Raw genomic sequence first — 72089 nt, forward strand, 5'->3', positions numbered from 1 at the left:
GAGAGAGAGAGACAGAGAGAAAGGTCTTCCTTTTCCATTGGTTCACCCTCCAATGGCCACCGCGACTGGCGCGCTGCAGCCAGCTTACCGTGCTGATCTGATGGCAGGAGCCAGGTACTTCTCCTGGTCTCCCACGGGGTGCAGGACCCAAACACTTGAGCCATCCTCCACTGCACTCCCGGGCCACAGCAGAGAGCTGGCCTGGAAGAGGGGCAACCGGGACAGAATCTGGCGCCCCGACTGGGACTAGAACCCGGTGTGCCGGTGCCGCAAGGCGGAGGATTAGCCTAGTGAGCCACGGAGCCGGCCATGATAGCGATTGCTTTGAAACTGTACATGGCTGAAGTACAGATATATAAACAATATTGTCTCCCAGTCCACAAACACAAAATGTCTTTCCATTTGTATGTGTTTTCTTTAATTTCTTTCACTGCATTTTTAGTGTATATGTCTTTCAACTCATTGGTTCATTTATGTTCTAGTACTTTATTCCTTTGGATGTAAATGTGAATGGAATTATTTTCTTAACTTCATTAAGAAAGTTATTTAATTTAAAATGAAAGTATTCACTGTTAATGTACAAAAACAGAGATCATTTTTTGATCCCATGACTTTGCTGAATTCACTTGTTATTCCTAACAGGTTTTGTTGTGTGTGTGTGTTGGGGGGTATCTCTGATGTTTTCTTTCTGTAAGATAAGATCATCTGTGAGCAGTGCTAATTTTATTCCTTCTCTTCCAATTTTCAGGTCATTTACTTCTTTATTTATTTTCATCTGATTGCTTTGTTGAAATTTACAATACTATGCTACACAGAAGTGGTGAAAGTGGGCATCCTTGCCTAGTTCATTATCATAGAAGTAAAAGCTTTTAGTCTTTGATCCTTGAATATGATGTTAGCAGTAGATTTTATTTTTAAATGTCATTATTTCATCTCTCAACCTCCTTCAAGTCTGAAATCTTCCAATAGTACATCTATGCCTCCTAAGATTTTTTTTTTATTCAAAAAGGACTGCTCAAACGTATCCCTTCCTTCAGTTTGCAGATATTTAACGAGATACGGTACTGGAGGAAAGCACTGTGTGTGCTTCATTCTTTTTCCTCAGTCTTCCTGTTGATGTTCTCTGTATCATCTTCCGGAGGCTAATTAACTACCAGATGCCCTTGGTGCACCTCCCCTCCCTTCACTTGGATCCAAGTGGGAGTCTCATTTTTCTCCTGTGGATAATTTCATGTTTTATTTGGCCATACTGCAGATCCATATACTCAGTTTATATGCCGTTAATTTGCCCCCATTGGAATACAGTAAAAGTAATTTAACACCTAAATTCTGTCTTCTCAGATTAAGTTTTATGAGTGTGGTGAATTCAGTACTTTGCAAACAGTAGGTCTTGGTATATGTTAACTAAGGACTGGATGGAGACTGTGAAGTAATTTCATTATCACAGCAATCACATCTCAACAGTCACCAACAAAGGCTGCTACTTAGGACAGTAGCATTTCACAGCTGCTGATAAGTTCTGTGAGAAAGTACAGCTGTTGACTATCACCGAGTATAACAAAAACATTCCAGAAAGAGCAGGAGGCAGCAAAAAGAGAAGTGCACTGAAAAGAAAATATAGATCGGCTTCCAATTTTTGAAGTATATTGAAGATATAAATGTATAGCACTACACTTTTTAAGAAGCAGGCACTGCAACCAAATTGATTTAAAAATAAAAAAATAGAACTTCACTCATTTTAATGTCTTGAATGACTTCTTGTATAAGATTTGAATTATAAAACTTCATAAAGCAATTTGTTAGAACTAGAAAACTTAACTAAAATTAAATTTCTGTGTTTTCTAAAGCTATAAGTTTGGACTATCACAACCTCAACATATTTTCTTAAAATAATCATTTTTTAAGTAGCCATTGAAACTTAACTTCCAATAGTATATAAGGTTTTCCTTTTGTTAATGCAGTCACTGATCTGATCGTTTAGTTTTTTGAACAAAGAAAATAAACGAACATCTACTTTGAGCTAGTTCATTTTAATTTAAATGAAGTTAAGAATCAGTAGCTGCAAGATAATTACTATTACTCTCTGATATTGTTAGATTCAATAAATGTTCCAAATACATGTTACTAAGGGATTCTAGTCTTGGAATAATAGGTTGGGAGTAATCCACTTGACCTGAGCATTTTCATTTACAGTATATTTTTATAAAACAGTGTATTTTAGCACTTGTATGAAAATATTTGAGAATATGCTCCATAATGCATTAAGTTATTGGACATTCTAAGAGCTTTTTATGTTACTAAAAAGAAGAATCTGAAAGTGTAAGCCATTTTTATAGTAACATATGTCATGAATCACAACATTTTTAGCTTTTGATAATGGAGTCATATTATTAGTTTTGCTCAGATTTAGAAAATATTTTTGTCCTATTGAATGGACTGAGGAAAAGAGGATTGGAATATAATATATGTTAATAGGTGGCCTCTTAATGGAGGAAGTTCCAAGAAAAAGAGGAAGTGCTTCCATTTAAGCCACATTTCATAGAAAATTTCAAAGTGGCCACAATAGTTCTTTTTCTTTCCAGAATAAAATTGAACAAACTAAATTAACATTTCATGAGTTGTACAAATGTGAATGTTGTGTGCTCTTATTTCAATGGTTGTACTACCTAGAAAGAGAAATTTTATGAAATAGGATTAAATCATGCACAGACTAAAATCTGTTGCACATTAGATGGTCCTTACATCTTCCCATGTATAAGCAGGTAACTAATGTGTTATTAAATTTTTGCAGTTTTATCAATGAGCATTTCAGGTTTTCAAAGGCAGTTTGTCTATTTTCTGTTCATGCCCAAGTACACAATTGATACAAAAATGACCATATGGAATTTTTTATTGTTACTTTCTTGGGAACATGTACTTTTTTGTCCTTATTTTATTTTTAAATATTTATTTATTTTTACCTATTTGAAAGAGAAAGGTGGGAAGAGAGAGAGAGAGAGAGAGAGAGAGAGAGAGAGAGAGAAAATCTTTTACCTGCTGGTTTATTTCTTAAATGGTTGCAACAGTTGGAGCTGGGACAAGCCAAAATCAGGAGCCAGAACTCTATCCAGTGCTCCAGGTATCCAGGTACCCAGATATCCAGGTAGCAGGTATCCAGGTAGCAGGTGTCCAGGTACTTGAGCCATTATCTGCTGTTTCTCAGGGTGTGAATTAGAAGGAAGCTGCTTTGGAAGCAGAGGAAGGACCTGAAGTCATGTACTCCAGAAATGGGATGTGGGCCTCCCAAGCAGAAGCTTAACCCAGTGCACCACAATGCCTGCCTCTTATTTTATTAGAGGGAGAAATACAAGGCAGCATAGAATTGTGAGAAAGGCCACTGGATTTATCATATTTATGCATGGTTCTTTTGTATAAGTCACTTAAACTTTTCTGTCTCAGATTTCTCACACATAGACATATAACATATTTATTCTGGTTTTTGAAATTCTTTCCCAAATCACTGTGAATACCATAAACTAATATGTGAATATAATTTTAAGAAAGTTAAAAATGATGTTCTTTGGTAGCATGATAAGTGAACAATATCTATAATATTGCTCTTTTATTATGAGTTGGACCCAACTAAGCACAAGATGCCAACCACATGATTTGGGGCTGATACCCCATTTTTAAGCAGAATTGGGACATAAATGAGTTATGAACTTGCTAGCAAATGCTTCCAGCTACATTATGAGAACTGTTAATGCCAAAGGTACAGTGTGGTCTGAAGCATTATTTTTAGATGAGATGGAAAATGTCATCCACTACCTATAAAGATATGGCTAAGGAGATACAAACTGTAACATACATGTATCTATTTACTGACAGTTTTGCCATGTCACATAAGGGACAAAACCAATAATAAGGCTTCTTTCCACAAAACCAATAATAAGGCTTTTTTCTACCTTAAATATTGACTACAGGGGACAGTCTGCTGTTCTAGTTCTACTCTGGCCTAGTCACTAGGTACTGTATCTATCTTTCCTTCCATCTGTGAAGACTATTTGTATGCACAACTAGGTGACACCCTCATATTGGAGCTGAGCCTTTCATTTTGCTGCCAGTGCTTCTCCTTATGATTCGCTACAACTCTCCTCATGCTACTGAAGCTTTTCAGGAACATTCTGATGGCTGTTGCTCATTTTGAAAATGTCATTGACGAGGGAAGGTAGGTAGATAGGAGGAGCTGTTGGACAGCTCCAGGTGACCAACATGGCAGGGAAGGTCACTGATTGATGGCCCCAGCAGACTGTTGGACAGCTCCCACAGATCCACCTGGCTGTGGGGGTAGCTGATTGACTGCTCCAGGGAATCCCTGGTTTACCATAGAACAACTGCAGTTGACCCTTTCAGATACCCCGGAATGGCCTGTGTGGCACCCCCTTTCTGTGTACTCTCCAAACTTAACTTCCCTTTCTATGCTTTACTCAAGCCTCCCACTCCCATCATGTACCTGATGCCATGACTCTTCTGTTTCCAAAAAAGGGTACAGAAATGAGCAATGCTCAGGCCTCAACCCTCTTTTGAATATTCAGTTATGCTCCATCCTGTGCATCACTCTTGATGCCTCCTGATGGCAAAAAGGAAGGCTTCACATTGTTGGGGATGGGAGAAGGAGTCTTTGTAAGAGATTTTGCTCTCTAGTTTGAGGTTTTTCTGCATTTGGGGACTTTTATTCATTCTCTCCCCACCTCCTTCCACACCATTTGTCCACACTTAGTTCTTGCATGTGCATTTTTGCTTTGCTTTAAATAAATCCTACTCTCCTGAACAACTCCGTGCCTCTACTTTGAATGCTTCATGTGTGCAGGGAAGAACCTGGCATATGCTTAGCTGGAGACCTCACTGCCCACAATAGCACTAAACTTTCTAGTCTTGTACTCATGGAAGAAGCAGTGATTCTTTAAAGTTATTCTGGGGAGGGTCCAGCATCGTGGTGTAGTGGGTTGAGTCATGGCTGGTGCCAGCTTCCCTTATGGGGGCTAATTCACATCCTGGCTGCTTCACATCTGATCTACCTCCCTGATACTGTGACTGGGAGAGCAGTAGAAGATGACTCAAGTATTTGGGCTCCTGAACCCATATGAAAGACTTAGATGAAGCTTCTGACTCCTGGCTTCAGCCTGACCCAGCACCAGCCATTGTGGCCATTTGGGGAGTGAGCCAGTGGATGGAAGATCTTTCTCTCTCTCTCTCTGTTTCTCCCTCTCTCTCTGTAACTCTGTCTTTCAAATAAATAAATAAATCTTGAAAAATATTATTTTGGGAAAGGGAATTCTTGATTGCCAGTTCTACATTTAAGTGGATCTAGACTTTTTTTTAAATAAATATGTGAATATGATAATGAGGACTATCAAGGAAAATAGACACATAACATTATTTAGGCTTTAGGATCCCTTGAGTGCCCCAAAGTGTGCACTGCAGGGAGAAGGGTTTGGAGCTGCTCTCTTGATCCTTGCTTTGCAGCCTATTAAGTCATGCATTACTTCAATTAGATTTTAAAGATGACTTTCACTACTTTTCTTACAAAGGATTCCCTGATTGTTCATCTCCCAGCCTGTGCAAAGTATTCTCTGCATGAATCCATCGCGGTGTCTTGTCTCCCTCCCTCAGAAGATGGGACAAATGAGGCCTTTTTCCAGATTCCAAGGTTGAAAATGTCAAACTCTGCAAGGTCATACCCAGAGCATGTGCTGGGTGTAAGTACATCTGAAAGCACTAAGTTGGTGGAGACCTTCATTACTGAGGTCAAGTTTAAAGGAAGCAGTAGCAACTGTTCAGCTCCAGTAGATTTGTGTTGAGGAAATACAGGCTGAGTTATAGCAAATCTTCAGGATTTTTTGAGAAACAAGAGTTTTTTTTTTTTTTAATTATGAAATCCTTCACTTTCTAAAAGCTGTCACATGTGTTTTGTAAAACTCTGATGTAGGCCAAAGAATACAAGTCCGTGGCCTTGATTTGCCTGATGGGCCACAAGTTTGTGGCCTCTGCAATAAGAAGCAATATTTATTATCTGGGTGATGATGGGTGAGACACTGTGCTCAATGGTTACACAACTTATCCTGAAAAAGGTTTCTCTCTCTGTGTGCATGTGTACGATGTCAATGTGTGCTTCCCGACAAACTCTGCTTGTCTTATGCAGTGATCCTCTCATTTTACATCTATTTGAACAATTGGTATCAACTTGTCTTGTCAGTGGCTCCACACATACTTCTCTTTCAGCAATATCCTTTAGCTCTGAAATATATTTATGAAAATCATCTGTACCTTTAAACAATTTTTTTAGACTTTTTTGAAGGACAGAGTTACAGAGAGAGAGAGAGGAAGACACAGATCTTTCATCTGTTGGTTTACTCCTCAAATGGCCATAACATCCAGGGCTGGGCCAAAAAAAAAAAAAAAAAAAAAAAAAAAAAAAAAGCCAGGAGTTAGGAACCAGGAGCTTCTTCTGGATTCCTTTGTGGGTGCAGGGGCCCAAGCACCTGAGTCATCTTCCATGCTTTCCCAGCTGCATTAGCAGGGAGCCAGATCAAAAATGGAGCAGTCGGGTCTTGAACTGGCGCCTATATGGGATGCTGATATCGCTTTACCCACCTTGCCACAATGCTGGCTCCTATCTGTACCTTTAATTTGCTTTTTAAGAAACACTACTTTGTAGCATTCTTGTATCTATTACTTTATTGTTAATCATATTTTTTTGAATGTTATATTTAATTTCCCAAACTACATGCACTTAATATTCAAAGCATCAATAATTAACATTAACTTGAGTGTGAAGTATAAAATTGAAAAATAAAGGTCCAAAGCAGGAGGGCCCACATTTAAACTCTGTTGTTTAAACCCACAACCTAGAGTTTAAACGCATGTGTCATACATTTCAACCCTCAGATGAATGCAAGTACTAATAGACTTATTCAATCCACGGACACCCTGCCTATAGCTATTCTTGACTTTTTAAATATAATGTTTCCTCTTCTCTGGTCATCTACCTTAAAAGAATTAGTTAATTCTTTTAAAATCTAGTTGCTTGAGACATCAAATACAGAGCAATGAAATTAGGAATTTAGAAATTATTTGTTCTAAACCACTCATTATCATGAGAAACATAGACCCATGAACAGATTTGTGGAAGTATATACCATTCAGGAAACAAATATTAGACCCAGTACTACATCCCCATATAACAAAAATGAAAAACAGTTATTCTTAGGAAATCAATATAGTTTATTTTAGATAGCTTGTACAAGCATGCTGGACCTTCCTCTCCTGATTGACAGAGAATAAAAGCAAATGGATTGTCAGCAGCTAATTCTTCATCCTGATTGACAATGATAGTCTCTTGCATTGATCTGAGCCATCTGGATGGAAGAAGATAGGGTTGATAGAGCTTGTGACGACCAAATGATGCAGAAAATGTCTGTTTCCTAGACTCTAGGAAATAGAGCTGAGCTCTCCAAGAAGAGCAACTAAATCCTGCTTATTTTGATTTTCCAGCAACCCTCTGAATACATAACATTCCTTAAAGAAATGGTAATTGTTTTGCTTCTGTTTCTGATCCAATTAATATCTAAATATTGTGTTCTGTGTCTCAGACACTCAATGTGTTGTTATGAGTTTGAGTTTTCACAGGTATTAATCTAATTTACTCTCCACACACACACAAAAGAAAACTAAACAAAATCTCTCTCTCTCTCTCTTACACACACATATACCTTGTAAAATAAATAAATAAGAATCTCTATTCTTCAGATAAGGATAAAAATTCAGATACAATAATTTCCCCTATAATCAGTAAATCTGATGTCGAAACACTTGATTCCAACTAGAGTCCTTTATGACCCATTACTTTCTCTCCCACAGTATCTGTGAAAACATTTTCCTTGAAGCTGTTTAAGCAAACGTCATATCACTGATTCTACTACTGTACATCTATGAGTGAGTACAGTATCATGATCATCTAACAGGAAGGAGCAGAGATGATAGTTACAATGTCAGGAGCTGAGCTTGTAACAGACACACAGGATCAAAGCATTAAGCAGCTATTGTCCCTCACTGGGTGGTAGAAAAGCCAGGGAAGAGCTATAGAGTTTTTAAGGCAACAAGACAGAACATTGCTTTTTCCTTCTACAAAAAGCCATAGATATTTATAAGTCCCTAGGCTGGCAGAACCAAACTACACAATACAACAGAGAGCACCAAAATCAATATTTAAGGAATATATATATATATATATATATATATAAAATGCAAAAAAAATAGTATTCTGGTCCCGACTCTGAACTCCTGTAAGGCAGGAAAAATTTCTTTTATCTGTGTGAAGCCAGGTACATGCAGATGTTCAATATGTTGGTGAGTGAATCCTAGAACTAGTTGTAAAAATGATCAAAACAATAACAAAATCCCCTAATGAAGAAGATACCTAAGGAGGACAAGATTCTTCCCCCAAAAAAACACTTAATCTAAAGGTTTATAACTATCATACTTAACAATTACTGTGAATTTAAGTTGTTAAAAAAACAAACTCTGCTGATAGCCTATGGCTGTTCTAACTGTCCTGTCACTTACATGGCTCTGTTCATAGTGCCTAACTCCAGTTACTCTCATCTTTAAATCACCTGGCTATTTTAATAAATTTTAGTTAAAAAAATGAAATAACTTGATCAGATGATTTTTGAGTTCCGTCTAACAAACAGTGTCTTCTGAGAATAGATATAAAAGCAACACCAACTGAGTTAATTTAAACCCAAACAAAAGGTCAGTTGGCAAAAAGTAAAGACCTTTATGACCTCTTGTTCAAGTCCTGGAAGCTATAAATCCTACTAAACTACTTAGGGCTTTATTAAGCAAGCCCAACAAAAGATAATCAACATTGTAATTATAGTTCAATTATGGACTGAATAATAAGCCTGGTTTTTATTTGTCAAAGCAACAGGCCTTTAGTCATTTGCAAAACCATTCTAATGAATGGTAGAAAGCTATAGGTTACATAAGCAATTAAAGAAAAATCATAAAACTGAACCTTTAAAATCAGTTGAAACCTTTAAAGTATCCATTGAGCTTTTTGAAACTCAGGGTTCAAGGGTAACTAAAATGCAAAATGCAAGGACAAAATCCATTCAGGTTTCACAATCTCCAGTGTCTCAATTTGATCAAAAAGTTCAGCCAAATAGAGAAGAAAAACCTGTAGGATTCCAAACCGCAAGTGACCTTGGATTTTCTTTGTGAAGTGTCTCAAAAACAAGAAGCAGGATGTTCTGTAAACCAAAAGTTTAAAATCTGGGTAACACTTTATGGTGTCTTTTTAAGTACTTAAAAAAAATTAACAAATGACTGGAAGAAAATCCGATCCTTAATTATTTTAAGATGTATTTGTGCCTCATTGCTCATGCAACACACAATGCAATGTGTTTTACAAAGCCAATAAAATTTTATTAAATAATTTTAGAGCATTATATTTCCTGAAATTATGCTAAATCATTATATGTAATGGTTCAATGGGAATAATTTTGAAAATATATTTTTGTTGAATTCTTACATTTAATACTTCCCAATTATTTAAATTATGTATGTATTTTGTTTGCAAGTAAAAATTATAGAGCACTCTTCAGCTAATAACGCTCCTTTTTTGAATGCAAGGGCATTTCAAGCAGTTCATGGGAAAATTGACATAAAAGGTAATTTGAGAAAAGCTCTGTGGTGCTGTGGATTAAGCTGCTGCTTGCAATGTCAGCATCTCATATCAGAATGTTAGTTTGAGTCCTGGCTTTTCTGCTCCTAGCTTCTTGTAAATGCAGCAGGCAAAGCAGAAGAAGATGGCCCAACTGTTTGGGACCTTGCCACCCATGTTGGGAAACCCAGATGAAGTTCCTGGATCCTGCCTTCAACCTGGTTCAGCACCAGTAGATGCGGCCATTTGGGGAGTGAGAACCGATAGAAGATCTCTATGTTCACCCCTGTGTCCCCGATGCTGCGCTTTTCAAATAAATAAATGAATAAATTTTTTTAAAGATAAACCTATTTTGGTGCAAAACATCTGAAAACCTATACATATATTTTACATAATTTGCATTTTCCATGAACTGAAGCATCCCCATATAATTCTATTATTTTTCTGTCTGCATAAATATGCTTTACATGTCAGTAGTCTGCATTTTTGACTTTGCATTAAAATTCATATGAACAGCTTATGAGTGAGCTATCCCCAAGGTTACAAAGATCTTGTGTAATCATCCAATTGGAGAAGTTTCATAAACACAGTATGAAACTTCCAACCCTCTGGTGCTTAGCTACAACATGAACTAGAGGGAAAGAGTGTCACAATAAAGAGAGAATAGTGTCACCTGACCTCTGGGGATTGGTGTTGTTTTATGTTGATTGAAAGGAAGAGGAAGCTCTCTGTGACAAATGTGAAATGCACTGAAACCTGGCTTTGGCATTTCGACCAGGACTCAAACCTCTGGCAAAACACAACATTCTGTTTCTAAGAAAAGAGGTTTACAAAGCTCAGAAAACCTTGGACATCAGATAGCTCTTACAAAACAACATTTTGATGATTTAAGTGTAAATGAATGAGAAACATATGGATTACATTTCTCTTAAAATACACATGGGCTTAAAAATTAAGGGCAAAAGTGCTTGGTGGAGTGAGTTTTTCGTTTTACTGAATCCAAAAGATTTGAAAAATAGTTGAAGTTGTTTGACAAACCCCAAACACGGCTGAGTTCTTTAGTGTTACATTGGTGGCACCAATCAGTTTTGATCTCAGGCGCTGGGTTTCCATCCTATTCAAAGCCTGAGTTAGATGCATCCTTGACATTTGATGCAATTGCTAAAAAAAAGTGGGTATACCAATCATTCAAGTATAGTAGTTTAGATTATATGTTAAACCTTAGAGTGCAGGGTTTATATCTAAATGTTACAATCATGATTGAATCATTCCAGGAAATTAGAGCGAGTTTCCAGGATTTTGAAGTCAGGTCTTTTCCCTTCCTACTCTTGAAAACTTCAGAAGTGCCAATGACATCAAATACCAGTGTTTTCAGGAATATCAAAGATGCCGACTCCTAATTCCCTTTTCAGATCAGCCACATCAAAATCTTTGGAGGCAGGGCTGTGAATCTCCATGTGAACAAGCTCTCATTCTAATGCCCTCCAAAACTTTAAGAATCATATTTTTTTTTTTTTTTTGGACAGGCAGAGTTAGACAGTGAGAGAGAGAGAGAGAGAGAGAGAGAGAAAGGTCTTCCTTTTTTGTTGGTTTACCCTCCAAGTGGCCGCTAAGGCTGGTGAGTTGCGGCCGGTGCAATGCGCCGATCTGAAGCCAGGAGCCAGGTGCTTCCTCCTGATCTCCCATGGGGTGCAGGGCCCAAGCACTTGGGCCATCCTCCACTGCCTTCCTGGGCCATAGCAGAGAGCTGGACTGGAAGAGGAGCAACCGGGACAGAATCCGGCACCTCAACCGGGACTGGAACCCCGAGTGCTGGTGCCGCAGGCGGAGGATTAGCCAAGTGGGCCGAGGTGCCAGCCCGAGAATCACATTTCTGATACATGTGGCAAGCGCTTTAGATTTCATCAGGAAAAGGCCATTATCATTTTCTGAGTGGCTGATTGAGTGTCAATACGGTTCAGTTTCTAGACTGAAAGATCTCCATGGGCTAAAACTGTGACCACTCACACTTGCTGTTGCATCACTACCTCCCCAGCCCAGTGCCAGTGATAAAATAGGCTCCTGATAACTGTACATTTCAAAAAGTGTTCTAATAAATTCAACGAGCCAAAAGACACATGGTTTTCTTTAAAGCATTTGCATGGAGTAATATGAAGGTATTTTAAAAAGTTCATGGAAAATGAAATAGAAAGATATTTAGTGCAAAAATTTTGAAATTCATGCCTAACTGCCTTCATAATACACATTTTCCATAAACTTTTAGAAATATTTTTGAAATTACATGAAAGGTTAAATATTGCTCTAGTCAGCATTTTATTTTCTATCTATTTTACTATTGGCTCTTAAAATGCATATGAAACAACTTTCAAATAATTCTATATATCAAAATTGCAGAAAAATGGGTTAACATGTTGAAGCTTTTGTCCAAGTAATATCAGTCCATCTAAATTGATCCCCCTCTGCTAAATCTCATGAATAATTCTGTCAGGGAGTAAATGTTAAATCCAGGATACAGTATCTTTACAAAGTTACCCGGTTAATGATGCCCTGTCTGTATCTGGTATCGCAGGAACAAGCAGAAAGTTTATCCCTGTAAGGTGATATGATGAAAGAAAAATAAGTGATGAATCACAACCAGTTAAAATATTTATGCCAAAAGATACAAAGAAATGTAATGACAGGAGGAAAAAATTAATACCCGTGTTATTAAAAACATTCTTTCTGACTCAAAAGTTGCATATATATCGCTTTTTTTCTGTCTAAAAGCAATATTTCATCTTTGCTAATGTTTGGGAGAAAAAAACAATACATGATTAAGAAATCTTGCAATCCACAATCCATATGATATCAATAGTTTGAACACTCTCTATTCCTGCCCATTAGAGCACCTCAAGTTTAAAAATTTGTGTGTTTACAAACACAGACACAGATAGATGCACACCATCCAACATGTAAGTACTTTTTAAATATACTAAAATTTGAACTTACATTTTAAATACAAATTTATTCTTTGTGATAATACAAGTCACATTTTCCTGTGTAAGCAAATATTTCTTATTTTAATGATTACAAAATTGCTAATCTAATTTATTTAACTGCTGGGATATTTTTAGGCATTTAGACCATTTAGCAGTTTTGCTATTATGAAAAAAATTCTCTATTTATCAGAGTGTATTTTGAAGCACATCCTTGATGATACCTTAGATAGACTCAAAACAGGATTAGAATGACAGCAAATGTTTATTGAGCACATGTTTTGGTTCTGACCCTGACTTAAACCCTTTATAAACATAAGCGCATTTATTCCTTACAAGATGCTTGTGAGGTAGATGTTAAGTTCCTACTCTACATTGAACCCAGTGTTGACTGTTTTCAAGGCCTGTGCTCTCTACCTGGATGAAACTAATGTGTTAAGAAATGTGTGAACTGTTTTAAGGTTACCTGAGGAGTGGTTCTGCAGTCAACTGAGCTAATCTGAACATCCCACGTGAATCAGAAGTGTTCATTTGTTTAACAAAAAGTAGAAACATAAATTTTAACATTGTCTCTATTTTTATTAATAGGAAGTTGAATATTCACATACAAGGACATTTAAAAAGATCAAGAAAAAAATTTGAGGAGTGGGCACTCTGTTTAGCAGTTTTGACCCCCACATATTGCATCATAGTATCTAGATTTGATTCCTGGCTGTGGTTCCTGAATCAAGCTCCTACTAACTCAGACCCTGGAAGGCAGCAGTGACAGCTCAAGTAATTGGGTTTATGCCACTCATGTGGAAGACCTGCATTGAATTCCTGGCTTTCAGCCTTGGCTTCGGCGCAATCCTTAGCCATTGTGGGCATTTGAGAATGAACCAACTTGTGGGAGTGCTCTGTGTGTGTGTAGGTGTGCATACATGTCTCTGCCTCTCAAAATAGAATCATTAGAAAATATTTGAAATCCATGCTTATCAAGGGTCTTCATAAGGTTCATGGACAATGTGTATTATGAAAAAGTATATTATAGCCGGCGCCGCAGCTCAATAGGCTAATCTTCCACCTTGCAGCGCCGGCACACCGGGTTCTAGTCCCCGTCAGGGCGCCGGATTCTGTCCCGGTTGCCCCTCCTCCAGGCCAGCTCTCTGCTGTGGCCTGGGAAGGCAGTGGAGGATGGCCCAAGTGCTTGGGCTCTGCACCCCATGGGAGACCAGGAGAAGCACCTGGCTCCTGCCTTCGGATCAGCTCAGTGCACTGGCCGCAGCGCGCCGGCCGCGGCAGCCATTGGAGGGTGAACCAATGGCAAAGGAAGACCTTTCTCTCTGTCTCTCTCTCTCACTATCTACTCTGCCTGTCAAAAAAAAAAGAAAGAAAGAAAAAAAAAGTATATTATAAGTACATTATGCAGGGATTTAAAATGTTCCATTAACTTTATGAAGTCTCCTTATATTATAAATCCTGCAATACTCTGCTTTTATTTTAAATATGTAGTTATTTATTTGAGTCAGACACACACAGAGAGAGAGGGACACACACACACACACACACACACACACACACAAAGCTTGCATTTGTTGGTTCACTCCACAAATGCCCATAACAGCTGCATGGCAGAAGCTGGGAGGTGGGAACTCAATCCAGGTCTCCCATGTGCGCTGGCAGGAGACCAATTGTTAGAGCCATTGAAAGATCTTTGCCTGGGTAACCCATTTTTTCCTGCTTTTATAACTTCAAAGTATTGGCTTCTGGCTTACAGTTTCTCATGAGAAACATACTGTGATTTTTATAGCTGTTTTTCTGGATGTGATGCTGGCCACCTCCCCATCATCCCCATCAACTGTATTCAAAATTCTTAGAGGGATTCACAGCAATATTCATTGAAGGAATTTTAAGTGTTCTTTTAACATTTCTATACCAATTTTTTGATCTTCATTAGCTGGAGTTAAGGAGTCCATGGCTGGAATCAACTGTAGCAGGGCAAAAACCCCTCTTAGAACAATGTCTTCTTCAATTGCAACTCTTTTGGCATTTAGGGCACCTGGAACCCTCTGTCCTTTGCATTTACTTTGACACCACTTGTGCCACCAGCCTTCATCACAGCTATTTATCTGAGAGCTTTGCTAGGTATTAATTCAGTTTTCCCTCTTTACATTCACTAGCAGTCACTCAGTGATTTCTTGAATACTTTTTTAAATTTGAGCCTTGTTATCTTTTCCAAAGAAGTGTAGGGTTAATTTTATGAGTATAAAAATTAACTGAAAAATTGATCCTTGTGAAAAATAAGAATGGGAAAGGAAGAAGGAGGAGAAAGTAGGGCAGGAGTATGGGTGGGAGGGAGGTGGGGGGGGGAGAGAATCATCATGTTCCCAAATCTGTATATATTAAATGCATGAAATTATATTCCTTAAACAAAATAAATTAACAAAAAAAAAACCCTATAAGAACTCACAAAAAAAAAGCATAGCATCATCTTTGGCAACAACGACTTCTCCAACTTTTCCTAAGTCATGAAATTCAACACCTTCAAGATTTAAAGTGAATCCTTCTCCAAATAGTGTACCACCAGTAGCAGCAGCCACATCTTTTTACTTGGTTCTTTCTATTGTTACGAAGACCTGGAGCTTTTACTGCTACAACCTGAAGATCAACTTGGCCTCTATTTAAAATGAATGTACCCGGACTTTCTTCTTCAATGTCTTCAACAATTGTGACTATGGGCTTAAGGTGAGCACTGGAAACTTTTTGTTAAAACTATTTTGTTTGCAAAGGCTTTAGTTTTTGTTGTTTTAAAAATATTTATTGATTTGACAACCAGAGTTACAGAAAGAAAGGAAAAGACAGAGAGGTTGTCCACTCAGTGATTCACTCTCCAAGTGGCTGCAGCAGCCAGGGCTGAGTAAGAACAAAGCCAGGTCTCCCAAATGGGTGTCAGGGCCCAAGTACTTGGACCATCTTCCTCTGCTTTTCCTAGGCCGTTATCAGAGAGGTGGGTCAGAAGCAGAGCAGCCGAGATATGAACCATCGTCTGTATGGAATGCCAGTGTCCCAGGCAATGATTCCACCTGCTATGCCACAACACTGGCTCTGAGCACTGGCAATGTTAAGAGCAAGTACAGGGGCCTGCTCTGTAGCAAAGCTGGTAAAGCTGCCTCCTGCAGTGCCGGCACTTCATGCTGGTGCTGGTTCGAGTCTCAGCTGCTCCACTTCTGATCCAGCTCTCTGCTATGGCCTAGGAAAGCAGCGGAAGATGGTCTAAATGCTTGGGGCCCATGTGGGAGACCTGGAAAGAGGCTCCTGGCTCCTGGCTTCGGATCAGCGCAGCTCCGGCCATTGCGGCCATCTGGGGAGTGAACCAGTGGATGGAAGACCTCTCTCTGTCTCTCTGCCTCTGCCTCTTTGTAACTTTGACTTTCAAATAAATAAATCTTTAAAAAAGAGCAAGTACAATGGACTGGACATTATAAATTTTCTTTTCACTCAGTAGGACATAGGCATCTTGGAATCAAAATTTCTGACCATTCAATGTATTACTCAAGTATGAAGAAACATAGCCTCAATCAAACTTCATGCCTTCAACAATCTCTGAATAATCTTTCAATGTGTTTCCATTCTTCACTGGGATGACACCTTCTCTTCCCACCTTTTTCATTGTATCAGAAATGATGTCATCAATTTCTTTGTCTCCATTTACAGATGTTATCAATTTCTTTGTCTCCATTTACAGAATTTTTGCAGTAACCTGAGCAGTTTCTTCAAGGGTTGTCACAGGTTTTGACCGCTTCTTAAGCTCTGCAATTGCAGCATCAACAGCTGACACCACACTCTGATTTCCACTAGATGATCACCTTTGCCCGTCTTCTCAAAGCCTTCCTTGTCAACAGAGAATCCCAGGATAGTGGCAGTGGTGATGCCATCCCCAACCTCTTCGTTTCTGTGACTGGAATATTTTGAACATGTTTAACCACAATATTTTTATATTTATCCTTTAAGTCAATTGACTTTGCAACAGTCACACCATCATTTGTTATTTTGGGACTTCCCCAAATCTGTTTTGTATTTGCTGTTTGTCCCTTGGTCTCAATGAAATGGCTACAGCATTGGCTAAAATGTCTGCACATTGAAGCCTTAAGGCTTGGACATCTGCAGCAAATTTTACTTCTTTGGCATAAGCCCAAATGAGATGAAGAGCCAGTGTCCTAGACATAGGTCTGATCTGGCAAAGGACTATGCACAATGAAGCATTTCTGTGGTGTGGCAGCCAGGAATGCACAGGGCAAGGCAGACTATCGGTTGTGAGTGAGGGTTTAATTCTGTTTTTCTGTTTTTTTTTTTTTTTTTTTTTTTTTTTTTTTTGTATTGTTGTTATTGTGGCCACTTTCTATCTGCTATGGACTTCAAATTCTTCCAGTAGTCATATCTGTTGCTTCCTTTTGTGGGACACTAAATTAGTTTCTGAGTGTTCCTAGTTTACCTTTAGCACTAGGAAATTCCTAAATGTCTATACAGTAGTAGAGATCTCTAATTTTTTGGCTTCTCCCTCAACAGTTTGTTTCTCAGTCTTATGGTATGGATGGAGAGTTTGTTAGTTCTCTTGGTCCTGCATCAGTTTTGGGCAGGCCCTGTGAAACTGGGCATGGGAATGGAATTTTTTCAGCATTCCTGCTTCCCAATCCATGGTATGCAAATGATTCCTTGTATCAGTAGGATTCTTGAGCAGAAAATTATTTTCTGTCCCTTTGCATGAAGTAACAGTTCTCTGCTTTTCTGTGTAGTCTTGTGTTGGAGAACTTTCTTGTCCCATTTGTATGGGCAGTCAGATTTCTCTTCTTCCTCAGTAAGTGGTAGATCTTTGCTTGATAATGGGAATTGGTCATTTCCCCCCATCTTTCCAAAAGCAGAAGATTTTGTCTTCTACCCTGTCATCAGGAATAGTGAATTTTCCCTAAGTCTTGAGTGGCGGGAGGATTTCCTGACTCATGCACAGTGTCCTAAGACTTTTGCTTTGTATGAGAAGGGTCCATGAAAATCTTAGGGTTTCATGCCAATGGACCACTGACAATGCTTCCTCTATTTTTCTGCCTTAACCTCAGTTTTTCTCATGAGTAGAGGCCAATGGAAATGAGTTTCTGAATGGCTGCAAATTCTCCATGTGTCTGGGTGTGTCATGCTAACCCATTGTTGGCCTTTAAGAAATTGTTAATATATTAGCTGTTTCTTATTGGCCATATTTGTCATGGCTCCTTTGTCCTCTCAGAAGGGAAGCAGTTCATTTGTCTGGTATCTGCTTGCAGGGACTTGCCATTCTTTTGAATTTAATAATCTGGTTACTCTTGATGAGTGTGAGAAAAAATATGACTTTATGTCCAGGTTTTTCTCATTATTAAGGTGGGGACAAAGTTGTTTTGTGGCTCTCCATGTTCTAAACAGAAATAAAACTCTTTTATCACATATATGTAAAGTCTAAAATTTCACCATATCCTGACAGTCTACCCTCATTTCAAATAATAAAAGGATTATTGAATGGCTAACCTCCAGTCTTCCACTTTCCAATTCATATTATTATTATTACTTCTTCAGTTTTTGTATTCAGTTTGGTATTTGTTCATCCCAGAAATTAGAAACTGTTTTTGGAAGCATTAATTTGGTTTAGACACTTTCTTCTGGTCTTTTGTTATGTTTGCTTTTGAGTCCACCAGTCATTCCTTTTTTTTTTTTATTTTAGAAACCTTTTATTTAATGAGTACAAATTTCATAAGTGCAACTTTAGGAATATAGAGATTCTTCCCACCATACCCACCTACCCTCCCACCACCACTCCCATGCCACTTCCTTCTCCTTCTCTCATTCCCAGTTCAATTCTCTATTAAGATTCATTTTTAATTAACTTTATACACAGAAGACCAATTTTATACTAAGTAAAGATTTCAACAATTTGCACACATACACACAAAATAAAAAATGGTTTGAGAACAAGTTTGACAGTTAATTCTCATAGTACAATTCATTCAGGACAAAGGTCCTGCATGGGAAGTAAGTGCACAGTGATTCCTGTTTTTAATTTAACAATTAGCACTCTTATGTATAACTTTCGTGATCACCCGAGGCTCTTGACATGAGATGCTAAGGCTATGGAAGCCTTTTGAGCCCACAATCTCTGTCAGTAATTAGACAAGGCCATAAGCAAAGTGGACATTCACTTCTCCCTTCAGAGAGAAGTACATCCTTCTTTGATGGTCCCTACTTTCCCCTGTGGTCTTACTCATAGAGATCTTTCATATAGGACATTTTTTTTTGCCACAGTGTCTTGGCTTTCCATGCCTGAAATGTTCTCATGGGCTTTTCAGCCGGACTAGAATGCCTTAAGTGCTGATTCTGAGGTCAAAGTGCTATTTATAGCGATTGTCATTCTATGAGTCTGCTGTGTGGGCTGCTTTCCATGTTCGAACATTCTCTCCTATTTAATTCTATGTATTGTAATTGCCAGACATTTAATCTTATTTATATGATCCCTTTAACACCTAATCTTATCAATATGATCAAATCAACACTTAATATAATCACTTTAAAACTTAAGATAGCATTATCATCACACAGCTTAATGGGATTTGAAGTCCCATGGCAAGTTTTTAGCTTTACCCTTGGAAGTAAATCTGTAGGAATGTATGCAGAACTATACAGATCCTCCCTCTTTTATTCTCACTCTTATTTTTTACTGGAATCTATTTTCAATTGACTTTATACACATATGATTAATTCTGTGTTAAGTAAAGGGTTCAACCAATGGTAAGAAGGAAGAGAGAAAAAAAATCCCAAAATTTGTTGACAGTCAAGACAAGCACGGTTTAAATCATTGCTTCTCAAAGCACCATTTTTCTTAATCTTTGTATTTGGCCATTCCTTTGCCTTCAGAATTCCCTTTAGATATTGCCTTTAGGAAATTGTTTATCAACAAGTATATTTGACACTCATTCTTGAGAAATAAATTAGTTGAAAACAAAAATCTAGCTTGATAGTTGCTTTTTCTCTTTGAGACTTTGGAAACAGTTTTTCATTATGCTTTAGCTATGCTGGTGGGCATAGACTAGAAATCTTCCATTCTTAGTTATCATTCCTTTCTTTCTCTCTGGATAATTTAAAGTTGTTCTCTTTTTCTTTGGTGGTTTCCTTGCTTCTCCCTGCCCAGATATACTGCAATGTGCTGAGACATGGATTTATTCTTTTTTTTTTTAACTTTTATTTAATGAATATAAATTTCCAAAGTACGACTTATGGATTACAATGGCTTCCCCCACATACCGTCCCTCCCACCCACTACCCTCCCCTTTCCCACTCCCTCTCCCCTTCCATTCACATCAAGATTCATTTTCGATTATCTTAATATACAGAAGATCAGCTTAGTATACATTAAGTAAGGATTTCAACAGTTTGCTCCCACACAGAAACATAAAGTGAAAAATAATAGATGATTTTTTTTAAATGATGATGAAATCAGATCAGACCTATTGTCATGTTTAATCCCAGTGAGAGTCAAGTTGGGAGTTGATAATTTCTTTTTTTTTCTTTTTTTTTTTTTTTATAGAGGATCAGTTTAGTATACATTAAGTAAAGATTTCAACAGTTTGCACCCCCATAGAAACACAAAGTGAAATATATTGTTTGAGTACTCGTTATAGCATTAAATCTCAATACACAGCACATTAAGGACAGAGATCCTACATGAGGAGTAAGTGCACAGTGACTCCTGTTGTTGACTTTACCAATTGACACTCCTGTCTATGGCATCAGTAGTCTCCCTATGCTCCAGTCATGAGTTTCCAAGGCTATGGATAATTTGTCCTTCTAATCACATATTGTGCTTCCTATATTTGGGTTTCAGGACTGCAAATAAACATGTTTGAGCTTCTCATTTGATTTTTTAAAATTATTTAAATCCTTTTTAAAAAGTACATTTTCTTAGTTTTGCTACATTTTCATAAATTCTTAATTTTTTTCTGGTTATTATTTTTCTTCAGTTATGACTAATCTGCTAATGAACCAAATGAATGCTTTCTGTAACCTATGTTTTTATTCCTTAAATTTATACATATATATTAATTTCTGAAGCTTCCATATCAGTTTTAATTGCTTTCTTAACTTTCTAAAATATTTGTAACATAATATGGATTATATATATATAAAACATTGGTATTTTATAGCTTTCATTTTCAACATCCTTTTAATATGGGTGTTAAATTATTCCTCATGGGCTGCCACAGAACAATGTCAAAGACTTAGTGTTTTATTTATTTATTTATTTTTAAAGATTTATTTATTTATTATTTGAAAGTCAGAGTTACACAGAGGTCTTCCATCTGATGGTTCACCGCTGATCCGAAGCCAGGAGCCAGGAGCTTCTTCCTGGTCTCCCATGTGGGTGCAGGGGCCCAAGGACTTGGGCCATCTTCTACTGCTTTCCCAGGCCATAGCAGAGAGCTGGATCGGAAGAGGAGCGGCCGGGACTAGAACCGGTGCCCATATGGGATGGCAGCGCTTCAGGCCAGGACATTAACCCGCTGCACCACAGCGCCAGCCCGAGACTTAGTGTTTTAAACAATAGACATTTGTTTTCCCGAAGGTCTGGTGGCTGAAATAGAACATCAGCATGACCAGGTTCCAATGAGGGTACCACTTGTGGCTTGCATTCATCTTCACACTGTGTCCTTACAAGGTGGAGAGAGGGCAATCTGGCAACCCTTCCTCTTATCGGCACCAATCCTGCCATGAAGTCATGTGAACCTAATTACCTCCCTAAAGTCCCATCTCCAAATACCTTTACAATGGAGTTTAAGGTGTCAGCATAGGAATCATGGGAGGCTACAATTCAGCCCATAGCAAGTGTCAATAGAGTTTGCATTTTTATTTCTGTCCTCTTTTATTCATAGTGTCTTGCCATATAGAAATTTTACTCCAGAGAAGTATGCTAGCTGTAAGAAATACTCCTTCCCCAGGATCCCTTAAGCTCTCCTCAAAGCAAGAACAGCTTTCTCATTTTCCTGTTATTCTTAGTTTCCTTCTGCATACAGCAGTGTTGTTGTAGCAGGAATCTGACTTTGAGACAATTCTAGCTGTGGCTCCCTTCTGCTGTTCATAGGTTTCCTGCTGCTCTGATTCCGTCTTCCAACTCCCCACTCAGGTCCAGGTATCCAGCTTCTGAAGTCCAGGACTGAGCTCCTTCAGCCTATAATGGGGGAGGTATTCTCATTATAGAGTTATTTAAAATATAGTTGCTCAATATGAATTTGTGTGTACACATTATTTTTAAAAGAGGAAGTAGGAAGGAAGAAGAGAGGGAAAAGAGGAGGAGAGAAAGGAGAAAAGGAAGGGGGAAGAATAAAAGGAAATAAGTCAGTGTACTATTAGAAAGTATTTTTTGATAAAAGCAAGAGTTCATTTGTAAAATTTGTATGCCCTCTTGATGTTTTTGATCATAACAAGGACAGTGTTCCATTGGTGAATTCAGTTTCTGGAGGTAGCAAGATCATATGAGCTATGCTTTTTTTTTTTTTTAATTTATTACTATTTTTTTTTTTTTTTTGACAGGCAGAGTGGACAGAGAGAGAGAGACAGAGAGAAAGGTCCTCCTTCGCTGCTGGTCAAAAGGCAGGAGCCAGGCGCTCCTCCTGGTCTCCCATGCGGGTGCAGGGCCCAAGCACTTGGGCCATCCTCCACTGCACTCCCAGGCCACAGCAGAGAGCTGGCCTGGAAGAGGGGCAACTGGGACAGAATCCGGCGCCCTGACCGGGACTAGAACCCGGTGTGCTGGCGCCGCTATGCTTTTGTCAGAAGTAGCTGATTGGGTGAGGAGGATAAATGGAATTTTTTTTTTTTTTGACAGGCAGAGTGGACAGTGAGAGAGAGAGAGACAGAGAGAAAGGTCTTCCTTTGCCGTTGGTTCACTCTCCAATGGCCGCTGCGGCCGGCGCGCTGCGGCTGGTGCACCGCGCTGATCCAATGGCAGGAGCCAGGAGCCAGGTGCTTTTCCTGGTCTCCCATGGGGTGCAGGGCCCAAGCACTTGGGCCATCCTCCACTGCCCTCCCTGGCCACAGCAGAGAGCTGGCCTGGAAGAGGGGCAACTGGGACAGAATCCGGCGCCCCGACCAGGACTAGAACCTGGTGTGCCGGCGCCTCAAGGCGGAGGATTAGCCTAGTGAGCCGCGGCGCCGGCCTAAATGGAAATTTTCTAAAAATGATTTGCGGACATCCATCTTTGCAAGCTGGAGCTAACTCATCTTGAAATAATGAGTTCTAAGCAGGTGCCGCGGCTCACTAGGCTAATCCTCCGCCTTGCGGCGCCGACACACCGGGTTCTAGTCCTGGTCGGGGCGCCGGATTCTGTCCCGGTTGCCCCTCTTCCAGGCCAGCTCTCTGCTGTGGCCTGGGAGTGCAGTGGAGGATGGCCCAAGTGCTTGGGCCCTGCACCCCATGGAGACCAGGAGAAGCACCTGGCTCCTGCCATCGGATCAGCGCGGTGCACCGGCCGCGGCGGCCATTAGAGGGTGAACCGACGGCAAAGGAAGACCTTTCTCTCTGTCTCTCTCTCTCACTGTCCACTCTGCCGGTCAAAAAAAAAAAAAAAAAAAAAAAAAAAGAAATAATGAGTTCTCTCAATAAAAATCATGGCTATAAATATGGGATCTCTTCAATAAATTCAATAGAAATTATATAAATGAGTTTTGATTTTCTACTGTTTTGAATCTCTTCAATGTTGAAACGTTTTCATTTTCTAAAGATGAACTTGATGTTTGAAAAGAGAATGAGAATTTGTGAAATAAGTTTGTTGACCAAGAACTGTGAAATGAACAAATACAGAAAATATTTAAATGGATAAAGGACCAATTATTGTGCCACAGATCACACATACTTATGACTCTCATATGTTTATGATACATAAAATTTAGTTTAATAACCATACAAATACAAGCATTATAGTTTTATTATAGCTGTTTGGAGAGTTGAAAAAGCTTTTTAAAAAAGTTATTATTTTGCAATTAAGAGCTAAATAGATGGCTTCTTCCCTCTACTTCTCTCTACTATGTCTCTTCCTTATACTTCCTTTTTTGTCTTCATTCAGCCATCCTTGCTGAAAATGTTTTGTGGGCTGATATGACCCTTGGGTTAAGCACAAATAAAAAGTGAAAGCTCAATGATACTTTATAGAACACACAATCCAACTCTTTTTCTCGATGAAAAAAATTAAGTTTCACAAGGAAACACATTAGGTTAGCAGAATTATAATTCAAACTCTAAACTCCTAGCACAGTGCCTGTGCAGGATATTAAGTTAGATTTATTTGCAGCCCTTGAGAAGTCAACACAGGGAATATTAGACATCTGGAATGGCACAGCAAATATTGTGATAAGGATTTGAATACAGGTAGCTTTTTAGGAGGTTCTCACAGGAAGAACAAGAGGAGAAAGCAAATGTAGGAAAGAAAGCAGGGCTAAGGAAGAAAATGAATATGAATGAGTTATGACTTCTGGAACAGGAAACCCAACCCCACTGGGGACTCTCTGAATCACTGTGTTGAATATGCCTTGGAATATTCTATGGGAGATAATGGCTTTTGGAGGTTATTCATTGGGCCGTTAAATGCCCAGATTTAATCCTCATTCTTGAACTGTGGAGAGTCTGAATCAGTTATCCTACTACAGCAAGAGATGGGCCACAGGCAATGAAGTATAGAAATTTCCCATCAGCAGTTATGGGAAATGTCCTTATCAACTGCAGGTAAACTCAAAGCTATACAGGGATAGAAAGCATGGCAACGATGGCATGTGCTATATGAATGGAAAAAGATATTTCTGAAGTTTAAAACACTTTCTTGATAATTCTTCCTGGTGCCATACCTAATCTTAGCCACTCATATCAGTTTATGTATTCTCATTGGCTATTATCCTTGTTCTAAAAAATATTGGGGCATAATGGTTTTTGTCTTTCAAAGTGAAATGTTCAGTACATCTGCAGAATGATATTGAAACAAGTTGTAGTAATTCTACTTATCCAAACTTTTCTCACGTAAGAAAGCTTTGCTCTGAGTCCATTTTTCCATTATTTGTTGAAAATACCACCTTGGACTCCTCGGTTATTCCAGACTACAGGAACTTTAAAACTGAGGCAATGCCGGCGCCACGGCTCACTAGGCTAATCCTCCACCTAGCGGCGCCGGCACACAGGGTTCTAGTCCTGGTCGGGGCGCCGGATTCTGTCCCGGTTGCCCCTCTTCCAGGCCAGCTCTCTGCTGTGGCCAGGGAGTGCAGTGGAGGATGGCCCAAGTGCTTGGGCCCTGCACCCCATGGGAGACCAGGAGAAGCACCTGGCTCCTGCCATCGGATCAGCGCTGTGTGCCGGCCGCAGCGCACCAGCCATGGCGGCCATTGGAGGGTGAACCAATGGCAAAAGGAAGGCCTTTCTCTCTGTCTCTCTCTCTCTCTCACTGTCCACTCTGCCTGTCAAAAACAACAACAACAACAAAAAACAAAAAACAAACAAAAAAACTGAGGCAAGAGTATTCATTTTCAAACAGACAAAAGGTTCTGTTTGTGGGGTTAAATAATCTATGAATGTTCAGTTACTTTCTATTCAGTAAGGTTTCCAAGCACTCATTAATGGATCTAAATTTCTTTGGTTTGGAAATACAAAGAAGTTTTCCCATAATCATTTCTTTATTTAGGGATACGAATGGAGTTAGAAGTCTAGGGAGAACTAATTTTTTTGCTTCTTTGCCTAGCTTTTGTTTGTTTGTTTTGCTTGTTTTGTATTTTGTTTGGTATTAGATGTTATTTTGATATATCTAAGTTGTAGTTTGAATTGAGTCCATGAAATTAGAGGATATTGGCCTTTTTTTACTATTATGTAAAAAGTCAACCAGTATATTCAAAACATCAGAATTTTTTGGTTTAAGACATACTTTGAAAGTTGGGTTAATTCTTGTGCTGTGCAGTACTGCGTAGTGGTTTCTAGTCTATCTGACTTCCATTTTCTCTGATATATGTAAAAAAGATTAAGAGGATTTTGATGATGACTGTATTTTCCAAACCTACTTGATACACAGAGAAGTGAAAAAATCACTCTAGTCAAACACAATTTTGGCCAGACATTCATTGGGTTATCACTATACTGCATATAACTGCATAAGCAAAGGGAAGTGAAACTTTCTGAGCTTTAGTCTCTTTATCTATTAAAGAAATACATAAAATTTAGTGCTAAATAATATCATAAAAACTTTATTCATCAATATTCTATGATTTTATAGATGTAGATGACTTTTGTCTTTTATCTTTCAGAAAATAAATCCCCAAACTGTCAAGGTGCATATTCAACTCAGTGCCACAATGAGCAAAAAACCTTCTGCAGTCTTTAATACTATGCTCATTTCCATTGCTGAGCTGCATCTTGGTCATCTAAGTTTTAAGATTGCTTAATTTCATGATAATGAAAATGGATTGGAGATTGGTATTCATCCAATAACCAGCCTTCTGCAAATCTCCTGACTTTTAGGGGGATAGACGGGAAGGGGAAAAAAAAAGAATGAAGGGAAAATAGGGGAGGAATTGTAGGAAATCATGTTCCTGGTATCCTCCTGGGGCAGGAATTTAAGTCAAGGAAGCAGGTTTGATTGATTACTGATATCACTGACCTTACGTCCTGTAAGTCCAGCCATTCCAGGGACCAGAAGCTTCCTTACAGCTAATTAAGTACAATTAAATAATTACCACCAGGTGGAGCCAAACTGCAATTGACGTTCGGTGAATTTTGGTCTTGTCTTGGATCATGTGATTTTGATGAGCATTTTTAGGGACTTAGGATTTTATTCATGATCAATCCCATTATGAACCAGTGCCCTCAAACTTGATAATTCCTTCTCATTGCTTGTTAGTAAAGCCCCAAACCTTCAGCATAATCTAAAATAAGGTCTTTCTTATTTCTCAAATTCATCCCTTTCTTCTGATCTCTCACATTTCAGCACAAGGGAACACCAACCATTTGCTAAATTTCCCCTTTTCTGTGCTTTTGCAAATGATCTTCCATCTGCCTTTTCCTCCACAGCTTTTGTGTTCCAGATCTAATTAAAATCCATTGTCCTCAAAAAGGTCAGACCTGCAGCTATCCACTCCAAGACGTCCTCTGTGAAGCCCTTTGAATTATTTCCATCCTTACCAAGGACAGGATAATTCATCAAGACTTTTTGGTCCTTTAAAGCATATTTGTAAGAATTATCATATCTCAGGGCCGGCACAGTGGCACAGTGGGTTAATCCTCTGCCTGCAGTGCCAGCATCCCAAATGGGAGCCGGTTCTAATCCCGGCTGCTCCTCTTCCAATCCATCTCTCTGCTATGGCCTGGGAAAGCAGTAGAAGATGGCTCAAGTCCTTGGGCCCCTGCACCCGTGTGGGAGACCAGAAGAAGCTCCTGGCTCCTGGCTTTGGAGTGGTGCAGCTCTGGCCATCGCAGCCATTTGGGGAGTGAACCAGAGGACAGGAGATCTTTCTCTCTGTCTCTCCCTCTCACATTGTTTGTAATTCTGCCTCTCAAATAAATAAATAACATCTTTAAAAAAAGATTTATCATATCTCACATTAAAATATCTTTGTTGGATTTGTCATTTTGCCACCTAGAATGTAATCCAGTCAAGTGCAGGTGCATATAAAACCTTTTGTCTTGTGTTATCACTGTGGTACTATATGTGTTCCATACTAGAACTTCAGTAGTTCTATCTTTTTTTAAAGGTTTATTTATTTATCTGAAAGGCAGAGCTACAGAGAGGCAGAACCAGAGAGAGAGAAAGAGAGAAAGAGTGAGTGAGAGAGAGAGTGGTCTTCCATCCACTGGTTCACTCCCCAGATGGCTGCAACAGCTGGAGTTGAACCAATCTGGAGCCAGGAACCAGGAGTTTCTTCCTGTTCTCCCATGCAGGTGCAGGGACCCAAGGACTTGGGCCATCTTCTGCTTTCCCAGGCCCTGGCAGAGTGCTGGATCAGAAGTGGAGCAGCCAGGACTTGAACCAGTGCCCATGTGAGATGCCGGCACTTCAGGCAGCAGCTTTACCTGCTAAGCCAGAGCGCTGACCCCAGTAGTTCTATCTTGAATAAGTAATACAGAAGTGTAGTAAAAATGCATGTTCATCTAGATATCTAAATTGGGTTAAGTTTTAAAAAAAAAATTAGGGCAGCTAAGCACCTAAAGAAGAAAATGATGCTATCTGTGTAAATCATATAATCCTTTGCTAATATATATAAGCACTTCATTCAGTGTTTCTTTTGCCTGCTGGAAGTTGTCTTATAGTAACCTATTTGTGAGTGTTATATAGCATTAGTATCACAGTGGTCTAGTACTACATATTTGTGGTATTCTTCTTGGAGTTAATAAGACTCAGTAAGGGACAAGCGGTATTTTATTGTAGTATACTAGAGACTGGCATGCCATTTATTCCCTGATTCTGACTTTTTCCTTGTCCAATTCTTAGTGACAGTGATTACCATGGAAGGTCATGGGCATTTTTTCATTATAATTATTGACAGCTAAAATAGTATGGCAAAGTTCAAGATCAGATTTTATTTCAAGAATACCTTAGGTCATACCTATAATTTTGCAGATTAAGGGACTTTGATATAGGAAAGTTAGATTCCACACAGTTTATTATTGGCCGAATTGCAACCAGAGCCCTATTTACTCTCCCTCCACCCTGCAACATGCCTCTAATCCACTGAGTAACAGGTCATCATTAGTTACTTAGTTTATGATGTGTAATAACAAATCTGAACAGTGATGGAAGGAAAACATCCAAAGAGCATATTAGACTATAAGTCATATGTTGAGGCCCTTCTCTCGACATTCTTCTACCACAAGTCAGTCTTGATGCTCAATGCTACTCCAATGGTTTGGTTTTCAAATCATTTCTCTGCTTTTGAGAAGTACCTACAGATACTCTATAATACTTTCTGCTTTTGAACTAGTCCGGGACCTTATTTTGGCAGTTAAAGGACTTGGAGTATTCCACAAGGAACTGTTTGCTTTCTTATCTAATCTTTAGTGCATCTAACAGCAAAACAGGCCATTTCATGGTATCATTCTGCCAGCAGAAGGTTGTTTAAGGATACACAGCCCCTGTCACTTTTATTGAGGCATCTCCAACTCCTGACTGCCATGCATTTGTAATTTTCTTGTTGTAGCTCCAGTTTGCATCCATCCTTTAGGGGTAGTTTCCAACTTGCGATCCGGCAAATATTTTTTTCTGGAAAGGAGTGGCCTTCCTCCACTTAGGCAACACACATTAAGAAGCCTCACAGAAGTGATTTGATGCTGTTTTCTGAATTCTCTGCTACCTCTTGAGCAAGGACATACTTGGAACAGCAGTCCATTTGGCCTAAGCTTTTCACCTGTTTCCTCTTTTCTTCTCTCTTCAGTGACTTGTAAAAGTAACTTTAAAAATTGGATCCTGTTGCCCTGTTGGACCCTTGTTCAATCACACACAAGGTGTTTGGATGAAGCTTTGTACCTTACAGGCATGTCTGCTCTGTGTAAACATTAGAGTGCCCATGAGGTTTTGTAGGTTGCATAAGGGCTGATATCAATTTTGCAACCTGGTTAAACCTTGTGGGTAATCAAGACTGTGAATTTCTTCTAGACAAGCCAGACCACCTGTGAACAAACCAGAAACATGCACGAGATTTGCAACTACTAGTCAGAAGATAATAAAATTGTTGATTCCAGAAGCTTTACAAATTACTGCACAATCTCAGGAAGGGAGAAATTAAGAGGGTAGAAAGTGGACAACTGCATGAACACCTGAATCTAATAGAAAAACTGGAGTGTTTTCAATTGGCAGAAAACTTGGACATGGAAAAAGAACAACAATTTTGTTTGCCTTTGGCCAGTGAACAAGTGCTACTCTATGATGCTGCTGATCAGTGGGATCCTAACCTTGCTGAAGTGCATGTTAGGCTCCTTCACTCCTCCCACAGAGGGAGTAGCAGTTGCTCCAGAAATGGCCACAGTTGTTTCTTTTTTCTTTTTAAATTTTATTTATATATTTTATTTACCTGGTGAAAGAGAGAGAGAGAGAGAGAGAGAGAGAGAGAGATCGATCCTCTATCTCCTGGTTAATTCCCCAAATACTCACACAGCTGGGACTGGGCAAGGCAAAAGCCAGGAGAATGGAACCCAATCTGGGGCTCCCAAATGGGTGGCAGAGAACCAATTACTTGAGCCATCAACTGCTGCTTCCCAGAATGCACACTGGCAGGAAGTTGGAATCAGAAGTGGAGCCAGCACTTGAACCCAGACATTCCAATATGGGATGGGGGCATCACAAGCTGTGTCTTAACCCCTACACCAAAAGTCCACCCTTGCATTTGTTTCTTTTGAGCTTTCTCTCATAATTCATGGGTGGTCCCTAGGTGCGGATCCTTGACAGTTGACAGCCTAGTGTTGGGTTTTTAACAGTTAGTTGGAAAATATGAAATTCCACAAACTCTGTAGCATTAAATGCATTCAACTTAAAGGGCTGTCCATTTGCTATTTTTTTTTTTTGACAGGCAGGAGTGGACAGTGAGAGAGAGAGACAGAGAGAAAGGTCTTCCTTTTGCCGTTGGTTCACCTTCCAATGGCCGCTGCGGCCGGTGCGCTGTGGCCGGTGCACCGCGCTGATCCGACGGCAGGAGCCAGGTGCTTTTCCTGGTCTCCCATGGGGTGCAGGGCCCAAGCACTTGGGCCATCCTCCACTGCACTCCCAGGCCACAGCAGAGAGCTGGCCTGGAAGAGGGGCAACTGGGATAGAAACCGGCGCCCCGACCGGGACTAGAACCCTGTGTGCCAGCGCCGCAAGGCGGAGGATTAGCCTAGTGAGCCGCGGCGCCGGCCTGTCCATTTGCTATTAAAATACCCATTCCTTTATGAAATGCTGGAAGAAACATGGAGTGAGCAATAGTGTTTTATTTAAAAGCCTTTGGTTGGTAAAATTACAAATTGGAGAACCTGTCATTCTTCGATTTAGTAGCTCTTCAAGAAAGGAGCCAAGGAATTGATATTCTTGTCAGAAGACTCAGGCATGCTTATTCTCTATTAACCAAAGTCCTTTATTTTTTTTAACTGTCTCTCCTTTGTCCCCTACAGCCATTATTTATCCTATGTCCTGAATGTCAATCTTGAGTCTGACTGCTCAAATTTTTCTATTCTGAAAGTCCCAGAGTTGTCCTAGGTACCTTACCCTGGGCCAGTCTGCTCTTCTACAATGTGTTTTATTCTTGAGATTCTGAAACCAGACTTCCCTGTAGCAAGTAGTTAAGCACTTAGTGATTGATTATCATTTAATATGTAAACATGATTGGAAGTATTGGTATATAAATACATAAAACACCTTAAGCTTAGGTGCAGTGATGTGGCTCAGCAGGTTAAGCCACCTGCAAGTTGGCATCCCACATGAGTGCTGGCTGGAATCCCAGCTGTTCCACTTCTGATCCAGCACCCTACTCATATACTTGGAAAAGCAGGTACTTGGCTCAAGTACCTGGGCCTCTATCACCTATGTGGGAGACCCAGATGGAGTTCCAGGATCCTAGTTTTGGCCTGGCCCAGCCCCAGCAGTTGCAGCCATCTGGGGGAATGAACTAGTGGATGGAAGAGCTCTCTCTTTGTCTCTCCTTCTCTCAGCAACTTTGCCTTTCAAATAAACAAATAAATCTTTAAAAAACCCTTAAGCTTAAGGACTGACTGTAAGAGACCAAGTTTAATGTGACAGGTTTAAATTTCTTGTGGCTGCCTATCTGCTTTAGTTAAATGTAAGCAGATATGCTTTTCTTGTTGTATCTGAGGTTAGCAATGTTGGACATTAAAAAAAAAAAACCCTTTATTTACACTTTCTACAGCATCCATAATTTCTGTGAATTATTTTCTGTAGAAATTATTATCTATAAGGCTCATGTAAATTCTTAGCTGAATCACTGAAAATTGGCTTTTTAAACTGAGTCCTTGTTTATAGTTTAGAATGCTACTCCTCCTTCTGGTCCCCTATCTCTCAAAATAACTACCAGAATGACTTTTCTAAAATGTAACCTCAACTTGGTAGTACCCTTGTCCACACTGGCCTCATGGTTTCTGAGAACCCCAAAGGATGCAGGTTATACATGTTATCTTACACGTATTCGTGGAACCCACACATCCTCAACCTCTCCTCCAGAAAGAAGATGCAGTTAGAGTCTCACCACTCTGCTGTGCTCTGTACACACAGCACAATATATCAATGTGCCCTGGACTCATTACTACATCACTGTGATCTCCACAAGTCTTGGATCTCTGGTTATATCCTTTTTCCGTTTCCAATGTCTAGGTCAATTCCAGAGGTAAAAAAAAAAAAATTGCTAAAGAAATATGTGTTAAAAGTATGCAAGACTTGTCCCTTGTAAGAGAACTTTCTCAATGTAGCTTTCTGTTAAGTAGTTTACTAGGGTTTTCTATTATGTGTTATCTATAGTAAAATATAATTTTGTTAAAATGGGAGGAAATTTTTCCTGTTCTCCCATTTAACAAAAGAGAGCCGGGACATGGATGCTTTGCTCTTTGCAAACTCTTGTCTCACCTTCCAGATTCGGTTGCACCAGAGATCTTTTCCCTTCATCGTTAAGTCCCCCAGATTAGGAGGTGTGGAAATGAGAATCAATAATACATGGTAGGTAAAGGATATATATTGTATTCCTCACCTTCCATGTAAAATATGAGAAGCAAGTGAACAAGATTCTATATGGTTGCAAGAACAGTGAAAAAACATTGAAAGTTGTAACTTTGGTTTTGACTATGTCATTGTTACATAAAAAGTCACTTCATTTCCCTGGATCTTGGTTCTTTATCTGTAAAATATAAGATTTTGGACTCTATGATTGCTGAGAAGATGTTTATTTACATTGCATTATTACAATCTTATTTGCTCATATAACTTAATGTTTATGATTCTATCACACATAAATGGATATAGTACAGTTATAAATCCAAGGATAGGAACATTAGAAGGCATTTAAGGAAGACAAGGGGGACTTAAGATGACAAAGCTAGCTACAAACCTTAAAGATGAGGAGAACTACCTCAATCTTCACTCAAAAACATCAGTCATGAAGTAATCACCAGAACAGGCAATGGCAAGAGGAAGCAGAGAGCCCACAGAGGTGAGAACAGATAAAGTGACCAACTCAAATTGGGTACATTAAACCCATAGATCTTGACAACCTTCATATTAAAGAACTTAGAGAATTGGCCACAATCACTGCTGGGTTGCAAATGATTATCTTCAAGAACTAACAGGGGGCTTAGCATGGCCTCAGACTGGAAAGTCTTTTATCAGTTCTTTCAGAGGAGGATTATGGACCATCCTGGATATTGCTGATTTTCCAGAGTGGGGAAGAGATGAACTCAAATGTTGGTTTTTCAATGCTTGGAAAGCAACAGTGTTGAAAATGCTTGCACTTGTGAAAGAAAATCGTAAAACTTTGGGCTGGATGTTATCCTAGGAATCATGTAATATGTTGCCGTAATTTATCGAGGAGCAAACTGAAGCTTAGAGAATTAAATCATAAATCCTTGAAAGTTCATTTCTTGATTGAAAGTTAGTGTGGCAAGCCTGGGCAGTTGAGGTAATGAACTGATGCAATATCTCTTGCTATTTTGGTCTCTGATTTTCTCCTTTGGGATGGATTTTTTTTATAAATCAAAAAGAGGCTACTCCTGTCCATGGCCTAACAGGAAATTCTGACATTCTGGAGAGAGAAGAAAGAACTTCCCAACAATCAAGATCCTGATACCCTTCAGGTTGTGCTACAACATAGTTATATTTCAGGGGGAGAAAAATACATCTTTTGTTGAACAAATTGCTGCTTTTTTTTTCTTTCCTGCTTTCTAACTCAAGCTTCTAAAAACTTTAACTATGAGAGAGTTGAGCAACTGAACAATACATCTCTTCTTACAATGTCTGGGACTTTACTTGAAGTGAACTGAGTATAAAAATACTGCTTTATTGGGGCCAGCGCTGTGGCATAGTGGGTAAAGCCACTTCTAGCAGTGCCGGCACCCCATATGGGCACTGGTTCGAGTCCCAGCTGCTCCACTTTCAATCCAGATCTCTGCTATGGCCTGGGAAAGCAGTAGAAGATGGACCAAGTCCTTCCAGCAGATGAAAGACCTCTCTCTGCTTCTGCTTCTCTGTAACTCTGCCTTTCAAATAAATAAATAAACCTTTAAAAATACTGCTTTACAAAGAATTATTGCCAGATTCAGAATAGACCTTGTCAAATTAGAGGGATTCCAAGCAATTAAAAGAATGGCACTGAATTCCTTTGCTTTGATTTCTGGTGGGTTCATCTGAATTTGTGTTCCTCTTCTCCCAAGTTTTCTGAGTTACTTGTTGAAAATCATTGACAGGGCCATGATTTGGGAGGGAGGTCAGAGGGTCACATAAAAACAGCAAACCACAGACAAAGTTTGTTGCAACATACACCTGTTGCTGCCTTGAAGATACCTTCTGGAGCGATTAATTTAGTCTTTCCTCGAGGGGCAGAATTTCCTTACCTTCTTGTTCCTCCGAATTTCTTTCCCTGACCGAAAAGATTGTTCTATTTTTTCTTCCTTTTTAAATTTTCATTTATTTATTTGTGTATGTAAAAGGTAGAGTGACTGAGATGGAGAGAGAGAGAGAGAGAGAGATTCTTACATCTACTGCTTCACTCCCCAAATGGCCCCAAAGGGGAAGGCTGGGCCAAGCTGAAGCCAGGAGTCAGGAATTCCAGCCAAATTTCCCACTAGGGTGGTGAGGACTCATGTACCTGACAGTATTTGCTACATTTCAGGTGCATTAGAGGAAACTATAGGAAGCTGAGTAGCTGGGCCTCACATCAGGCAGTCCAAGAAGGAAAGCAGGCATCCCAAGTAGTGGGTTAAAATACTGCAGCACAATGCCCAGCCCTATATTTTACTTCTTTTGAGTAACAATTCTTGTATATAACACATGAATTCTGGCTGTTGATTCACATTTAAACTCTTTTGTATGTAACATAAGACAAGTGAGAACCTGTCCACACACGTTTCTTTGGAAGAAGATATCTTCGAAGATTTTCTTCCCTCTGTTTCTGAAGGGTCTTTGCTCTGTTGCTAGTCACTGTAGGAGAGTGTTACAAATTACTCCCAGAGAAAGAGAAGAAAGCAGAAGGCCTAGGATGTTACAGAAAGTAAACACAGGAACATGGTAAATCATGAGAGAGGCTACATTTTCTTTTTTAATGAATGAATACCTATAACTTCCATATAGAATCCAAGCCAGCTGGATTTATAGAAAACATATTTTCTGAGTAATTTCTTATGTGACTCTCTATTTCCACTTCTTTTTAGATATCTTCATAGACCCGAACATTTAAAGACTGCCATCCTATTTTCTAAGAGCACTAAAGCCTATTAGTCCACAGGAAAAGACTATGTTGTGTCAGGAATATTTTTATTTTACTCACAGTCCTTACTATTATCTTCAGTGTCAGTTTAGCACAAATCCCATGTCTCCTGAATATGGCAAATCTCCAGATAGATTTGAGTGTGATTTTTATATTCCCTCACATGCACTTGCCAGAGATTTCATATATATTCTATACATCTTATCTTGCAAAATTTTCCTGCAGTCAGAAAAGCCTACTTGCTAACACTCAGCAGCTATACTTTGATAAAATAAATATTGTATAGTATTGTAAGGAGGTTACATTCTCTACTGGGGTCAAATGAGTGTAAGAAAATAACTTTGGGAGTTTCTATTTAGATATTGATTCTTCAAACACAATTCATGGAAGTCTTCACTTACATACACCTGCTTGGATAGATTGCGGGAAGACCACAGACAAGTGATTTAAATTTGAAATGTTTCAGGCAGCACATGCTATTTCTTCTTACTGTAAAAAATAAGGAACATTTCTGAGTCATTGCAGTCTTGGAATGCAATACCAAACAAATGAGAACCAGACCACAAACAGTGGGGCCAAGTACATCATTACTGAGTGAGTAATGTGAACAACTTACATAAACTGTGGCTGAAACTGAGTTTCTAGCAGACAACCGTAACCTTTTGATTGCATCAAGAACAGTTAAAAGCTCTTTAATCTGCATGTTGTCCTTCAGGAAAGAAAAACTCACCAATCCAATTCATATTCCCCAAGACTTGACATTTTTCATTAAGACTTAACTCTAGTTTTCTCTGATTATTGTCCTGCCCAGGAGCAGAAGCAGCTAGAGACTTAGCTGAGGTACAAGTATGTTTTTTTTTTTTCTTTCCATGAGTTGTAACAGAGGAAATGTGCTGCAGCTAATAGAATCTTCTTCCTTCCTTTATGACACTATGAAGTGACTCCAAAACTTCAGCTTATAGAAGAGCAGTCTTTTTTTTTAATACCTGCATTATATATTAAGTTTCTCATCTTTTAGGAAACAGATTTTCATTCTTATCAAGATCATTTATTCTTAATCATAATGAACAACACCTTCCCACAATCCCATTTCCTTGAGGTCTGTCATTTGCTTTTAAGAAACAGATGGTTAACTAGCAGAACATCTCACTAGGAGTCTAACGTGGGGCTAGAGAACACTACTAACTTCTTCTGGGAAACAGACTACAATTTTTCCTTTTTGGTTTTATTATCTAAATAAAACATAAATATTAAAATCAATGAATTTTTTAAAAAAGAAGATTGAAGTATTTATTTGAAAGGCAGAGTTACAGAGAGAGAGGGAGAGAGATCTTACATATGCTGGTTCACTTCCCAAATGACCGCAATGGCTGAGGCTGGGCCAGGCTGAAGTCAGGATTCTGGTGTTCCAGAATGCCTGCAGGGACCCAAGGACTTAGGCCATCTTCCAGCTGCTTTCCCAGGAGCATCAGTGGGGAGCTGAATCAGAAGTAGAGCAGCTAGGACTCAAACTGGCACCCATTTAGGATGCTGACATTGTAAGAGGTGGCTTTGCTCACTGAGCCACAATGCCAGCTCAAAATTCACTGCATTTATACACATATATTAAAAAAATTTTGTAATGTATTAAGAATAAATTTAATATTTTACATATCATTATTTTCTGTTCATATTTAAATGAGATTCTAATATAGTTCTCTGTATTTGGGCAGAAAATAAGAAAAACAAAAACGGGGGAAAAAAGAGTTTTCCTGGGGCCAGCACTGTGGTATAGCCAGTAAAGCTGTTGCCTGCAGTGCCAGCATCCCATATGGGCGCCAGTTTGAGGTCCGGTTCCACTTCTGATCCAGCTCTCTGCCATGCCTGGGAAAGCAGTAGAAGATGGCCCAAGACTTGGGCCCCTGAACCTGCTTGGGAGACCTGGAAGAGTTTCCTGGCTCCTGGCTTCAGATCAGTACAGTTCAGGCCATTTTGGCCAACTGAGGAATGAACCAACGGATGAAGACCTCTCTCTCTCTCTGTCTCTTCTTCTCTCTGTGTATAACTCTGAATTTCAAATAAATAAATACAAATCTTAAAAAAAAAAAAAAAGGAGTTTTCCTGATTGGTATTTTGTATTCTTTACTCTTAAACCTTGGATGCAAATTCTCTTGTTCACTCTACTTTCTGTCCTGCAGTTTTAAAAGCCAAATTCCTACTCCAGATGAACTGCATGAGAATCTTGATTTTATATGCATATAAAATCTTGATTTTATATGATACATAAATACACTAAAATTTGATAAATGTTATTTACTGAATATCAGCAATTCTTAAAGTCAGATAGTCTCACTGGAAACTCCTATTATCCTACCCACTTAACCTTTTTCTATTTGTTTTGCCCTCAATTTTCTGGTATTAATTTCCTATCAATATTTGGGGGAAAAGTGTATTTTCAATATCTATGAATAGACTCTCCTTAATATCCTGACTTTTCAGTTGTTTGGCCTCTCTTTCCAATCACCTTGTAGTCTTCCAATCTCACCTGAAACTTTGACATTATTGAAATCTCACAATCTTCTCTTATATCAGTTTCACCATCCTTGTCATCGCTACCATTTACCTTCAGTTTCACTCCTTCTGGTACTCAAACTTCAGTGAATTTTTGATCCTGCTATAACTCCAAATCCATTTGATTCTTCCTCTTTCTTCCTTTTTCAATACTCTCATTATATCTTGCTTATCTGTCTTAAATTACATGGCACATCAAAAATCACTCTGTTTAATCTATCTCAGCACTTTGTCTTGCTTTGTTATGCTCACTTTACAAAAGTTCATCATTCACAAAATTAAGCTCTTTACCTACTTATTTCAAGCCTTAGAACAGCTGGATTTGGCTGGAATCTCCTCTCCTCACTCATTCCGCTCTCTCTTCCCTACTCAGATCTCCAAACGATATCTCTAGCACATTTTCTTTTTCAATGATCATGTATTTCTTATCCTACGCTTGGTTGTGACTTTGCCTCATTTCACATGTAAGTACAGAAGCAATTAGAAAAGAGTTTTCCTCATACACATGTATCCATGTATGTAGATCTGGTTGGCTTCTTTCCCAACAGAAAATGTGAACTGTCCTTACTTGCTAGTGAATTTGACTTCTTCCCTTGGGTACGAGGTGCTACATTTTTTATAGCCTGCCTAAAGACTTAGCTCTGGAAATTCTCCTCTTTCTTACATGATACCTTCTTCTCTATGCGTTGAATTCAAACGTGCCATTTTGTATGAAAATTTCCATTATGAATTAGTCTCTCCTGATGCTCATGGCTTAAAAGACATTATCTCGTATTTCTATTCCTTTTTACAAGAAAACTCTTTGAAGGAGTTATCTCTATTTGTCTCCAATTTCTTTCCTTTTCTATTCAAATTCACTTCAAATAAGGCATTTGCCTGTAGCTGTCTACTAATTTTTTTATAAAGTCATCAATGATCTCCTGTTTTTAGGTGATAGTTAATACTCAGTTCCCATTTTGCCTTATCTAGCAGCAGTATTTCATACAATTGTGCTGATCTCTGGTTTTTCAAACAATTTCTTCACTAGGCTCCTGGGAGACCACACTCTGGTTTTCTTACTTAATCAGCTCTTCCTACTCAACTGCCTAACTGGCTTCTCATTGTTTCCCTGACCTCTAAATATTGATGAGTCCCAGATCTCAATCCTTGACCTTTACTTTATTTGCACTCTCTCCCTTGGTAATATTATTTATCCCTCATTTTTTGTCTCTAGCCCTCTGAACTCATCCCTGGTCTTTAAACTTGTGTATGCAACCGCCTACTCAATATCTCTAGTTGGATGATGAATATGTATTTCAAACATAACCTGCCCAAAACTGAACTCTCAATATTTCTTCCCAAATTTATTTCTACCTATAGTCTTCCACATCTCATTAGATGGCAAATCTCTTTGTTCAATTATTCAAGCCAAAAACTAAGTCATCTTTGGCTCTTCCATTAGCAAATTCTGTCAACACTATTGTTAAAATGTATCCTAAATCAGACCACTTTTTCACAATTACTTCCTTTATCCAAGTCTCCAATCTCTCTTATTTGTATTATTGCAAAGTCTCTTGATTAGTTTTTCTACTTCTGTCTTTGTCAATTTCCCCTCCAGTTTCTTCCTGATACAGCAGTAACAGCAATTCTTTACCATGATGGCAGAACTTATTCCCCCAATCTTCAAAACCTTCCAACATATTCATAACACATAACACAAAATCCAAATTTATTACAATCACTCAACATGATCTACGTCTTTGTATTTTAATTTCATTTTTATTTCTTCTTCTCTTGTTTGTTCTAACCTAGACATAGAAGCTCCTGCTTCAGAGCTTCTGCTCTTTTGTCAGCCTGAATATTTTTCTCTCAAGTTCTCTAATTTTTTGAAAACCGCTGTGTCTCTACTCTGCCTATTTCCTCTCTGTTTCTTTTATCAAACAGACATCTATATCTATGCCCATAACTGTGTCATCTAGATCTACATCTATTCTTACTTATTTGTTTAAATTCTATCTCCATTGATAGATGTCAACCCCACGAGACCTAGAATTTGAGAAACCTTTGCTTACTGCTATATCTTCATTTATTTTATTGATTATATGGTTTCTAACTGGCTGAATAAATACATAAATTTTCTAGTAGTCTAGCTTTGAGGTGCTAGAATTGTTTGTGGCCCAGGCTTTCTGAGTTATCTGAAGATTTTCACTGAATCGTAGGTGTATATTTTTTAAGTGCTGTGTAATATATTTCAAAATCCTTCCCAATGAAGAAATGTCTAAAGGTCTATTTTCCTTGAATGGACATCGAATACAATTGTTTAATGACTACTTATTGGCAGATTTTCTTTTATGCAGGCTCAGCATTGTTGAGCCACAAGAGCACTGTTTTTTATTCAAATTCCAATGTCAGTTACATATAGTGATGGAAACAAAACCTCTGTCATTACTATCTCCACAGATTTCTACCAGAGCCTAATAAAGCGCAGTGTACCCTGTGGGTGCTTAATAAATAGTTGAGTAGTGATTGACTACAGTAATTGAATACACTTGTAATTAATTATTTTTATCTTGTTCATTTTTCCTCAAGTTTGACAGCAAAGCAATCTTGTTGCAATTTGTTTTGGATTGTTATATACAAGCATAGTGCCCCCCTGGAGACTCCAAATATATGTTAATTGATGATAAAATGGATAATATTCTTTCTGGCATCTGTTACAGATTTTCAAAGAAATCTCCCTAGTATATTATCATAGAATTTATTAAATCTAGAAACATTTCCAAAACATATGTTTATAGTTTTGTATTTTGAGCTGTTCCAAGAATGGCTTAACCTGACTGGTATTCCAGCCTCCTGCTGTCTCCCCTCCAATCCATCTTGATGTTGCTGTTGAGTTACCTCCCTGCCAGGACCCCAAGCCCGCCACTTTCCTGCGGGAGCAGTGCTGAATGGCACTACTGAATGGCAAATACAGCCAAGTGCATCAACATATGATCAACAGCAAAGTGACAAACGTAGCAGCACTGCGTAGCTTATATTCAATAGTGCCCAGACTGTCTTCTGTAAAACATTTGAGTCATGTGGGATATTAATAGTTTTTCAGTGAGAAGAATGATTAGAATCCATGTATGTCTGATTAGAATCCATGCATGTCTGGCAGATACTGAGTTAATACAAAATAAGCTTTTTGAGTTCAGGAGTAGGTAAGTACATCTGGCACATGTTGAGTTAATATAAAGTAGGTGTTTTGAGTTCAAGACTTGTCACAGCCTTTAAAATTCTCAATGTGAATCTCTGAAAAAGAGTCTATTTTGATTACAGATCTACATATTTTTCAAGAGAACTTCCAAAATTAGGAATAAGTTGTCCTCTACAACACAGTTGGGGAGCTGCTAACTACAAGTTAATTCTCAGCTTATCATCACACATTACAAGATTCTAACTCATTGGACCTAGTTCCTGATATTGCCAGACTTAGCATGTCAAAAAAAAAAAAAAAAAACCACTCATAGAATGATTATTTAAGCTTCTGTCCAAAATGCCATCACTTCAAACATCAGATTAAATTTATACTCATCTTCAATAATCCAACCAAATTCATGAAGGAAGCTAATACTGAAATCCCAATATGGGTAGTAATATTTCTTATTAGAGATCTGACTGTATTATATTGATGTTATCACTTTAAGTGTTTTTACTACACTCCCTCAAGTACACGGAGAACAGAGGGTATGTCTTATTTATCTTTACATACTTAGTGCATAATATAGTCCCTAGAAAATATCAGATAATTGATAATTAGTTGTTGAACTAAAATAAAACAGCAGATAGCCTATATTTGAAAATGTAGACAATGGAATCTATTTGTAAGTTATAGTTGCATATACAAGCATGTTCTGTAGTTCAGAAGGTAACACCTATCTATGAAAACAAAGAGAATCAAGACAAATTAAAATATTGCTAGAAAATGTGCTACTTTTATCATTTATAAGGTAGTAGTACTCTTTCAATAATCTCGTACATTTACTCCTTTTTTAGTACGCATTGGGCGTACAATGTTTTTGAAAAATGTCTTGAAATGCTTTAAAAATATTTGCATGGTCTGGTGTTGCTAATAATTTTAATAAGTAGTGATTTCATCAACTCCATTGCAGTAATGCCCAAAGATGATTTGGCAGATTGAGAGGTAGAGGCAACAGCAGTATCTAAAGAATTGGGCATTACTGTGAATGCCTAATATGAATGAATAAGACCCTCAAATTGCTTCTTTTTTTCTATCAACTGGTGTGGCAATGATCCCCATTACTCTCAAACCTAGAGCACTTAACTTTGTGCAAAAAATATTTCTTCCACCTCGCAGAGGCATCATGATCTCATATCAGGAAACTAATAAGTAATTGTTTAAAAATAATAAGTAATTGCTTAACTCTCTTCTAGTGGATTTTGATAGTTATATTCATGAGCATTATTAGTTTTTCTAATGTTTTCTGAATAATTCTGTTTAGTGATGTGGGAAACACAAATCTTGATTCAATAGTCTGCACCAAAAAATTTACAGTATAATTGGAGAAAAAGGGCAAACCCTCAAATAACACAAAGCAGTGTAGCTAACATACCTGTATTTTGAATAATACAATATGCTTAAGAGTGCATGGGAATTGCTTCCATATGGGCTTTTCAGGGAGGTCTTTGTGGAAGAAGGGACATTTGAACCAGATTGTGGTTCAAGATGTTATAGAAATTTGAACACTGAGGAGAGTTCTAGTCAGAAATAGTGCGTGGACACAGGCATGGAGATGAAGAATGAAGGAACATGCCCATGAGCTGTCCTGAATTCCAACTAATATGAAGTGTGTATTTAGGGTAGTGACATAGTGGTGTATCAGATGGATGATATCTTCGATTAACAGTGATTAGAGTCTTAAATGTTGGACCAGTGGGATCAGTGCTGTGATGCAGCAGGTTAAGCCACCCTCCCATAAGGGTACCAGTTTTAGTCCTAGCTGCTCCACTTACAATCCAGCTCTCTACTTATGCACCTTGGAAAGCAGCTAAGAAAGGCCAAGTGCTTGGGTTCTTGAACCCTGGCTCCTGGCTCCTGGCTTCAGCCTGGCCCAGCACTGGTCATTGTGGCCATTTGGGGAGTGAACCAGCAGATGGAAGACCTCTTTATCTCTTTCTCTCTGTCTCTGTACCTCTGCCTTTCAAATAAGTAAAATAAATATTTAAAGAAAAAAGAAATCAGAGGCCATTAAAAGTATAAGGAGAAAAATGTTATTATCTATAGAGTGGATACCCACAGATGCATACAAAGACACATATGCATGCAACATTACTGGATAGACTACATCATGGAAGCATGTGCCTAATACATCACTATGAAAAAATTAATCAGTATAACTCATCACATTAAAAGGATTAAGGGAGAAAATACATGTATCTTATCAGTAGAGGTAGAACCAAGACTGAAAAACTCAATATTACTCACTATAAGAATTCTTAACAAACTAGAACTATAAAGGGACTTCCTTAGTCTTGTAAAAGATAGCAACTAATAACCTGCAGTAAATGCCCCACTTTCTGGTGAAACTTTAGAAACATTTCTGTTGAACTCAGGAACAAGAAAATATTACAACCTTTCTGTAGGCAGTTCAACTACATAAGGGGAGGAAAAAAGTCAGATTATGAAAGAAATAGACAAAATTGTATCATTTTAGGTAATATTATCTGCTTAGAAAATCCAAGATTATTAATAAATGGGACTCCAGAAATTGCAAGAGAATGCAGACAAGTGACTGGCCCAAAACTAACATAAAATAAAAATGACAGTACTTTGTTATAGATAATGCTATGTTTCTTTTCCCTTCTTCACTGAATAACACAGAGAACTATATTTCTCCAGCTTTCTTATAGTTTTTTTAAAGATTTATTTTATTTGTTTGAAAGATAGAGTTAGAGAGAGAGGTAGAGACAGAAAGAGAGAGGTCTTCCATCCGCTGGTTTATTCTCCAGATGGCTGCAACAGCTGCAGTCCTGCCGACCCAAAGAGAGGAGCCTCTTCCGGGTCTCCCATGTGGGTGCAGGGGCCCAAGGACTTGGGCCATCTTCCACTGCTATTCCAGGCCATAGTAGAGAACTAGATCAGAAGAGGAGCAGCCAGGACTAGAACCGGCGCCCATATGGGATGCTGATGCTTTGGGCCAAGGCTTTAACCCACTGTGCCACAGCGCTGGCCCCGACCAGCTTTCTTAGAGTTAAAGAGAGGCATGTAACTGGATCTTTCTAATGCTATTTCCCCAGAAATACTTCCTGAAAGTAGGATTTGTTGTTTTGAATGATAACTGTCACACTATATTCAATATGCCTACTCTGCTTTAACGATGGAAATCATCTCACACCTGATTCATCGTTCTAGAAACAACTCTCCCCAGGGAAGCTTTCTAGCTTGTACAAATAGATTTTGTAGGTCTTTTGTAGGTACAATAACTTAACGTTCAGACCTATCTAAACCCAACCAATGAATGTAGCTTAAGTTCCATCCAGTAAACCTAATAATCACGCATTTCAACATTCCCACCGAAATAGAATTAAGCATTCTAAATAAAAGCAAGAAACTGATAGCTAAACTGAATGTTTCTATTAAGACTCTGTCCACTAAAAGTGCTTTCAAATTTGAATGCAAAAATCTATTGTGAGGTCCATCATTCAGCATATACCCATAAATGACAAACATATGTTCACCTTTAGTGGATGCAAATGGCCATGGCACAATGTAAAACACAACCAGACGTTTATTTTAAAATCTCAGCACTATTAAAGGTCAAAATATTTATAATATTTGATGTTGGTGTATTTTGTTTCTTTCCCAATTCTACTTGTAATTTTAACTGGCCTCCTTTTCATATCCCCTAGTTTTTCAAGATGTTTGGTTGTACAAGTTCATTGAGATTTCTCAGGGGAGCCAAGACAGAGTCAAAGTTTGTTCTCTTAATCACCGTGAAAAAGACAACTACTGGTTTCAAAAGATGTTGACTATGGTTGTATTTGAGGCACTTGGGATGAGACCACTAGTCAGTGTGTGTGTAGAATAATAATAAAAATATCCTCTGTCTTCTGGTTATTAACTCAAACACTAACCTAGGTACTGCCGTGAAGGGAATTCGCACATCAATGTTGCCAGTTGTGTCTGTTGCAATGAGCTCTTATAGCCACAGAAGAAGTCAATCAACAAGATGTGGCAGAAAGGGAAGTCAGAGAGAAACATTTTTGTTGAATCCTTCATGTTCTTGCAAGCTCTGAGATGAGTAGTCTATATGGAAGCACTGGAGAAAGTCCTCCAGGAGCTGAGGCCCCCACCTGACAATTAGCAAGGAATCAGAACATCAATCCTACCTACACCTGCAAGGAACTTGATTCTTCCAACACCTTCCTGGTGCCTCTTAGTAGAGGTCACTGAGCTAATAAGCTTGAATATATCCTTGTGGGACCCAGAGCAAAAACAAACAAACAAAACAAAACAACAAAAACAGTGGAGAGGCAGAGAGAGAGAGAGAGGGAGAGAGAGAGAGAGAAATTATCTTCCATCAGCTGGTTCACTCCCTAAATGCAGCCTGGGCTGGGCCAGGCTGAAGCCAGCAGCCCCAAACTCCATGCTGGTCTCCCACGTGGGTGGCAGGGGCCCAAGCACTTGTGCCATCTCCTGCTGCTTTCCCAGGCACATTAGCAGGGAGCTGGATCGGAAGTGGAGCAGCCGGCACTCGAACCAGTGCTCATATGGGGTGCTGGGTGCTGCAGGCTGGGACTTCAGCCCACTGCACTGCAGCACCAGCCCCCTACATTCCCTTTTATACAGGAAAGGCAAAACTGAGGCCCAGGGAGAGAAGTAGCTCAACCCAAATCCAGAACCGAGCCGAGCAGTGCCACGCCCACTGTAAATAAATCCTCCCAAGCCCGCCTGCATCCGCCAACCCCTGTCTGCTGTCCCTGGATGTTGGGAAACTCCGGAGAGGAGGGCGCCTGGTCTCCCCAAGCTCTGGCAGCAGTGGGCAGCTGAGACCTCTCCCTGCCGCCCCACAAGCATGGGTGGACCCGGCGAGTCAAGTGCTTGTGAAACAGCCGCGTCATTGGGCCCCTCTCCTGGCCCTCCTGCCCATGGGGTTGCCCAGGCAGGCCCTCGGGAGCCACGGAAGAGCAGAGAGAGAGAGAGAGAGAGAGGGAGAGGTCTTCCATCCTCTGGTTCACTCCCCAGAGGGCCACAATGGCCAGAGCTGTGCTGATCCAAAGCCAGGAGCCAGGAAACTCTTCCAGGTCTCTCACATGGGTGCAGGGGCCCAAGGACTTGGGCCATCTTCCACTGCTTTCCCAGGCCATAGCAGAGAGCTGGATTGGAAGTGGAGCAGCTGGGACTCAAACCAGCACCCATATGGGATGCCGGCACTGCAGGCAGCGGCTTTACCTGCTATGCCACAGCGCCAGCCCCAGAAGGGATTTTACAGAAGTCACAAAGTTTCCGAATCAGCTACTTTAAAAACTGGGGGATTATTCAAGTGGGCCCCATATGGGATGTTGGCACTGCAGGCAGCAACTTCACTGGCTACGCCACAGAGCTGGCCCCTCCAGATTTCTGAGCTAAAGAAATATAGGATAATTAAACAGTGATTTCTTTTTCTTTTGATTCTTTGTGAGAGCTATTTTAAGTTCACAGCAAAAGTAAGAGGAAGGGAAAGAGATTTCCTATATATTCTCTGCCTTCTCAACACATGCATAGCCTTCCCCATCGTCAACACCTATCACCTGGGTGGTACATTTGTTACAAGTGATGAGCCTACATCAATGCATCATAATCACTCCAAGTACATCATACTCATTAGCTTTCATTCTTGGTGTTGTACATTCTATGGGTTTGACCAAATATATGTGACAATTATCCATCATTACAAACTTAGTGTTTCCACTACTCTAAAAATCCTCTGTGGAATGTCTATTAAACTTTCCTTATCTCCAAACACTGGCAACCACTAATCTTTTTATTGTCTCCATCATTTTGTCTTTTCCAGAATGCCATATTCCTAGAGTTAAATAGCTTGTAGCCCTTTCAAACTGGCTGCATTTAAATTTCCCCCATTTCTTTTCGTGGCTTGATAGTTCATTTCTTTTTAGCACTGAATAATATTAAACTGTCTGAATGCACTGCATTTTATCTGTCCATTCACTATTGGAAGATACTTTGTTTCAAAGTTTGAAGAATTATTAATGAATCTGGTAAATATCTGTGTGGACATAAGTTTTCAATTATTTTGGGTAAATGTCAAGGAGCACAGCTGCTGGATCATGTATTGAAGTAGCCTTGCATATCAGGGATACACCCCACTTGTTCATGTTATTATTTTGTATGTATTGTTAGATTTAATTTGCTAATACTTGTTGAGGATTTTTATATCTATGTTCCTAAGAGTTGTTGGTCTTTCTCTTTTCTTGTAATTTCTTTTCTTGCATTATCTTTATCTATTTTCCATTAGGACAAAACTGATCTCATGAAATGAATTAGGAAGTATTCAGTCTGCTTCTATCATCTGAAAGGTGTAGAGAATTGGTATAATTTCTTGCTGAAGTGTTGCATAGAATTCACAATTAATTCCATTTGGATTTGGTGCTTTCTCTTTTGGAAGGTTATTAATATTAGTTAGATTTCTTCAATGGAAATATTTTTAAAAGATTTATTTATTTATTTATTTATTAAAGAGGTAGAGTCAGAGAGAGGGAGAGAGAGAGACAGAGAAAGGTCCTTCATCCACTGGTTTACTCCCCAAATGGCCACAGCATCCAGGGCTGGGCCAATCCAAAGCCAGGAGTCAGGAGCTTCTTTCCAGTCTCCTATGTGGGTGCAGGGGCCCAAGCACTTGGGCCATCTTCTACTGCTTTGCCAGGCCACAGCAGAGAGCTGGATTGGAGGTGGAGCAGCCAGGCCTTGAACCAGCGCCCACAGAAGGCAGTGGCCTCATCCACCATGCCACAGTGCTGGCCCCTCTTCAATAGATTTTTCTTTTTTTTTGACAGGCAGAGTGGACAGTGAGAGAGAGAGACAGAGAGAAAGGTCTTCCTTTTCTGTTGGTTCACCCTCCAATGGCCGCTGAGGCCGGCGCACCGCACTGATCCGATGGCAGGAGCCAGGTACTTCTCCTGGTCTCCCATGCAGGTGCAGAGCCCAAGGACTTGGGCCATCCTCCACTGCACTCCCGGGCCACAGCAGAGAGCTGGCCTGGAAGAGGGGCAACCAGGACAGAATCCGGCGCCCCGACCGGGACTAGAACCCAGTGTGCTGGCGCCGCTAGGCGGAGGATTAGCCTAGTGAGCCGTGGCGCCAGCTTCAATAGATTTTAAGATTGTCTAGTTCTTGTGTTAGTTTTGATAAATTTATCTTTCAAGGAATTGGTCCATTAACTCTAGACTATCAAACTTGTGGATGTAGATTTGTTCATGGTATTCTTTTACTATCCTTTTAATATACATGGGATTGTAATGATGTGTTTGCTTTCATTTCTGATGTTAGTATTTTATTTTCCTTGTCTCTTTTTCCTTAGCCTGACTAGAGACATTAATTTTATTGATCTTTTAAAGTAATTTCTTTCTCAAGAAAGTTGTGCCTCAAATATTTTGACACTCTATTGTTAGGTGCATATGCAAAAGGATCTGTAAGTCTTCTTAGAGTTGACTCCTTAGCCACTATGCAAAGCCTTTTATAAAATCCCTGGCCATTTTCTCTGATATCCCCTCTATCTGACAACACTAAAACTACTCTTGCTTTCCTTTGATTAGTGTCAGCCCAGTATATTTTTCTGTATCCATATACCTGTAGTTTTTTTGGGTATTTATATTTAAGGTTGATTTTTACAAACAATATATATTCGGGTTTACTTTTTGATCCACTCTTGTGATCTCAATCTTTTAATTGGTGCATTTAGAAGGTTATCATCTAAAATTATTATTGATATAGTTTGTTAAAATCTACCATATTTATCACTCTTCTCTATTTTTGCACTTGCTCTTTTTTCTAACTTTATTTTTCAGTCTTTTTGCCTTTTGTGATTTAGAGTATTTTATAATTTCTCCTTTTTATCAGTTATATTTTTTCTTTTTTACTTTGTAGTGGTTGATCCAGAGTTTGCAATATACATTTATAACACATTTTCAATTAATACTGTACTATTTCATGGGTTCTGTGAACACCCTATAATAACAAAGAAAACCTAGTTTTGTTGCTATAATTACTTTGATAAAACTTTTTGGGTGCTCGTTTGAGACCTGGCTGCTCCACTTTTGATGCAGCTTTCTGCTATGGCCTGGGAATGCAGAAGATGGCCCAAGTGCTTGGGTCCCTGTATTTTAAAAATTATATACCTAGATGTAGTTATAGATTTTTTTTTAATTTGCTGTTCTTTGTTTTTTTCTGAATCTGTGTTCTGGTGTTTGATGCTAATTTGGAATTATTTATTTTATTCCCTTTTTGCTTCTCATTCTGGTACTCCCATTACACGTATACTATACCTTTGGTAGTTGTACCACAGTCCTTGCATATTAATTTGTTTCTTTCAGCCTTTCTTCTCTTTTCTTTGAAGCGTTCAAGGCTTCTATTGATCCATCCCCAAGCTTGGTAATTCTTTCCTCAACTGTTTCCAGGCTCCTGGTAAGCCCATCAAAAGCTTTCTTCATTTCTGTTTGTTTTTGATCTCTTACACTTATTTTTGGTCCTTAGATTATTCTTCTTTCTGCAGTCACTGCCAATCTGTTTTTCCATACTTTCTACTTTTTCTAGTAGAGCTCTTAACATATCAATCATAGTTACTTTAAATTTCCACTCCGACAATTCCAATATGCATGCCATGTCAGAAACTGATGCTTGCCTTGTCTCTTCAATTTGTACATTTTTTGCCTTTTGGCATGCCTTATAATTTTTTTCTTGATAGGCAGACATGATATACCCGGTAAGCGAAATGTATTGTAAAAGTAATGTGGTGGTGAGTTGTAGGGACAGGAGAAATGTACTATACAATCCCATGATTAGCTTTCAGTGTTTTAATAAAGCCTATGCATTTAAATTATGAACTTTGTGTTTCTAAGTTTTTTGCTCCTACCCCTCTTGAAGTGGGGATGTGTTGGCTTGAGTTGGGTACTTCTTCCAAGTCAATGAGACTCTTATAAAATAAAATAGTTTCCTTTAAGATCAGGCCTTGCTAAGAGGAGCAGACTACTCCATGGTATGTCACCATGGTTCTTTTTCTCCTTTCCTTGCTAGGAGCTGGAGAGAATGTTTCCTCTAACATTCATGTTGAGAATCTGGTTGAGTTACCAGAGGTAAATCTCATATTATTGTGATGACCTCTGCAAAGCTGGGTGCCCACCCAGGACTTTCAGACTTGCCCATACTGAGCCCCCAGCAATTCATCCGCCATGGTTCAGATTTTTCTCCCCTGTTTCTGGATCCTTCAAGAGTTTCTGGTCATGAGTCTCTGCCAGGTAAGCCAGGACTCCCTGTATTTTTCTGTCTGCTTCTCCAAGTGAATGTATGGTCACTTTCCTTATGTCCTCACATCTTTTACAGATTGAAGAACAGATACTGATTTTTTCTGTCAGTTCAGCCAATGTCTTCCAAGCCCCTTAATATAACACTGGAATCTGGAAGCCTCCATATGCTGTTTTCAGTTACTCGGTTTATAGTTACTTGTTACATAGCATTCATAAACTAACGCAGCTAACAGAACCTGCCTGGCATCATGCTGAGGCAGAACATCAGAGAAGTTTCTAAGTCAATACTATCTCACTTCAAGAGAGATTGTAATGAATCTTTCTTTTAGTGAAAAAAACAAGTGGGTATATAGTTAATTTCATAAAAATCATTAGACTGCACAAGTTGCGTGAAATTTTACATAAAATTTCAAAAGTCAGACACAAAGGAAAATTTGGAGAACTACAGTTTTTGGTGGGTTTGTTTAGAGAAAACAGCTATTAACTTTCTTTAAGCAGAATCTTGGAGTATCTGCACCTCTGAATATTGCTTATATATTTAATATGATCACTTATCTTAAATTTGTTTTTATTGTATTTGAAAGATAGAGGGGGCTGGTGCCATGGCTCACTTGGTTAATCCTCTGCCTGCGGCACCGGCATCCCATATGGGCACCGGGTTCTAGTCCTGGATGTTCCTCTTCCAGTCCAGCTCTCTGCTGTGGCCTGGGAGGGCAGTGGAGGATGGCCCAAGTGCTTGGGCCCCTGTACCCGCATGGGAGACCAGGAGGAAGCACCTGGCTCCTGGCTTCGGTTCAGCTTAATTCTGGCTGTAGCGGCCATTTTGGGGGGTGAACCAACGAAAGGAAGATCTTTCTCTCTGTCTCTCTCTCTCACTGTCTAACTCTCTGTCAAATAATTTTTAAAAAAAAAAGAAAGAAAGAAAGAAAGAGGAAGGGGGAGACAGAACCAGAGACAGAAAGACAGAGATCTTTTCTGCTTGTTCACTCCCCAGATGCCTGCAACAGGGCTGGTCCAGGTCTGGAACTCCATCTGGATCTCCCTCGTGGGTAGTAGGGATTCAAGTACTCGATCTATCATCTGCTGCCTCCAGGATGTGCATTAGCTGGAAGTTGGATGCGCAGTGGAAGACCTGGGATTTGGATCATGCACTTCTTATTAGGCATGCCAGAGGGATTTATCCTCTGTGCCAAATGCCCACTCTGATTTCTTTTTCAACCTTTCAATTTGCTGAAAGCTGTCTAAAACATGTCTTTTGAATATAATTAGCAGTTTATGGATCATCTAACTTCAGCATTCCAATATTTTAATTAATAGACTTTTGAAAATTAGTTATTATGTTGGCACCAATTCCAGAAAATAGATTATAATAGAAAGAAGACAGCTAATCCTCTATCTTTACTGACTGCTAAATATGGTACCTGGGATTATTGGTTACAATAAAGTTCAAATATTTGTGCTTTATTTTGATCTAAAGGAGAATATTTGCTTTATCTACATTAAAAAACTATAAACTGTTTGTTGTCTGATTAAAGATCCTACTTGAATCCTTTCTAATAAGAAGGCAAATAAAGGGGAGCTATTTGCCCATATTGTTTAATGACTGCTTCGGTTATATAGTTAAATCAACTTGGACAAAGCAAATGCTTGTGTCATTAATAATTATGTGTGTGGACTCTTTCAATTGTGCTGGACTACCCCGGGGGAGTAATTGGCATAGTTGTTTGTTGGCCTGTAGGGTAACCTGCACTTTCTGACTTTTCTCCATTTCCTGTTCCTCTAAAGGAAATATGACCTGACATGCTTGAAAACTCTGTCTACTGATGATGACCTTGTATTATGTGAGTTGGCTGGACCTACTTTGAAGAGGTGGTCTGACTTGCAGCAGATCTCCTGACATAAGAAAAGAAAGCTAATTAGGCACTGAGGAAGGTCTCATTCTTTTGAGACTGAAAGCATTCCACTTTGTTTTGTTCACAATCAAATGGTCTGAAGAGTTAATAGTTTTAAAAATGAAGGTCTCCTTGAAAAATAATGAAGGCTTTGTATTTATTTTTTAAGAGGAAATAAGTTTATGTTTTATGGTTTTAGTTCCTACTCAAATTTAAAAAAAATCTAGGTCTTTTGACATAATTATTTTATTCATAAATGCATCAGATTTTTATATAATTTTAATGAAAATGTGAGTCAATTGACCACACCAATTATTGTTGGATTTCTGGGTGTGACTTCATTTTATTTCTTATAAGCTATTAGAAAAATTAGTAAACATTTTAAAGGCATAGGAGTAACAAGATGGTCTGAAATTGCATTATGGAACAAATATATAACAACTACTCTTTGAATGTGAATAATGCCTTCCATTTGCTTCTGTTTTTCTTCAAAGTAATTTTGCAAATGTTACAGGAAGTATCTTATTACTCCCTATAAGAGTTGTAAAGGAAGAGGCCCATTTACCTCATTTTAAAACTAGACATTTTGATAACTTTCTGTGATATTTATTATTCAACATTTTTGTTCCAAATATTGGAGAGAAACTTTCCTTTAATTGTAAATTGTAGCCTCTTTATCCATGAAATGAGTCAATGAAATCTGATCAAAGATTCCCATTTGACCAATCAACCTGCCCTTCCTCTATAGCTTTCTGTTTATTTCCCATTTAAACTTGTGTCAAACTCCCTGGCCGGTGACCCAGATATTTCTGCACTTACTCTTCTTGTCTCAAGTGGATGAGGATGAAGTTTCTATTCAGTCCTAATTACCCTGTCTCCTTGATCAGTGATGGACCCTGGATCCAATTACCATCGAGGCTGTGCATCTTGATGCACACCAGAGATCCAGGGTCTGGAGAAATGGCTTGATTTGACTTGTTTTTCACCCTTCTATGAAGTTTTATTCTTCTTCGCTTTGTAGAAATGGAAGGTTCCTGTTAGTGCCTTGGACTTCCATGACCTACAATAGACTGGGGCTTAAGAGAGAGTTGCTTAGTGAAGTAGACTTATTCATAATTCTAGGCTAAAATTAGACTTCTTGTAGTTATAAAAAAAGGGTTTCTCCAGAAAGTAGTCTAATGATGGGTTAAGTCAAAGTGGCAAGTATTTACACTATATTTGTTTGCTGTGGAATATGAAGGTATTACAACAGTTACCAAAGAAGGTAAGAGCTACTAAATCTGTGACAAAAGAGCCATGCTGTTAGCCGGTCCAGCACACATGGAATCTTGGAGGAGAGTTGATTTTTCTTTCTCTTCATGTTCACATAACAGTCCAGTTGACAGACTCTAACTTGGCACAGGTTAAAGAGAATTCTCTAGACTACTTGCTGTTGGGTTACACTGGGGCATGAAACTTAGCCGAACTTTCTCACATGCAAGAAACTGCCACCCTTCTTTAAAAATAAGTTTTGCTAATTCTGTGCCTTCATCCTTTCAATTTTGCTTTAGTTCCAACTTCTTTCATTCAGCTTCCAGGGCATTCAATCTCTTTTCTAAATAAAAGCAACTGAGGGCCGGCACCGCGGCTCACTAGGCTAATCCTCCGCCTAGCGGCGCCGGCACACCGGGTTCTAGTCCCGGTCGGGGCGCCGGATTCTGTCCCGGTTGCCCCTCTTCCAGGCCAGCTCTCTGCTGTGGCCCAGGAGTGCAGTGGAGGATGGCCCAAGTGCTTGGGCCCTGCACCCCATGGGAGACCAGGAAAAGCACCTGGCTCCTGGCTCCTGCCATCGGATCAGTGTGGTGCACCGGCCGCAGCGCACCGGCCGCGGCGGCCATTGGAGGGTGAACCAACGGCAAAGGAAGACCTTTCTCTCTGTCTCTCTCTCTCACTGTCCACTCTGCCTGTCAAAAAAAAAAAAATAAATAAATAAAAAAAAAAATAAAGCAACTGAGGAAGTGGGCCAGCAGGAGTTGGGACAAGATGAGTCTAAGGAGTTCAGATTGTGCAGAAAGAGCAGGGGAAGAGGAAGCCTTTGGTCTAACCTTAGGACAGAGAAGGTAAAAGCAATCTGACATTGAACCCTGAGAAAATGAAAATCCGACTCAACTGTATTGTAAGAAAACTGCCTACATAGCATCTTTCTTAATTTTAAGTTAAATAATGAAAGGAACTAGGACTGGATTTGAGGGGTGATATATAGGTCAGAAAAAGAAAGGGAAAACACTGCCATCACACTTGAAGGCAGCTTGTGTAAACTTACACCACTTATATTATATACTAATGTAAACGTTTTGAACGTAGGCATATTCTCTGCTGTCTGAATGATTAAGAGCCAAGTGATAAACTAGTTTGACAACATAAACAACAACATAGAGCAAAAGCAAGAATGGAGGCCTCTGTATTATTCTGCTAGGGCTGCCATAACAAAAAACCTGACTTGGAAGCTTAATCAAGAGAAATTTATTTTCTCACAAGTATGGGCACAGAAGTCCAAGGTCAGGGTATAAGCAAGTTTGATTTCTCCTGAGGCCTCTGTCCTTGACTTGCAGATGACTGTTTCTAGCTGTGTCCCCATGTGGCCTTTTCTCTGTGGATGTTCATCTCTGGGGTCCCTCCGTTGCATTACGACACCCATCATGTTTGGTCATGATCCCACCCTAATGACCTCTTTTAACTATAGTTACCACTTTAAAGACCGAATCTCCAAACAATCATACTGGGGTTTAGGGCTTCAATATGTGATTTTAGAGGGCACAGAATCCAGTCCAGAACAAACTTTAACCCCACCCTGTACATTGTTAAGCTGTTTCTGTGAAGAATCTAGTTAATATCTGTACTATCAGAATCTAGTTAATATCTGTACTTTGTTTCCTGAGTTTTGTCATCTAACAGATGTAAAAGGAATCCTCTGGTTCCTACTAAGAACAGCCTCAACTCACCACAAATTCTACATGATCTCTTCATTAACTAGTGGGGACATCCTGAATCTTTAATCAGAGCTGATTCAGGACCCGCTCTGTTGCAGTATAATATTTCCATTCATGAAATGTAGGGGTTGCTAAAATGACCAGTTGTTAAATGAACACCCATTCATACAAAATACATTTTATCAGTCAAAGAGTATATTTTTATTAGTTTTTTTCTGCCACTCTATAAGAAAAGATTAAAGAGAAAGAGCGGCTTGTATCTGTTCTTTTGGGTAAAGTGATGTCTACCAGGAATCTATCGTCAATAATGCTATCATATTATCATCATGTCATACCACGAGGGACATCACTTTCAGAGATTATAAAAATCTACCTGAATGTAATCAAATAGGCTATAATGGAAGCCAGTAGAAAACCACATTTTGTTATTTTGAATGTGCTAAAAGCTGAGATTTGTGCCTGGCCATTGCATGGAAAAACAAGGTGATGGATTCAATTCATAACTCTTTGTTCTGCATTATTGGAATTGCCTCATATAGGAAAAATGCCTGAAAGTACATTTGGTAAAAGGTATCCATTGTCATTTTCTATATTAAATGGTAAAGTAGATATGGATATGTAAAAAGAGGTAAAGACCCACTCTGATAACATCCAGAGTGATGCTGAGTGTTTCTTTTATGGGATGGACATTTTGGCACAGTAGGTTAAGTTGCCGCATTTCATATCAGAGTGCCAGGGATTGAGTCCCACCTCTGCTTCTGACTGAGTTTCCCACTAGTGTGCCTGGGAGACAGCAGATAATTATCTGAGTATTTGGGTTTGTGTATCCTATGTGGGAGACTCAGATGGAGTTCCTAGGTTCTAGCTTTGGCCTGACACAGCTGTGACTGTTACAGGCACCTGGGGAGTAAATCAGAGGATGGAAGAGCTCTTTCTTTCTGTCCCCCTCTCTCTCTGTTACTCTGCCTTTTGAATGAATAAATAATAAAACTTTAAAAAAGAGTTTGTTTATGATGGGTAAGTGGTTGAAATTGATAATGAATTGAAAGAATGCCAAAAGTAAAATTCCGAACAAGTCTACATTCTAAACTATACTCTAGGAATAGGAAAATATATCAACCTCACAGGAAATAGTTAATTTCTCCTAAGGGCTGTAATGAGAGTCTCCCATGATGTTTATTGCTTAATTTTTTTAAAAAACATTGGTTTATTTATTTGAAAGTCATAATTATACAAAGAGAGAAGGAGAGGCAGAGAGAGGTCTTCTATCTTCTGGTTCACTCCCCATGTTGCCCCAACAGCTGGAGCTATGCCAATCAGGAGCCAGGAGCCAGGAGCTTCTTCTGAGTTTCCCATGTGGGTGCAGGGGCCCAAGGATTTGGCCATCTTCTACTGCTTTCCCAAGCTATAGCAGAGAGCTAAATGGAAAGTGGAGCAGCCGGGACTAGAACCAGTGCCCATATGTAGGTGGAGCTTTACCCACTGGGCCACGGCATTGACCCCTATTGCTTAACTTTTTACAGTGCGGTTGTGACTAATCCCAGGAGACATAAACCAGTTTGTATATTGCTACAATTGTATTAATTTATTACTGTTTTGTGACTTGACTGGTGTTATTTCATTAATAATATTAATAACCACTTTATGACTTATGCCAGCTTTATTACCTTCATTTTAGAAGAAGGAAAAATGGAGGGCACGGATCAGTAATAGTTTAAGATCTTCAGTGTCTATGTCTGTTTTGGGAATCCTCATATCTTCCCTGAGATTCTGACATTTTTAAAAATAAACGAAATAAAAACCATGTTCAATCCTTTAACTCAGAGGTGACAGTCAAAACAGTTAGCTCCCGGGAAGGCATAGACAGCCTACCCTCAAGATGGTGTGCTGAGCAGTCGTAAGCAGCCATTGTAGCTAAGGTAAGACTAGCTGGTTGTGTATCTGCTAGACAGTTGGCACCATTTAGTTTTTTCCACTATTCTATTCTTTTTCAACAAAATGAAAATGAACATAAGATCAGATTCTGTCTTTAGATGCCTTTTGATAGACGTCAGGGTTGGGGAAAAGCATTTGTTGATTTCAGTAGAAATTGCCTTTGTCTTCACATAAGACAGGGTAGAATTTGGCACCAAGAAGCCTGCCTCCCTCTTTGTGCACGATCAGCAGCTGTCTGCTACCAATCTTGGTGAATATTTGATGTAGCAATATTCATAAACAAGGCTCCCTTCCAACAAGCAAAATGCTTCTTGTTTCACAAATTCCAGAAATAAATTAAGTAAGAAAACTTAAAAGAGATTAAAGTTCTGGAGAGCAAAGCAGTTTATATTAGAAGCAGAGAATATTGTAATATTTTGTGCCAACTCTGAATAATAAGAAAACACACACACACGTGCAAAAAGATCTATCTCCTGCTTTCTTAAGTTCTGTGCACAACGTAAGTGCTCATGTTTGATTAAGAAATATCCTAAAATGCTTCCAAATATTCAAGAAACAGATAAAATGAAATACTAAACATTTCCCATAGTTAGGACATTGCTATTAAGTATATATTCACAACCTCATCCAAATGCCACCCACATCCATGTCTATGTGCACATCTACACCTGCAATTATAGCTTGATTTATATTAAAATCTATGTGTTTATATGGCTACATTTATCTATGTATCAAAAGTAGGGCTACTGATGCAGCTTTCAATGACTCTATTGGTAGGATATGAAGATGGGTGTGTGAAATCTTATCCCTACTTTCCTCTACATTTCTTGTACCTATAGAAAAGACCCTGTTCTCAAAACCCAGGCATATAATTCCTGACCCACCAAAAAATCTCAACTAATTATGACCTCATTCTAAACAAGTGAAACATCTAAATAGCAATAAAATTGTAATAAGAATCAATTTTATTTGCACAGTACATTTTGAAGAGCAAGTCCCATGACCACTCACTTTGCTCCAGCCTTCCTTGGCCTTTTCGCTATGCTTGGAACAGGCCATGCAGGCTCCTGCCTTAGGATTTTGCTTCTGCTATGTCTTAAGCCTGAAAAGCATTTGTTCTGTATGGCTACTCTCTCAAGACTTTACTTCAATGGCCTTTTTGGGTTACCTAACCAAAATTTGCCTAGTTCTAATTATTCTTCCCTGCACTGCTTTTTACTTTAGAACTTACAATAACTAATATCCAGTGCATTTTATTTGACACATTTTTATTTACCCCACTAGGGAACAACATTACAGTGTTTTGTATACTCCTAAGTACCAGATCTTATGACATAGTAAGGGATCACCGGAAATTAAAGACTCTTTTCTTGCTCGCTCTGATTCTGTATCTTATACAGATATTTAGGATACTAAAGCATCAAAAAAAATTCATGATGGCTTTATTTCAGATTTTGGCCACTTATTCAGCAATTATTTTTTCATTAACTTTGATGTTTTTAAAATATATCAGAGAGGAGGCTGTTCAGCTTAATTGACTTCAGATCACCTCAGTTCTTTACACATCATGAGCACAGCCCCAAATACTCAAAAACTCCTCTAATCTGGGAGTTCTCTTGATATCCACAGGGAAAGGAGTCCCTTATACTCAAATGTAAACCGACTTATACTATACATATGAGAAACTTCAAGTTTACAAGAGAGTAGAGGTAAAATATACCTTGGAAAGGTGATTAGATATACATGACAAACCAAGAGGAGTCAAAGTAAACAAGGTAATATATACATCTAAAAGGAATGATATACATTTGAAACAAAAAATACAGCTCATATTCAAAAAGAAAAAGGGACTGATACATGATGTTTATTTCATTGATTGAAGATTTAACTCTCAGAATACTTGGTACAAAGTCTGTTGATTATGGAGGAGCTGATTTCCCCCATCATTGTCCCTCAGTTGATGGACAAATCATCAGGTTAAAATTATACTGTATTCTGGGATGCAGCAGATGATAGCTCTAGTAACTGGGTTCCTTGTACCCACTGGAAGAGCTGTATTGAATTCCCAGCTCCCACCTTTAACCTGGCCCAACTCTAGCCTTTGTGGAAGCTTAGGGGGTGAACCAGCAGATGGGAGCCCTCTCTGTTGCTCTTTGTGTCTCTCTAATTAATTAATTTGATAAACTTATTAATTTTATACTGTAACACATTTGAGAGAGCAGTCAAGTTGTTAGGCTGGGAAAGTTTCATCCTAGGCATCGGGAAACCACAGTTGTTAGTAAGTAAAGACTTATGAGTTCTACAATTCCACTCCTCTTTTCCTGGCTATATAAATAGTCCTGGGATTATTTTCTTTCTATATTGCCAGTTTTCACTGGTCTTTACTCAGTTTTGGATGTTACAGATTAGCTTTCCTGTTTCTCCATTCTTTCCATGGCAACCCTTGCCTTCTTGCAGGGTAAGCCTCTGGACATGGAGAGAATATCTATGGTGTAAATAAATATGGGAATAGCCCATTGCCTCTATAGAGTCAATGAAATGAGTTTACAGCAGGTTGAAGGATCCTAACTTGTCAGTCACATTTGGACTTGCTTCCCTGTGTTAAAGAGCATAAATAGGAATGTGTATCAGTCAGGTTTTTAGTACTGTAGCAAAATACAGTGCAAGATCTAGTGAATTCATTGATATGGTCTTTGGTTATGATAGTGTTTCTGGCAGAGTCTCAAGATGGCATAGGACATCACATGGCAAGAAACAGGCAGTGTGTGCGCCAGTCAAGTCTGTTTCTCTCACTCTCTCTCTCTGTCTCTCTTTCTCTTCTTTCCTCTCACTCCCTCTCTTTATAAAGCCACCAGGATCCAATAATTTGGGCTCCACCCTAATGACACTATCTAATTCATCATATTCCACAGGCCTCATCTCTAAGCACTATAATTGGATTAAGTTTCCACCCTTTGGGTAAATTCTATGGGTTCTGGGTGACAAATATTCAAACCACAGCAGCAGGGAATTCAAGAGAAGAGCCTGTACTGGAAATTCCAGGAGAAACATGTTTTTCAGTACTATGTGACTCCTATGTTTGAGTAAAATGTCTGAATTAGAACATGGAGGGACAATTTAGAAGCTGTAGGGTATTATTCTATATTAAGTCAAGCATAACTAAGATTTAGCTTTTTGACACTAGGGTAGATAAAGACAAATCTGTTGTTGAAGAGTCTAATGGATGGTTTGGTATAGTGTTGGAAGCAGTTTGAGACAGAAACTCTTATGTTAATGGTAAGTACAGGTAAGGGCAAAAGTATTTCAAGCTATTTGTTTTTCTTCTTAACATTTACAATACGTGTATCCACTTTCTATTTATTCCATAACAAATCACCTTAGTCAGTGACTTAAAGCAATATCCACCTGCTATCTCACAGCTCCATAGAAATCCAGTGGGCTGAGTTGTTTTCTCTGTTTCCAGACATACAAAGCAGAAATCAATGATGTGTTCCTTTCTGGAAGCTCAGAGGAGAAAAGGTTTCCTTTGGATTACTGTCTGAGCTGAAGGCTGCTCCCAACAAGAAGCTATATTCCTTGGCTTGTCCCTCTTCCTCTTCAAAGGTAATAATGGAAGCTCAAGTTTTGCTGCCTCATCTCTCCTGCCTCTTCTGTTACCTGTCTTTTACTTTATTTTTCAAAGATTTATTTAGTCATTTGAAAACAGAATGGCAGACAGAGAGGGAAAGAGAAAGAAAGAAACAGATCTTCCCTTTGTTGGTTGATTCTCCAAATGAGCACAAAATCTGAGGCTGGTCCAGGCTGCAACCAGATTTCAGAACTCCATCTGAATCTCCCACATTGGTGACAGGGGCTCCAATACTTGTATTGTCTTCTACTGCTTTCCCAGGCACATTAGCAGTGAGCTGGATTAGAAGAGGGGCACTCCTAGCACTCCAATATGTGATGCCGGTGGTACAAGTGTCAGTGTAAACCACTGTGCCACAATACTGGCCTCATATCCTTGAATTTAGATAGGGAAATCCCTCTCATGAAGTAAAAACAATCTCATAATAATGCTGATTATTTAAGCATCCTGGGATATATACATTTTCCAGGATAGTATCATAGCATATAGATGTATGTATGTATATATATAATGCTCATTGGCATTTTCTATTCATGGTTGGTTGAATACATAGATGTAGAAACAATGGACATAGATGTCAAAAATGTATGTGTGGGTGTATCAGGCATGTATCCTATGGATTTTTGTATAATTACATCCTAGCTAATAAGAACAATTGTTAATTTTAAACATTCTGGAAACAACCAGCAATTTTAGGTTTTGCACTGGGAAAACAATATCACCTCAAATTAGAAAATATGCAGTCTAAATAGCCTCTGCCTTGATGTTCCCTTAGAATTACAGTCATGATTTATAAATTTTCTTAATGCTTCTCAAGTTGCAGTTTGTACCAACACTAGGCTGATTTTCCTGAAACTGAATCCAATTATCTCTTTTCCTTTTACTATTCTTTAGTGGATATTACTGGGCACAGGCTAAATTCCAAAATAATTTGTAGATTACTTCTAATAGGCAGATTTCTTATATATATATATATATATATATATAATATCAAAGCTCATCTCTTAAGACACTCTAGTAAACAGCCTAACCTCTATTTGTACTAAGCTTCTTTCTCCTTCCAAAATATGTCATGCCTACCCACAATTGCATGCCTTTCCAGATTTCACTTCTTATTTTGGTTCATATGAATAAGGAACATATTCTTTCTTCTTTTATTTCAGTATTCAACAAACTTGTCTACTGGGTAATAGACCTGGAGAATTTAGATCAATGACACACTTGCTCCTAAGCAAAGCAAAAGGACAAGTCAACAGGTGTTAGTGTGAAGAGTACATTATATGCAGAGTAGTAGTTCTCCTAAAAGTGTCCATATGCTACTCCCTGGAAGCTGTGAATGTATCTCTTTGCCTGGCTGATGAGGCTTCATTTAAGTTCATTTAAAGATCTTGAGATGAGCAGGTTGTTTTCAATTATCCAGTTGCATTCAGTGTTGCAGTTAAGGACATATGGGTCCTTAAAAATGGGTAATCTTTCCTGGTTGAGTCTGGAGAAAGAGATGTGCGTATACAAACAGGATCACAGAGATGCTATGTTCCTGGCTTTGAAGATGAAGCAGAGGTGCTAAAATAATTATGTGTTTGGCTTCTACACAACTGGAAAAGGAAAAGAAATGGATTCTTCCCTAGAGCCTCCTGGAAAGAACATACCCTGATATTACTTTAATTTCAGCCTAATTAGCTCACTGCTGTACTTTGGATCTAAACAACTGTAAGATAATAAATTGGTGCTATTTTTTAGTTCCCAAGTTTGTGGTAACATGTTATGGCAGCATAAATAATTAAATATAGGATCTGTAATAGAGTCGATATTTACTATATTTTGTTGATTCCAAGATGAACTCCCCTCCACACATTGAATGACTATAAACTCGGGTTTTATTTATAACTGCAATAACCCAAGGAACATTTATGACTGGTTTAAATTGCCATTGCCCTTCCATTAGGATTTGCAGAATTGGCATTAATGACATACAGGAGAATCCCAAAGATAATACAGGAGTATTTTGGAAAGAAATGGTTCATGATCAATGCTCCTGATAGAACAGACGGCACTATTCTTGTGAGAAAACACAGTTATTGATGACTTGTTAGAGAAGTGATTATAAAAACTGAACTTAAATGAGAGTTATTGAAAAAAGATTAGCCAGTTATTTTTCTTATCTTTTTGAATATATATACTAGAATGATATAAGATAAAAACACAACTAAGTCTAAATGAACTCTTCATATGATTGAATCAAAATTCTAAGTCCTAAGCCATTGCACAATAATTTAATTAGCATAATTCTTACAGATGATGATATTTGAAAATTGCTAACACCTATAGAATAACACCCTTGTTATGTGTTGAATTGTGCCCCTCTTCATGTGTCACCAAATTAATATGGTGAAGACCTAACTCAAGACCTCAGACTGAGTTTATTTTGAAATGGGTTTTTTGCAGATACAATTAGTTAAGATGAGGTCAGACCAGTGGAGGGTGTTCCCCTAATTCACTATGACTAGTGTCCTTAGAAAAAGAAAATTTGGATACAGCCCCATGCACACAGGGAGAATGCCATGTGAAGATTAGTTATGCTGCCACAAGTCAAAGCACTAGCATAAGAGACAGGCCTGGAACAATCTCTCCCAGTGCCTTAAGAGGGAATATTGCCTTGCCAACAGCTTATCCTCAGCAACTGTGGGAAAATAAATTTCTGCTGTTCCTAACCACCTAGTTTGTGGTACTTGGTATGACAGATCTAGAAAACAAAAATGTCCTCTACTTAGAGATATTTCATTCTGTAAACAAAATCATTTGAGAATAATAACTCATTTTCAAGATACAATTTTGAGAAGTCATCATTATCTTAAAGAACTTGAGCTGCTTTACCTGAAATCAAAAAGTTGTAATTAAATCCCAGTGTTTCTTACATTTTAGTTTCTTTTTTTTAATTAAAAAAATTTTTTTTTATATTTTTGACAGGCAGAGTGGACAGAGAGAGAGAGAGAGACAGAGAGAAAGGTCTTCCTTTTTGCCGTTGGTTCACCCTCCAATGGCCGCGTGGCTGGCACGCTGCTGCTGGCGCACCATGCTGATCCGAAGGCAGGAGCCAGGTGCTTCTCCTGGTCTCCCATGCGGGTGCAGGGCCCAAGCACTTGGGCCATCCTCCACTGCACTCCCGGGCCACAGCAGAGAGCTGGCCTGGAAGAGGGGCAACCGGGACAGAATCCGGCGCCCCAACTGGGACTAGAACCCGGTGTGCCGGCGCCGCAAGGCGGAGGATTAGCCTATTGAGCCGGGGTGCCGGCCCTTACCTTTGAGTTTCTATTAGATCTGGTACCTTTGCTATATGTCATGTAGAATTTGTGACATATTCTACTATTAAGCACCATATATTGGTCTGTTTCATGATCTGATTTGCTACTGTAGAGGGCCATATGAAAGCTTTACTCTTAATCCAATAGAGCAGGCTCCAATCTTAACTACCTACCTTCACCTGGAGAGAAATGAGAGCATGAAAATTGAGATAGACAGAATATGAAATAGGTGAGGATAATAAGCAAAAGAAAAAAAGGTTTGATGTTTCTCTCTAAAAGCCAAATCTAAAATCCCTGCAGAAATTCTCTCAACAGCAAAGTCACAGCTTTTGCTGATAGAATGTTGTTTGCACTTGACCCAAGGTGCTGCTGATTTTCCTTTCCATTGGTTTTCAGTTATATTGCTACCTTGCTAGTAGAAGACAAAAACTGTACCATTTCTTTCTTCCATAATATATCCTGCCATATCATCCCTAAACTGTTCTTCATGGATTATGTTTTCTTTTTTTTTTTTTTTGACAGGCAGAGTGAACAGTGAGAGAGAGAGAGACAGAGAAAAGTCTTCCTTTTCCATTGGTTCACCCCTCAGAGGCCGTTGTGGCCGGCGCACTGCAGCCAGCGCACTGCGCTAATCTGAAGCCAGGAGCCAGGTGCTTCTCCTGGTCTCCCATGCGGGTGCAGGGCCCAAGCACTTGGGCCATCCTCTTCTGCATTCCGGGGCCACAGCAGAGAGCTGGCCTGGAAGAGGGGCAACCGGGACAGAATCCGGCGCCCCAACCGGGACTAGAACCTGAGGTGCCAGCGCCGCAAGGTGGAGGATTAGCCTATTGAGCCGTGGCACCAGCTGATTTTGAGTTTTTAATAATAGGATCTCATTCAATCAAATCAATTTCCTACATAAACTTCCTGTCAATGTTCATATCCTAGTTCATACCTGTGCTCATTTTAATTTCAATGCTCGTCCTCATGCTATTTTACTTGTCTTAGAATAACCATTCTCTTCCCATTCAGTGTTCTGCATGATATGACTGCCACTGCCTCTTAAACCTGATATCCTTTCACTTTCTGCCTCTCTTGCTGTTTCCAGGCACACCAGCAAGCTTGCTATTGTAACAAGCCAAAATAATCCCACTTAAGGCCTTTTCCACTAAGCATTCCTCTGCCTGGAGGTTGTTCCTTTAGATGCTCTAATGGCATGGCCAAACCCATCACTGTCTTCTTTTCTCAAGGTGGCTTTTTCAATAAGGCTTATCTTAATCTCATTTTCAAAAATTGCAATCTACTTCTTTCTCCACCTGTGCACTCTTGGTTCCTCTTCCTCTTCTTATTTATCACCTTCTGCAGGATTGCAGTATTGATTTAGTTATGTCTATGTATTAGTGGTTTTCCTTCCCTAGGAATGAAAGCCACTGCACTATAGAAATCTGTTTTTTTAAAATATATCCCAAATAATAGAGCAGTGCCTGGAAAATAGCAGGTGCCCAATAATTATTTGTTGAATGACTAAATTCAGTTCAAGTTTATGGTATAATTATATTTTTCCAGAAATATACAAATAATATTGACTTCTTCTTGTACATGTGCTGCATTGTAAAATTGTCAATATTTTAAATAATTTTGTCTTTTTACCCAAAAATACACACAGCATACTGTGTAACAATTTTATATGCCATATTCAACAATTTGCTTTCCAACTAGAATGTGTAGTGACCTACAGTCCCTCCATAATGCATACGTTCATTGATTCTTGTAAAAACAAAAGATTGTGGAATGTCAACCATAGGATTAGAATTGATAGGTACTATGGAGTGAAGTAGTTTTATCAGAACGTTCTAAATCTCTCTAACCTCAGTGAATTAAAGCAACAACTAGTTACTATCTCATGGCTTCTATGTATCAGGAAATCAACATTATCTAGTTGGGTGGTTCTGGTTCAAGATTTTGTATGTGATTGTATTCAGGGTGTCAGGAAGAGTGGAACTTGTCTAAGGGTTTGATTGAGACTGGGGCGATCCACTTGTAAGAAGCCAGCTCAAGCAGTTGTTGACTACAGGTCTCAGTTCCTCACCACAGAGCCTCTGTACAGCCTGAGTGCATGGAAGCCAAAGTCCTTAGCATGAGCAAGACAAATGAGGGAGAACAAGGAGGAAGTCACAGTGGCTATCACAACCCAGTTATGGAAGCCACATCTTCTCACTTTCCCTTTATTCTGTTTATTAGAAGTGAGTCCCAAGGGAGGAGAGTTAGGTTTTGTCTGTGGAAAGCAGGAAAATTAAAATGCGTGAATGTATTTTAATGCTACAACACAGGGGAAATTCCATTCCCTTGTTTCATATTTCCATTGGAGGAATACTCTAGGTCTGTCTCCATTCTCTCTACCCTTCCCAGTGGAAAAGATGACTTATTTTACTGATGATGTTGGAAGAAGGAAATAGCACTGTTTCATCCCCCTTTTCTCCTCATATTGGCCTCATATCCCCTTTTCTTCTCTTATTTCACATCAGGATGTTTCATCCTTTTTCTCTCCTCATATGGAGGATGTGGGTTTCTACCTGCTCCTGTCCAAGTGATGGGATCTGTCCCTATGTCAGCTCAGTGCTGCCAATCACTGGTGAGCACATCTAATTGAGAGGAAAAATGAAAAGCCTACCTTGTTCTTAGGGCTAAGATATTCTCTAATATCCACTTTATGAATGAAGAGGGTGATGTTTTCACCTTTGTCTGCTTAACCTCTCTGTTCATCCAAGCAGAGGAAAAGGGGTGTCATTTTTTGACCTAACTTGCCATCAGCAGAGACTCTCAAGTGCAGTATACAGAAGAAATATACACATACACACACATACTATACAAGGAGTCTTCAGAAAATTTGCGTGAAAATGGAAGTAAAAGATAAGTTTAGGGGTGGGTGTTTGGCCCAGCAATGAAGACACCAGAGTCCCACTGGGAGAGCCAGGGTTCAATCCCCACCTTTGGCTCCTGATGCCAGTTTCCCACTAACATTGGAGAGGCGGCAGTGCTGGTTCACATGATTGGTTCCTGCCACACATTTGGAAGATCCCTATTGCATTCCTAGCTCCTATCTTTGACCCAGGACCACTGCAAGCATTTGGGAGTTAATCAACTGATGAAAGGTCACTGTATCTCTATGTCTCTCTGCCTCTCAAATAAATAAATAAGTACAGAAACAAAAGCTTATTTTCATGCAAAAAATGAAATCCATGCTAAAGTTTTCTCCATAATATGCATTTCCACAAACTTTTTGGAGACCCCTCACATAAAGGGTAAAGAAGATATAAAAGTGGAGATAACTGGGGCCAGCACTGTGTCATAGTGGGTAAAGCTGCTGCCAGCAGTGCTGGCATCCCATATGGGCACTGGTTCAAGTCCTGGCTGATTCACTTCTGATTCAGCTCTCTGTTACAACCTGGGAAAGCAGTAGAAGACTGCCCAAGTCCAGTGGAAGACTGCACCTGCATGGGAAACCTGGAGGAGGCTGCTGGCTCCTGGCTTCAGACTGGCCCATTTCTGGCCCTTACAGCCATCTGGGGGAGTGAACCAGCTAATTTAAAATTTTTCTCTCTGTCTCTCCCTCTCTGTCTGTAAATCTGCCTTTCAAATAAATAAATATTTTTTAAAAAAAAGTGGAGATAACTTATTTATGGAAAGTAAGGAAAGATTTTAATTTTTTTGAAGTGCTCTTGTTCTATTCAGTATGATGGAATCAAAATTTCAAACATTATCCATAGGATGAAACTGATCCTCTTAGTTGGAAAGATTTTCTTGAAAAAATTGTGTTTTCCTAAGTTTGCCATTCAAAGAAAGTGAATGCTGATAGGAGGGCAATGTTAGATATAAGGAGAACTCTTTAGCTAAGAAAATTGGCATAATTCTAGACATACTTGAGATGACAATCTCTACATATCAATTTAGACCAGAGGAAGAAAAAGAAACAGAAGTCAAATTTCTAGTTACATAATGTTCAGAGCATCAGGAGGTGGTTTAAGAGAACGTACTATGGGCCGGCGCCGCGGCTCACTAGGCTAATCCTCCACCTAGCGGCGCCGGCACACCGGGTTCTGGTCCCTGTTGGGGCGTCAGATTCTGTCCTGGTTGCCCCTCTTCCAGGCCAGCTCTCTGCTATGGCCCAGGAGTGCAGTGGAAGATGGCCCAAGTGCTTGGGCCCTGCACCCTATGGGAGACCAGGAGAAGCACCTGGTCCTGGCTTCAGATCAGCATGGTGTGCTGGCCACAGCGCGCCGGCCGCGGTGGCCATTGGGGGGTGAACTAATGGCAAAGGAAGACCTTTCTCTCTCTCTCTCACTGTCCACTCTGCCTGTCAAAAAAAAAAAAAAAAAAAAGAGAGAGAGAGAGAGAGAGAGAGAGAGCGTACTATGATCAGTTAAAGCACACTTTCAGAACTAAAGTTCATCATTATAATATCTGCTGGAAAAGAACAGGCAATGGTGAGGAAGTATTTGGCAACTGAGGGGAAAGGAAATGAAAATGGGGAGAGGAGAGTACAGGGAGAGGAAATTCAAATTCACACTGCAGCCTGTTCATGTTTTATTGGGTGAAATTTTAAAGCAAGGAAACTGGCTGTCATGTTGCCAAGTCAGAAAATCATTTATGTGCCTCATAGAATCCAATGACTCCTTGCCAAAGTAATAGTGCATCTATTTTCCTTGCTCTCCAGGCCTATCAACCACTTATTTTGGTTGTTTACTCACCTGTAACTAATATTGGTATTTTAAAAGAGGCAGTGCTGGATAGAAGTATTAATGTCATTTCAGAACAATCATGCTAGATTCATCCAGTGACTCTGATAGGCTAGTGTTTATGTTCATCCTTGCTGTTTGCCTTCTCAGACATTTTCCTCTTCCTTTATTTGAAAAATGTACTAATTTCTCCAAAGTAGTATTGTTAATAAATTTGAATCTTTTCCCGCTTACAGGAAAGTCTGTTCCCCATAGAGAATGCTTTAGTTACCTTTTAATGCCTGGAATTGTGTTTTATATCAAACTATTAATCTATTAATTATTAAAATTTTCAGAAAAATAGTTTTGCTTACATAATTTTCCAATACTTTGCATAATATACCTGGGGAAAAGGAATTTATGTCTATCTTCAAAATTAAACTGCAATTATTCCAGTGATTTATAATTATTTTAGGTGACACATTATATGAATATCATATTGTTATCTCACTGTCTGGTAACACATTAGTATCATGTATCTCGGTATTATCTTACAGGAATGATAGTTGTCAATGAAAAAATATTTTTTTAATTTTTAAAATTTATTTATTTTTATTTGACAGGTAGAGTTATAGACAGAGAGAGAGAGCCAGAGAGAAAGGTCTTCCTTCCTTTGGTTCACTCCCCAAAAGGCCACTATGGCCGGCGCTGCGCCGATCCGAAGCTGGGAGCCAGGTGCTTCCTCCTGGTCTCCCACGAGGGTGCAGGAGCCCAAGCACTTGGGCCATCTTCCACTGCTCTCTCGGGCCACAGCAGAGAGCTGGACTGGAAGAGGAGCAAGCGGTACTAGCACCAGCGCCCATATGGGATGCCAGTGCCGCAGGCGGAGGATTAACCAAGTGAGCCACGGCGCCGGCCCCCAATGGAAAAAAATATTACTATGATTTAATCATTAGAAGAGTCTCTAAAAAGTAAGATGTCAAGGTAATTTTAACAACTTATCTTTTTTTATAACAATTAAAACAATTTTGGCATTTAAATAATTTATAGGAACTTACGATACTTACAATACAACTTCCATATTAATATTTTTGTCACTGACAAATGAATTTAGGAATCAGTGAATCTAATATACATGGAGATGTACAATGTTCATTTGTATATTAAAGACTATGAGAAGTTTTGTAATGAAATTAGATTTATTTTAATGCAGTATTTCTCAACCCTACTGGACCACTAAAAAGTTATCTTATAGTGTCTGTATGAAAATCTTGAAGGACACAAGTTAGAAAAAGTTAATCTAATCTCATAATAACATAATTAAGAAATCTCCTATCATCCCCAGGAAGTCAAGCAACTGACTCAAGTTGGCACCAATGGTTTATGTGAGGTTATAGAACAATCTTTACGGCTCCCACCTGTGAATTATAAACAATGGGAGTTAATTTTAGCAAAATTATATTATAACTCCTCATTTTTAAGAAATTCTTCATAATTTACTTTGAAGTCACTTGAGGACTGTTGAAATACAGTGATAACACAAATTCATACTTTCACTCTCCCCATGTCATAAATGATGTAACAGATAGGTGACAAACAAAGCAAGAGTTTTTCCATAAGTGCTGACTCTGCTGACCAAATTGAAAATGTGCTCTTCTTTTTCTCACAACATGCTTACATTCAGAAGACACCAAGAATATAATACATTTCCCTCCCCTTGTCTTCACTCCTTCCTGCACACATATTTGGGAAACACTTGAGCTCTAAGGTTTCCTATGTAACCACAGTGGTTCCCTGGCTAGTATCTCTGGAAAGGAGATTATATTCTTTTCCAACTACTTTCCTTGAGGTATGAGTTGAGAAGCTTGTTCCCTGGTCTTTTCTTTCATCCCCATGCTGTGTAATTTAAGGCTCTGGGAAACATGATCATTGACGCTTGCCAATTAAGTACTCATCTGATACATAACCTGAATACCAGAGTTTCTCCATAGAGCGATGCTCATTGTTTACCAGCATTTAACCCAACAGCCTCTTGTAGCCATAACCACTTGAATAGGGCTTTAATCCCAGTTCTTGTGGATCACACATAATCCAATTCCATCATGATAATATCTATAGGCTTTAATTCCTGAACTTCTACTTTGAGAAAATGGAAAATGGTATTCTATTTCCTGCAGGACATAAATTTGAAGGCATATTGATCTGGAACAACTATAATCAAAATGACCTGGTGTTGGCACAAAAAATAGACACATAGACCAATGGGACAGAGTAGAAACCCCAGAAATCGATCCACACATCTACAACCAATTAATCTCTAACAAAATAGCTAAAATCAATCCCTGGAGAAGGGTTGGTCTCTTCAACAAATGGTGCTGGGAAAATTGGATCTCCACATGCAAAACTATGAAACAAGACCCTTACCTTATATCTTACATAAAAATCAACTCAAAATGGAACACGGATGTAAATCTATGATTAAATACCATCAAATTACTAGAAGAACATTGGGAAAACTCTGCTAATACATTGTCATAGGCAAAGACTTCTTGGAAAAGACACAGAGGCACATACGATCAAAGCAAAAATAGACAAATGGGATAACATCAAGCTAAGAAGCTGCTGCACTGCAAAGGAAACACTCAGAAAAAATGACTATCCCTCATGTATGAACAATCGTCTCAACAAATGGTGTTGGGAAAACTGGATTACCAAATGTAGAATTATGAAGCAGGACCCCTACTGTATTACACCTTACACAAAAATCCATTTAAAATGGATTAAAGACCTAGATCTATGACCTGATACCATCAAATTATTAGAGAACATTGGGGAAACCCTGCAAGACATTGGCACAGGTCAAGAGTTCCTGGAAAAGACTCCAGAGACACAGGCAATAAAAGCTAAAATTAACAAATGGGATTACATCAAATTGAGAATCTTCTGTACTGCAAAAGAAACACTCAGGAAAGTTAAAAGGCAACTGGCAGATTGGGAAAAGTTATTTGCAAACCATGCAACTAATAAAGGATTGATAACCAGAATATATAGATAAAGAAACTACACAACAACAAAATAAACAATCCAGTTAAGAAATGGGCAAAGGACTTAAACAGACATTTTTCAAAAGAGGAAATCCAAATGGCCAACAGACACATGGAAAAATGCTTGGGATCATTATTCATCAGGGAAGAGCAAATCAAAACCATAATAAAGTTTTACCTAACCCTAGTTAGAGTGGGTTTCATACAGAAATCAACAAAACAAAGCTGGTGATGATGTGGGGTAAAAATGTACCATAATCCACTGTTGGTGGGAATTTAAACTGGTAAAACCACTATGGAAGACAGTATGGAGATTCCTAAGAAATCTGAATATAGTACTACTGTGTGACCCAGCCTTCCCACTCCTTGAAATTTACCCAAGGGAAATGAAATCAGCATATAAAAGAATAATCTGCACCCCCATGTTCATTG

At 39.0% G+C, this 72089-nt stretch overlaps 1 pseudogene; it reads right to left on the minus strand.

Annotated features, from left to right (window-relative positions):
* Positions 1–14514: 14514 nt before the first annotated feature.
* LOC100342712 (60 kDa heat shock protein, mitochondrial-like) lies at positions 14515–44953 on the minus strand (annotated as a pseudogene).
* Between the last annotated feature and the right edge of the window lie 27136 nt (positions 44954–72089).

This window comes from Oryctolagus cuniculus, chromosome 14, assembly GCF_964237555.1.
Source record: "Oryctolagus cuniculus chromosome 14, mOryCun1.1, whole genome shotgun sequence".
NCBI lineage: Eukaryota > Metazoa > Chordata > Mammalia > Lagomorpha > Leporidae > Oryctolagus > Oryctolagus cuniculus.